This window comes from Trachinotus anak, unplaced genomic scaffold, assembly GCF_046630095.1.
Source record: "Trachinotus anak isolate AG129_WGS33_773 ecotype Australia unplaced genomic scaffold, CSIRO_AGI_Tana_v1 ptg000002l, whole genome shotgun sequence".
NCBI lineage: Eukaryota > Metazoa > Chordata > Actinopteri > Carangiformes > Carangidae > Trachinotus > Trachinotus anak.
In genome coordinates this window covers 11,957,491-12,029,295 of record NW_027273853.1, presented here as the reverse complement: position 1 = coordinate 12,029,295, position 71,805 = coordinate 11,957,491, and the positions used below count along the sequence as shown (strand labels likewise).

Sequence of the window (71,805 nt, the reverse complement as noted above, 5' to 3'; positions counted from 1 at the left end):
GGGCCGCCGTTCGGGTGAGAGCTGCCCGGGCTTCACGCCAGACTTGACGGGCCCGCCGGAGGTGCGCCTGCACCGAGGGAACTGCCACCTCAACCTCCTGTGCAGGGAAGAGCGGAGGCTGGAAACCATTAGCAGCCATAAAAGGAGACATACCCGTGGCCGAGCAGATCAGGGAGTTGTGGGCATACTCAACCCAGGGAAGGTAGGCAGACCAGGAGGCTGGGTGATGAGGCCACACAACGAAGCGCTGCCTCCAGATCCTGATTCGCCCGCTCAGTCTGGCCATTAGTTTGTGGATGGTATCCAGATGAGAGGCTCGCCGACGCCCCCAGACTCCGGCAAAAAGCCCGCCACACCCTGGAGGAGAACTGCGGCCCCCTGTCAGACACAACATCCTGGGGGATGCCATGCAGTCTAAAAACATGCTGAGTGAGCAAAGCAGAAGTCTCGAGGGCAGAGGGGAGTTTAGGCAGAGGAACGAAGTGCACTGACTTGGAAAAACGGTCAACCACAGTTAAAATGGTATTGTTACCTTCTGAAGGTGGCAGGCCAGTGACAAAGTCCACAGCAATGTGAGACCAGGGCCGGTGGGGGATAGGAAGGGGGCGAAGAAGACCAGCAGGAGCGCGATGCAAAGCCTTACTGCGGGCACAGACTGAGCAGGCAGAGACGAACTCCTTGGTGTCAGCAGACATGGAGGGCCACCAGAAACGCTGACGAAGCAGAGCCAGGGTCCGATGAAAACCAGGGTGGCATGCCACCTTGGAGGAGTGGCCCCACTGGAGCACAGGGGACCGAACAGGTGGAGGCACAAACAGTCGGTTGGGCGGGGCACCCTCAGGGGCTGGATGGTCCGTAAGGGCCTCCTGGACCAGCTGCTCTACCTCCCACCTGGCTGCTCCCACCACACAGGAGGTCGGCAGGATAGTGTCCTCAGCCGGATCCTCCACAGGGGAACAGAATTGACGAGAGAGGGCATCAGGCTTGACATTCCTGGAGCCGGGCCGGTAGGTGAGAGTGAAATTGAACCGACCCAGGAACAAGGCCCACCGAGCCTGGCGGGAGTTGAGTCTGCGGGCGGAACGGAGGTAAGACAGGTTCTTATGATCAGTCCATACCACAAAAGGATGAGTGGAGCCCTCCAACCAGTGCCTCCACTCCTGAAGGGCCAGCACCACTGCCAACAGCTCACGATTCCCCACATCGTAATTCCTCTCCGCAGGGGAAAGACGGCGAGAGAAGAATGCACAGGGGTGCAGCTTCTGGTCCGAGGCGGAGCGTTGGGACAGGACTGCCCCCACACCGGAGTCAGAGGCATCCACCTCCACCACGAACTGGCCTGCGGGATCAGGATGACACAAAACAGGGGCAGAGGAAAACAGACTCTTCAACTTAACAAAAGCAGCTGCTGCTGTGGGTGACCAAACAAAAGGTGACTTGACAGAGGTTAACCTGGTGAGTGGTGCAGCTACTCGACTGTAGTCACGGATAAACCGACGGTAAAAATTGGCAAACCCTAGAAATCTTTGCAGCTGCTTTCGTGTGGTAGGAACAGGCCATTCTACCACTGCCTTAACTTTAGCGGGGTCGGACTTGATCTGCCCTTTCTCAACCACAAAACCCAGAAAGCTCACAGAAGAAACATGAAATTCACACTTCTCCGCCTTAACAAACAGCCTGTTCTCAAGGAGTCTCTGGAGAACTAACCTAACATGTTGCACGTGTTCTGAGAATGTACGAGAGAAGATCAGAATGTCATCTAGGTACACAAAAACAAACCTGTTGAGCATATCACGCAGAATATCATTCATGAGACACTGAAAAACAGCAGGTGCATTGGTTAACCCAAAAGGCATGACCAGATACTCAAAATGTCCCAGAGGAGTATTGAAACCAGTCTTCCACTCTTCCCCCTCCTTTATTCTAACCAGGTGATAGGCGTTGCGCAGGTCCAACTTGGAGAAGATGGTGGCCTGATGGAGGGGAGCAAAGGCAGAGTCTAAGAGAGGAAGGGGGTACTTGTTCTTGATTGTAATGTCATTCAAGCCCCTGAAGTCCACACAGGGACGAAGAGTCTTGTCCTTCTTCTCGACGAAAAAAAATCCCGCCCCCATAGGAGAGGAGGACGGACGAATGAGACCAGCTGCTAGTGAATCAGAAATATAGCACTCCATAGCCTCTCTCTCTGGCCTGGAGAGGTTATAGAGTTTGCGGGTAGGATAGGGGGCACCCGGGAGCAGGTCAATACAACAGTCATAAGGTCTGTGAGGCGGCAGGGACAAGGCCCGGTCCTTGTCAAAAACCTCCTGGAGGTCATGATATTCGCGAGGGACCGAAGTGAGATCCACAGGTTTGGGGGGAACCAGAGGACTGGAAATAGTGTCGGGGACGGCTGAGTGCAAACAGTGGGAGTGACAAAACAAACTCCAGTTGGAGATGGACAACGTAGACCAGTCAATATGTGGGTTGTGGAGCTCGAGCCAGGGGAGACCTAAAACTATAGGTGAAGCCGGAGAGGAAATAAGGTAGAGGGAAATTGTCTCCTGGTGATTACCGGAAAGTAACAGGGACACTGGGACAGTGCGTCTAGTGACACGGGCCAAGAGTCGACCGTCCAGGGCTAGAACGACCTTGGGCTCAGGCAATGACTCGGTGGGGAGGCCAAACTGAGTGGCAACGCCAGAGTCGATGAAATTATCATCAGCGCCCGAGTCTACTAGCACCTGGAGAGGTATGCTAATCTGTGCCCATGCAACAGTACCCTTAAGCTTAACGCGTCGAGAGGGGGATGGGCGAACTGCAGAAGGGCTCACCAGCATCCCCCTTACGACTGATGAGCCAGGTCTTTTGGCCGAACGGGACAGCTGGTGAGGACATGACCCGTTTGTCCACAGTAGATGCAGAGCTTGTTCAGGAAGCGCCGCTGACGCTCTGCTGGGGAGAGCCTCATCCTCCCCAACTGCATGGGCTCCCCATCACCGGAGGAGGACGAGGTAGCCGGGTGAGATGCGCTGGCGGAGGGTGGCCCCAGAGGCAAACAGGAGTCAGGAACAGGAACAGGGGTGGGAGGAGACTTGAACAGAAAGGAAGGGGCCCTCTGGCTAACTACTCTGTCCCTGCGTCTTTCTCTGAGACGGTTATCAAGACGGATGGCCAAGGAAATAAGTTCCTCTAAAGAGGAGGTCTCATCCCGAGCAGCTAGCTCATCCTTAAGCTCCTCGCTCAACCCACGTCGAAAAACCCCCTGCAAGGCCCTCTCATCCCACCCACTCTCAGCTGCGAGAATGCGGAAGTCAACTGAGTAAACAGCAACAGAAAGAGATCCCTGGCGCAAAGAGAGAAGCCTATTACCGGCTTCCCTACTCTGGAGAGGATGGTCAAAAACTCGACGAAATTCGTCACTGAATAACTGGTAAGACTGCCAGGAAGGTGAGTTCGCGTTAGCCATGGCCACAGCCCATGCAGATGCCTTCCCAGAAAGTAAACTACAAACAAAAGCTATCTTAGACTTCTCAGAGGAATACGTTAATGGCTGCTGGTCAAAAACTAGAGAACACTGGTGGAGAAACTGACTACATGACCCTAACTCTCCTGAGTACCTGTCTGGAGTGGGGATGAAGGGCTCACGGGGATGACTGGGCTGGGTAGATGAAACAGCTGGAGCAGCAGAAACAACAGGAGGATCCTGGGTAGGAGCAGGAGCCGCCAGTGTGGAAAGCTGAGCGGAGACCTGGTTCAAACGGTTGTCCAGCCGAGTTATGCTTGAGGTCAAATGGAGTAGTCTGTCCATAATTTCACTCAGGGCACTCTCATGTTGCCCAACACAGACTCCTTGCGCAGTGAGGGCTTGTTTTACCCTCTCCATCTCTGCGGGGTCCATACTTGGCCAGATTATTCTGTTAAGTTCCCTATTAGGTTAGGACCCCGGAGCAGAGACGCACAGAGACAAGAGTTGGAAACTGAAAACCTCTTTAATGACACGAAGCCAAAAACAGTCCAACAGAGCAGGCGAAAAGAGGCAGGAGGCTGGCAGGCAGGTGAATGGCTGGAAAAACAGAGCGACGGAGAATCTGGAGACTGGGTAGCCAGGGAACCACATGCAGGGAGAGAGCATGGAATGATCTGGCAGAGAGTGGGTGATGAACCGGGGGTTTTAAACTGGCTTAATGACTAATGGGCTGCAGGTGGGTCAGGCCTCCACTGCTGCACCACGCCCCTGCCACACACAAGCTCTGCAGGGAAAAAACAGAAAAAGGGAGGGGGAACAGAAAGAGAGCAAAAAGTGCAACAAACAAAAACATACAACTCAAAACCGTAACAGTTATAGATTAAAGACCCTGCACACCCACATGTGTTTTCAGTGGTGGCTGCTCAGACCTACTCAGTTTGGAGTTGTGCAGACTATGATGTGATTTACATGAGGTGTCAGTGTAATAAAAAAGAACAATAAACTTGTAGTTTATCCCACACAAAACTTACAGGACAGTCCCTGCACTCTTGAAAAGTCTTTTTTTTTTTAATCTAGAGCACACAACATGAAATGTGTCAAGATGGCATCTTCTGGCATTGCTATCCCAGCACATAAAGCAATCACAGTCCAGACTGCTCTCATCTGTGGTTCCCCGATGGTGGAACACTCGACCGAATGCTATCAGAGCAGGGTCGTCCCTCTCTATCTTCAGGAATCTCTTGAAGAGAACACCTCCTCTCATCTCAACACCCTAACATGCCTAACCAGCACTTACTATGCACTTTCAGTTATTAACCTGATCTCCTTGAACTTACTGAACAGATGTAGTACAATCTAAATGTAAAAACGTGGATGCATGGCAGGCTTGTCACAGGCTCCTGTGCAGTTTAGCAGGCAGCGAGGAGGTCACACCCCTATCACCGTCAACCAGACTACAGAGGAGGTTTGGCATGAACCCCTGCATCCTCAGGACATACCAGTACATTTGAGAGCATTCTGACTGGATCCATCTGGTTTGGCTGTAGAGTTTTTAAAACTGAATTAGCCTCCTTCTTTTTACAATTTCAGCCTATTTTTCTCACTAAAATCTTTCTAAAATGTGTCCTCTCTGAGTTGATGAAAATGTTGATGCACTCATTTGAATTGTTCTCATTTATTACTTCTTGCTCACAGCTGTTGAGCATTTCGAAAGGCAGTAAGTTGCTTAGCTTTTTTAGCCCTGCATTTAAGAAATGGCCTTTAAATCTTTATAAATGCGGGAAATAGCATTTAGGCTCTGACTTCATCGCACCACTTCCCCACGTCTCAAATATAATCTCCACAACCTTGGTGCAACATAACCTGGAAACGACGACATGGCACTGCAGCAACAGTGGCTGATCACTTTAATGTTTATGTCTCACAGACCATAAATTACCCTCAGATATTGGCCATTTTAAACCAGATTAACACATGTTCCTAATAAGTAGATGCTTGCAAGTCCACAAAGGTACACAAGTGCCCACATCAGTGTGCACACAGCCTACAGCTGGTGAAGGCAAGTAGTTTAAGACCACTGTTTATGTAGTAAAAACCGGAACAGCTCTTTGGTTTGCCACAGCCTCATTTCCTGTGGATTTCTTTGGATTTTATAACTGAAGACAGAGGCTGCATGGCCTCATTTGCACAGAGATGCTCTTCTCAAATGTAGGCTTGCATCTAAAAAACGTTTTCAAGCATCTTGTCCTGTCATGGTGTGAGAATTAAATTAAAATAACTGGGAATTGTCTTTGTCATGATCTGCCCTCTGTGTGACTTCCCATGTCAACTCTTTTTTGATATTTCATGTTTTATTTTGAAATTACTTACCTTGTGTGTCTGTTGGTTGTTTTACTTCCTGCACTGTGTGTTTCCTGCCTTTGAGATTCCCTGCTCCCCGTTGCACTTGCCTTCTCTGTGTATTTAGTCCCTATGTTCACCTCATTCTTCACCTGTTTATCTGTGTTTGTGTCTCTGTGAATCAGCTGTCTGTGTTTGTTTCCTCGTGTTTTCTTTATACCGGTTACCAGCATTCAACCCCCTGAGGTGAACAATGCAGTACATGACATCAAATATCTCAGGAACTCTGCAAGAAGGAGACATACTTTTTCTTTCAGCCCAGAAGTGTAGTGTTATACCTTTCAAGTACCAGTCAGTTTATAATGTTAAATCCAACACAATGTTCACTGTGATTAATTTCCCTTTTATGGTTATTGTTGTTGATTGTTGTTGTATGATTGTTAGCCATCCACTGGCAATGCCACAATGCCTTGTGTTGAGTCTGTTGACCAATCAAAGGCTATGTTTCCAACTGGACATGTGTGTGGCAGCTCTGCTCCAAAACACACTGTGCCACGGATTCACCCCATTCTGCAGTCCATAGACACTATTAGGCCAGCAGCCGAAATAACAGCGTTAATGTCATAAATAACGTGTAGATTCTCTTTTGTACATTTGGGGAGCATTGTAAAACATTCTATATATCTTTTTGAGTGAAAAAATCCTTTTTTCACTCACTGTAAACTTTAAATCTGCATCACAAGTCTCTACTCTGCCATTCAAACGTTTTTGTAAAACTGTATTATGTGGTTCTAAACTTTGTTGGATTGTCAGTGATTTACAAACGTGGAGATGGACTGGACATGATGTCAGAAAAAAGGCGACCTCGCTCAGCCAATGGATAATTTGCCACCATAGAAGTCAAAGAATTGGAAGAAGAAACAATTGCTCATTGCTTAGTCACTTTGGAGAGCACACAGAGACTAGAGATAGAGAGAAATGGAGATAAGACTGTGTCCCTCTGTCTCATTGCGGACAGAACTACTTTTAGGCATGGCACAACTAATGTTTTGGATAAAAATGGATGGAAAAGCTCTGGAAAATAAATAGTTTTTGATGTGTGTTGGTTAGAATGTTTGTTAACTATCACTGCCAAGACTTGGAAGAACAAATTTTAAAAGCCAAATATCTTGTTTATTATTGTTCTCTCTGTGATTTGAATGAAGTTCTGTGAGATTTTATTTTTTTCCGTTGTTTTTATGGTTATATAACTATTTCTACATGCATGTGAGATCACAGCAGCATACATCCCTGCTGAAAAACATTATTACACAAGGAGACCACGCGAACCAAAAATAGGAAAAAATGGCGTACACCTCAATCACACAGTGACAATGCTAAGATGCTTCTGCAGGGCAGGTATAATATCTACCACACTCACCATGTAAGATTTGCCAATAGCTGGTGGGAATGTCATAAGTTTTGTAAAGTGTTTAGTCTTAAAGTTAAACTTTTGGCATGATGATGGCAGATTACACCACATGTGAATTCAGGGAATCACCAAAGTCATTACAGATCATCTTTAGGAGAACATGAGTGTCTGCACCAAATTTCTTTGCAATCCCTGTGGGTGGGAAAGTCAGAGGATACCCAAGGTCAGTAGTCTAGGGATCATGAATGTCTGGCATGGCTAAAAAATGTCATCTTTTGGCACTTGGGTCCTCCATACCTGAGTAATATGATTATATCAATATGAAGTGTTTCACTTTCGGTACCTTATGCACATTTTCCTGGTGATAGTTATGTAGTTTAGTAGAATTTGGTAGCAGGACTGTTAGTATTGTATCAGTATTTTTACATAATTTACACTTTTACTTTAGTAAAGGATTTGAATACTACTTCCACTGCTGATACCCCCAGTAAATTCTGGAACAAAATCTGCCTCGTACTGTTTCAGGTATAAAATCAAGGGGGAGAAAGACAAAGCCACTCCCATTATAAATGTTATGAATTATCTTGAAGAAATCTTCCAAAGATTTGCTCTTACGATGGGAAAAGTGAAATGCCTCAGCTCTTGTGACATTCCACATTATTTCTGTGCCTCTGTTTGTGAACATCCTCATAGGGGCTTTGATGTGCCGCTCTTCGAAGATCGCCACGCTGATTTGAGGACTGATATTTAATTTGTTCCCACAGTTGTACAGGTCAAGGATGAAGTCACAGTTGAGAGGGTGATCATTTGATCTTGAGGATTAGAAATTCATGTTGCATTTGTGCAACTAAATTACGCTCCACCTGATAATTGACCACTGCCATGTCACCACAGTAGCATGAGTTCGATCTCTGTGAAGTATTTGTTGATGTTAGCGACATGGTACCTGTGACTATCAAGATGTGATGGATAGTAGTGCTATTCTTTCATGAAACACACCTTCAAACAAACCAGGGTTTGCACGGAGGCAAGATGTTCTTCCCATGCAATGTGTAAACTTTATTTGACCTGTGTCCACAAAGAACGTCCCTATGAGTTGTGGTTCAGGCCGTAGGTATGAAAATGTATGTTTACAGTGAGCTGTAATGTACACCAGGCAGACGCAGAAGGGAGTGCTTGTGGCTGGTGGCCAGCTGAGGCCCCAGATGTGCAGGGTTGTTTGGGCCTTGTCCTGTGTTGTAAGTGTAGTGAGGAGCCAGCTACTGGACACACACTGAGGGATCTGGGCAGCAGATGACGGCTCGCTGTTCGCAGCATGCAAGATAAACTGTAGGCTATTAAGGATTCACAGAATGAAAACATTGGGAAAAAGAAATGCTTGGTTCATAAAAGAGAAAGATGTGCAGTGTAAAAAAAAAATACAGTTCAGTGATAAAGTGTAAAAATGAGCTGCTTTAATTTTGAAATGAACAACAGTCCATTAATAATGTCAAACTGAAACAAATTCATTAGGTGAATCCATATCTTGTGACATTTTCAGTGGCCTGTCTGTGTCTTCATGTTGAACATGGTTGTTTGCCTCAGTAAAATAAGATGATCAGATTAGATAGTCAACTGTGGTGTATAAAACTGTCGTCATACCATGATCATGATCATTTACCCACAATTTCTACAAGCTGTAAAAATGTTATCACCATATAGGTGTTAGTTGATGTCATGTTTCTGTCCTTGGATGAATGTAAGTCCAATATTCAATCTCCTTCTAGCTTTGGCATTGGTCTCTTCCAGCTCCTGAGAGAAATGTCTTTTGCTTTAGCTCCACTATGGTCACTGGTTAGTCACTAACGTTAATCGTCTCCTGTTTGGTGCTGAGCAGGTGGAGCTTTTTTTGATGAAAACAGCTGCCTGCTGCAGCTGGAAACAAAGTTTGTGAGAGTTTATGGGTGAACCAAAGTTAACTGCCAGAAAACCAAAAGGACAAACTTTGTCGAGATGGGGAGCTTTAAACTCTCAATAACCTCACCTTATACAATTGTGATGTTAAACATGTTGGCAAACGGTTGCCTATTCACACACCTAGCAGCAATGAACTGACATTAGCAATCATCTGAAGTCATGTTGTTGACTACCTGATCATTGTAAGTCCACAGTTCAATGCCCTCTTAGTGCTGAAAAATATCTGGCTCTCCAAAACAGAAGTTGCAAACCATCTAAACAAAAACAATGAGCTGAAAGAGGCTAAAACAGGAGCAGGACGGTAGCTGCAGTGATAATTATCTGTGATTTTGTGACACCTTTCGCATTGCACATTGTCATGTTTGTTGGTTTGTGATACAAGTTAGCGCAGCTTTAAATATACCTAATACTCTGTTAATCCGGGTAACCACTGCCTGTACTTGCTTTCACTTTGCACTAAACTGCTGTGGTTAATCAAAATCATCCACGCTCAATCTACTTTCCTTGTATTCCTTTGTCAGCAAAAAGCAATCGATCTTACCTGTTGTAATGTGCCCCTGGCTTTAACCCTGACTGTAGGTGTTTATCTGTAATATTGTGACTATCACCCTGGGCCAAACGCCTTCTTGTTCTATGTGTCTTCTCTTTCGCTATTTTCAGGTTTTCCTTTTCCGGCTTCCAGCACATGAATCTGTGCTCTGGGAGAGTTTGTCCTGCTCTTGCCTCAGTTATCCCTTTTTCCATTCAGTCATGGAGATGGCCGCCTGTTCCCACACTGACTTGTGAACAGGGACCTGAAGCAGCAGAGGTAACACTCATCTACCTTCCCACCAGCTTGTTTGCTTTCCACCTTACACTACGCACAGGGAATGAAACCTTACTATTTTGAGACACTTGAGGGGGGGGGGGGGGGGGGGGGGGGTACTCCACCCAGGAGTTATGCAATGTATAAACATAAAAAATGTTCCATATTTCTTTCATGAGCTTTTCAAGAATGGCAAACACTCCTTGAAGGCCACGTGTGGAGTCCACGAAGGGTTTGTTGGACAGACACAGCAAACACACAGCTCGGGGAGGGAGTGGAAGTGTTCTGTCATGGTTGAACATTGGCGTCTGGTGGTGATTAGAGACCATTTGTTTCTGTCAGAGCACAAAGCTCCAGCCTTCTCTCTGCGTGATAGATGAATTAGTGGAAGTGAACTGGATGGAAGGATAAAAGGGGACATACTCATCAATGAAATACTTTGACACTGAGACGTTTGGTGATTTGAAGAATGTTTCTCTACCATCGGCCAGATCGAATCTAAGAAAAATCCCTTTAGTTTTTCCTCCCTGTGTGTGTTCTTTGTTCTCATGGGCAACATTTTCCATTTGTATTTTAGGTCCTTGTATCCAAACTTGTCCCCCTTATCTCTACCCCCTTGTTGTTTTCTTCTCTCTCTCTCTCTCTCTCTCTCTTTCTCTCTCTCACACACACACACACACACACACACTCACGCACATACATAATAAACATATTAGTTGATGACCTGGCTAATGCTTGTTCCTTGTCGAAAGAGCAGAGATAAAAACAGACAGGAAAGTGGCGAGTGGTGCTGCAGGACCCCCCACCCCCCCCCCCCCCCCCACCCTCCTTCCCCCTCCCCCTCCCCTCCTGTCCTCCCCAAGGGGATCGGATGTTCTCAGCCGTTATAAGCAAGCAAAGCTGGCGGCCGGCAGACCGTCTGGCTCCAGAGCAGCCCGGGCACACAGACAATGCCAGACCTTCTGTCATGAGGTTTGCTTTCACTGAGGTCAGCTAAACAAGCTTCTAGGCCCTAAACACAGCAATGTGCACACGTACCCTTCCATCCTCTTACACATGTGCACATCTGAACACACTCAAGATAACTTACTTTATTTCCTACCTCAGGCAACAGTGTCAGCGCCTTGTTTGTGTTGTCTACGTCTGTGTTTGCAGTGTCACTCTGTCCTCCAGTCAATGACTTCACTCTCCTTCTCGAACTTGGGGGAGTTTGACCATTGATTGGCCATTTGACCTGCTCACTGTGCCAACAACCACAGACTTTGCACGCCATAGTATTTTAATTAGAGCATTACTATGCATTATGACGCATACATTGTTAACACTGAGTCACCAGCAACTGTCAGAGTGAGCTGCAATAACACTGTTGCAGATCATATTTTTAGTGAGTACATCCAGACATTAGAATGAAATGCAATCCAGTGGTGAAATGTAAAAAAGTACACTAAGTACTCAAGTACTGCACTCAAGTACAGGTTTTAGATACTTTTACTTGAGTATTTCAATTTGATGCTACTTTATACTTCCACATCACTAAAAGTGAGTTAAGCATTGTACTTACTTCACTATATTTACTTGACAGCTGTAGTTACCAGTTCCTTTGCAGTTTTAGATTTTTTCATGTAACACATGATCAGCTTATAAACTATGATACAGTTATAGACTTAACTAACCAGCTGAATGGTGCTCACACAGCGATGCACCAGTGATAATGATCCAGTGAAATGATCATCATGTAACACTGAGAGGAGTCAATTTTTTGCCAAATAAGTACATTTACTTTGAATATGAGTACATATCTTATACCTTTACTTAAGAAAGATTTTGAATGCAGGAATTTTACTTGTCAGAGATTTTCACATAGTAGTGTTGTTACTTATACTTAAGAGCTGAATACCTCCCTCACCACTGATGCAATCCTGCACAACACCACAAACACTTTTATCAATATCTTTCAAGCCCAGTGTTTACAGAATTGTCTCATTGGACTGCACTGAAAATTCTGGTCATTCAGTGTAAAGCAATATGATATATGCAAGAACAATATGTAAAAACATAGAATGAGGTCAGCCAAAAAGCAGAAACAATAGTTTTTGTGAAATATTGTTTTAGTGTGGATGTGCTCTCTCTCCACTTTCGGTCAGTAGTGTTTAGGAAAAGACATGGAGACTTCATCTACATTAGGACATCACATCCTCTCTCATGGTATGCATCCTGTTATTTTGCAATCAAAACCAATTTAGAAACTGTTTATGGATAAAGTAGTGTAAGATTTAGCAAACTCAGCACAAATCAAGGTTCTTTATCACATTGACGCTAAAACAAAAATCCAAGATAAACCACATAAAATAATGCCATAAAGCAGCCCTGTACTGCCCATTAAAGAGACAGTTACCACTATATAAATGACATGGTAAAATCTCTGACCTAACATGCAGTTTTCTTTCTTTGTTTACCTCTAAGTACCTTTAAGGTTGTTAAAAACTCTTTTCCCACATCATGTATATCTTTTATCAGTTGGTCCCAGCTTTTTATTTTGACATTAAAATATTTACACTGAATGAAATATTTAAACATGGGACTCCGTGTGCTTTTATAGTCTCAATGACTGACGCACCTACGCACATATTCTCTCCTCAGTGTCTGAAGGTAAAGACAGAGAGGAGAGGTCGGCTGCTGGATGGATCTGGATTTCTGTGTTTGGGGATGCGCCAATCAGCCTGCACTCAGGAAAGCAGAGTAACTTTTGTGAGTGAGATATTCCAGCTGAAGTTTCTTTGTAGCCTGCTGAGGCTGTTTTTAATTTGACAGTACAACCCCCCCCCCCCCCCCCCCACCACCATCCCAGCTAGCATCTCAGACACCCCCTCCCCTCCAATACCACCCCTATGGTACTCTCAGATACTCACTCACATTCACTCTCACCTGTTAAAATAGCAACACACACCACAACAGGTATTTACATGGGCTTGTCTGTCCACACAGGTTTCAGAGTGATTTATGGAAGACGAGGGGAAATTAAGCTTGACGGATTACATTGTGTTTAAGACCCGCAGAGTGTGTGTGGTGCTCCTTGTAAGAGGCTGCTGGCCTGCAAATGTGAGCTCTCTGATAGACAGCTTGAACAATTATGAACCATATACAGTTTACAAACTAAGATGCATGCTTATATAAACAGTGAGGTTAACCTGACTGATGTTAATTTTTATGAGAGGAAGTGGCAAAAGGCACTGAAGTGCACTTTAGCAGAAATATTTGTGAGGTCAGGGGTATAGTACTTACTTATAGTAAGGGGGATGTTTTATTTTATTGGGGAAAAAATAGCACATTTCTTATGAATTGAAAGAATGAATGTGTGGATTTTCTGTTGTTAATTATTTTTACCTTTTGCACTTTTTGGGCTTACAGTCCATTGTCCTTAATTTTCTCTCAGTTTGTTGGTGTAAACTTAATATAAAGATACAGGAGACTGATAATGTCTGTTCTAGATACATTGAATACTCTATATACTGTATGAACTTCACACAGAGGATTTGGACAACAGGAACAAACAAACTGACATTTTAAATTGAGAAGTCTACAGGGCAGTCTCTGGAGAAGCAAATAACAGCTACATGCTCTAAAATGTTTCCTTTTATCCTCCCTCCCCTTTGGTCTGCTCCCACTCTGCTCTCTGGTCCATCCTTCCCTCCTACATCTCCTTCCTTTCCTTCTCACCCACTCCTGTTTTTTATCACTCCCTCTCTCTCTCTGAATGAGCTGCCCTCGGATTACTGGGGCTTGTGGAGGTCTATCAGAAACATGTGTGGAGGGTTGGAGGCAGCTGATGGGAAGTCCTTCGTCAAGCGGCTCACCCTCATTTCTCCCAAAGAGCCCGAGCCAGTGGGGAAGAAAAACTCTCAGTGAGTTCAAAGACAGAAACTTATTGGCTTTTTACAGGATATTATTTTCCACTGAATGGATAAACAGGAAAAAACTTCTCACTCTAAACCACTCTCTGTAAAATACAGGAGCCAGTTGGAAAACTGGATCATTCACTCCCCTCCTGGCATAGCCTTCAGTCATTGCCGCCTCGGCTTTTAGCCTGTGTTTCTCCTACCCTCTGTCTCTGTCTCTGTCTCTGTCTCTGTCTGACTAATCCTGTATATGTTTAACTGCAAATCATACCATTGGAGACATGACACGTTGGGATTTTGGAACCTCCCCAACGATCATAGATGATCACACATCAGTAAATAATTTATAAAGATGCAATTTAATCTCAGACTGCCCTCACAGATTAAAGCTCTTTGCTGACTGAAACTGTCTCATCATAACAATGCTGATGTATGAAAATCATAAAGGCAGCCACTCAAGGAATTTACATACACTTTCAATTCACTTTTCTTTTGTACAGCACTCAAACACTGCCACCTTGTGGGCTGTGTTGTCCTGTGAGACATAGACTTGCAGTGATGATTTACTGTGCACTTCGAAAATGAAGCATTTTCAAAACTAAACACTGTAATCATAAGAACATGTGCTGAAGCAATGTGCACTATGACAGACAAACAGGCACTTCTTTTTTTGTAAGAAGTGAAAAGCCAAAAAGGTTGGGAATCACTGATTCAATATTTAGATAAAAGTGGTGGAATAAAAAGCAGAATAAACAAAACTTTTTAAAAAAGTAGAAAAGGTGGCTGAAAATGGAAAAAAGTACTAGTAAATTAAAATTGCACTTAAGTACAGTACTTGAGTAAATGGCCTGAAGCTGATTCTTTAGTTAAAAACTGGAAGCTGTTTGTCACTACATTGTTATTATAATCTTTCTGCAGATTGGCTGTCTGGGAAAAGCACATGAAACATTTATCAGAATAACTGCATTTGCATTTTTGGCATTGCATGTGACTGTGCAGCCAGCGAGGATCATATGCAACAAAGATCAAAGGTCTATGGCAACTGCCTTAAACAAATTAGCCTCCATCCCTTCCAGTCAATGTGGTGCAAATTCAACAGTTACTGTAACTACATTACAAAGCTTACAAACCAAATCTTTCTGCTTATTAAGAAGCAATCACTGCAGAAGAATGCTGCAAACAAGGAGATGTCCTCCCGGTCTCTCTTTTAGCTGCTGAGCAGAGACTGAGCTGCCTGAGAATGAGCCAGAAAGGGAATGGAAAAATCCAGGGCATTCAGGTAAAGCCATGTCATAAAGGCAACACTAATGAGCCGGAGGTTTTAAGAGAGGGAGGAGAGGAGGGAGGAAATGGTTTACATATGGATTTGAAAGAGCACAGGCATCACAGCTATGTTGTGTATTTAATGAAGCACAGTAATCCTGGTGCACATGTCTCTCTACTGCTGCTGCTCTTTCACGCTCACTTCTGTTTTAGCTTAAATCTTATCACATCATTCATACAAGTAACACTTTAATACCATTTTATTTGTTGTGAAAACGTAAGTTATTTCATTTTAATAGAAGGGTAATACACTGTATGAGGCTCGTATCAAGGATAAGTGTCCCCGTGTTTGTGCTCTGGCACTTCATTGTTCCCCTTTTTGACCCTCTCAAAGTATACTGGGTCCCTGCACCAACAACTAGGCTGTAGCTAACTTAGTATAACAATTTCTCACTTTTCTGAGGCTGCCAGCACTAAAACAAATAATTTGAGATCTATTTTGTATCTCTCTGTGGCTAATCTGCTGCTTAAGATCAGTGAACATTTGGGTTGACCAGAGGCTATGTGCCAATGTATAATAGATAAATGTAGACGATTGCTGAGGACTACAACAAGCCTGATTGCTTTCTTTTCCTGAAGCCACATTAAATCATCTCCTAAGCCACATTAAACTCCATTCCCATTACAAGGATAATAGGATTGTAGTTTTAATGAGTGATAGGTCGTACCTGGAAGAAAACCCAAAGACATTATAGATGTTTCAGGCTCATTCAGCTGCTTCATCTACACATAAAATATAGCAAACTAAAGGGAGAAAAACTATGAAACTCAAGATTACCCTATTATTGTTTAGGTGGTCTGAACTGGGGATACTTGCTGCTAGGAAACCAATGGGAACAGTAATATCCTAAAACCAAAAATACATTAATTTCATCAAGGGACTACAGCAGTCCATCCATTCTGCAAAACTTACTGCATTTTAGATTTTTGAATATACTTTTAATTACAGAGACCCAGTGTTTTCATTCATTTCTATGCAACATAGAATCAATCAGCAGACTCTAGTTGATGGTGCAGTATACAACCGTGAACATCTGTTTGTAGTCATTTTTATTAGTAAGTTAAATTATTGTTAAAAGGTAATGCAGTGCAGTATTGAATCTGCATTTAAATTGCTTTACAACTCAAAACTTTATTATTAGAAGTCAGTTTTTGACACTTTCTTGTAAAGATTTGCAAGATAACTTGACTTGTTGACACAACTTCCTGAACCTAACTGTGTACCTAAACAGAGGAAGAATGAAAATCATTTAATGAACCTGATTAAGGTCAACTGACTTAATTGTTGTTTGTCCTCTGATAAAAATTTTACTGGCAGCTTCTCAGTGTCGCAGACATTCTTTACTTGAACCACTGAATTAAAGCAGCAGAGGTGATTTGGTTGTGTGTGGGAGTTTTTTTAAAACCACTGTTTTATTTGATACATAATTAAGGCAGTTTGGTCCTAATTTGGTTAGCCCCACCCCACCCCCACCCCTCTCCCGCCAAATCCCCTTTTATCCCCCCCCCTTTGTGGCCCCAGTATGCATCTGCTTTTTAGTCCAAAAACACATTTGACACAAGAAGTGAAGACAAAGAAACAATTACATTGTCTAAGTTGCTACCTCTGTGACAAACCTTAATGTCACATCTCAAAATTAATCATTTTAGTTACTTAGTTATTAGGTCAGTTTTAAACAACTAAGATATGTAGATCTTGGTGAACAAATTTAAAATGTATGTTTAAAATTATTTCACAAAGGTTACAATTGTTAATATAGTCATAATCATGAAAGCCAATTTCCAGGATACAGTAAGAGAGATGAAATACTTTACAATTGCTTGCATACTAATACTAATGAGAACACATTATCGGGAAACACCAAAAACAGTGATGAGTCCAATAAGAGCACTCCACTGCCTGCAGCTCTCTGAAATAAGCAAGTTTTAATGTTCAAGAGTAATGCTTAATTATCCATACATGGACATTTACAAGCATATTGCCACAGGGCTCCAGTTTCACAACAGTCCCCAATCTAATAGAAGATAGCATTATTGCGTGCAGTTAGAATTATTCACTGCATTACCCACGATTCATAGCATGTATTAACACAAGCAATTTCATGCATATGGATACAGTGGGTCTTAGCAGGGGAGCTCCTGATTGCTCTGAAACTAATTTCACAATCATTAGCTTTGGTGGTGGTGTGAGTGACAGAGTGTATTTACCAGATTTCAGAAAATGACAAGTTCCACCAGCTTTGTGGAGGAAGTTGTACAGATGAAAGTCTGATCGATGTGAAGCTCTGTGTTTTCAAGAGAAAATGTGCAGTGACTGAACTGCTGTCAGTTAAAGGGAATTTGCTTTAGTTTCAAACCTTTCCTTTCCAAAAACAAAACACACTCTGCTATCCATTATGACTAATCATAATTACTTAGTATCCATCACTGATGATATCAATCTGCACCCATAAAACAGATTTTTAAAAGTCGCAGAGGGAGAGGTCCTTTGTAAATACAGGGCCAAGAGCTTGAGGTGCAGGCCCAACAGAAAGCCATTTTAGCCTGGAGGTGAAGTTAATGAATCATGGCCAAGTGCTGCATTCCATCCATATGTAAGATGAGGAGATATTTTGCAAAGCCTTTGAATCAACTTAATGCTGTTATGGGCCATTGTTCACAATAAACATGTAAATTGTGTTTATGGAATAGCATATAAATCAATTTGCACTGATTCACAAATAAATTATAATCACAGTGAGTCCCCAACCGTATTTGTGCATAGCCAAAAGATGCAAAACAAAAACAACAACAACAACAATGCACACACACACACACACACACACACACACACACACACACACACACACAGGAAACAGCCTACCGTAAATAAATAAATCACAACTAAGATGATAAATATATATTTAATGTATCATGGGTTTATTTCACAGCAGACATTTTGAAAAGCATACATGATAGCATTAACAATGGCTCTGTTCTATGCGAGTGTCCAGTAAATCCTGACAGTGTGAAAGTGAACCAGCATGAACAATAGCAGGACGCTGAAAATGAAGCAGCTAAATTTAAATCTGCGCTCTTCCTACTGTGATGTGTCAAAATGTCGCCAGAGAAAAAAAATATACTACAGAACAAATGTTCTCTTTCCTTCAGAAAATTCAGTATAGTGATACAATAGAAAATATTTGCTCTGTGTTCTGAAAATTAGCTGAGCTTTGTGTCATGGTGTATAATTGTATTACATTAACTCTTGCAGTAATTAAAGAAAGCCAGTAGGTGGCGATACATTATTTATATTGTTGGTAGCCTACTTGATTTTCAGTAAGGGTACTAGTGTATGAATGCTCTGGATTAATGTGTTAATCTAATCTGAAGTATGTGCCACATATTTGCTCACATCAGGTTAATATTCTAGATAATAATGTAAAATAAGTGAAGTACCATAATGCACAACTCATTGGGTTGTAGCTCACATGCCTCTTAGATTTAAATTTTTTATTGTAGAGCAAGAAAACACATCATTTTCTAATAAGGCACTCCTTACAGAGGCTTTATAAGTAACTAATGGCATTATTATTGGTTAATAAATAATTTATCAATGCTTTATAGATCCATTAGTGGCCAATAATGAGAAAAAGATTTGGGTTGCCATGTTGTGAAAAACGCTTTATGCTGGTGTTGACTTTTTTTTATCTGGTTGCAGTTATGAATGCTGGCAATGCTGATGGGTTTCTCACTTTCTAATAAGCTGTCATTAAAAAAAAATAAAATAAATAAATGGCTTTTGATCCAGATGCTCTGCAAACCTTTGCCAGAAGGTAAGTGGTCTGACAGTTTAGGTTTAGGTTTGCTGGTGACATGCTGGAATAGGATAAACACAAACCTGGCAACCCCAAAATTGTTCTTGTTAGTGGCTTATAATTCATATGTTTAAACATTGATGAATTATTCATTAACCACTAACAAAAAAAAAACTCTTACAATTTATAAACTCTTTATAAAGCGTGCCTTATTAGACAGATGTACAGCAAAACTTACATCTGCGTGTCAGACAAACACAAGAGAAAAGAAATACAGCCTACAGAATGGAGAGAAATGCAGAGAGGAGGATGTGATGATGTATCACCACCATGGGTCTGAAGCCAGAGGAAGAGGATTTGAGGGCGCTTTGGTTCAGGCCAGAGGGAAGGAGGGAGGAGCAGGGTCACTACTGCCCCAAATTTGGAGGTGCCACTGTCTGGGGAGAGATTGATGGCTGCAAGCAACAGATAACAGCTTGCAGTGTGAAGGGAGATTAAAAAAAGAGGCAGAGATTGTAGGGAGAAACGGACCTCTCCCTTCTGGGGCTGTGCTGAACAGCCACGTCTGATTCTAACACACTGCAATTAGCTGCTCCGGCAATTACAGGTTTGTGGAGGGTAAATGTGAGTTACTCTGATTTTTTTTAATCATACAATGGAAACACTGGAAAGCTATATTCATCACAGAGAATATGTGTTTACAGAGAATACTGTGATCACAGCCAGATGATCAACCCTAAAAAATGTTAAGATTTATAAGAATTCCACAGGAACACTACAAATGTCACTGCAATTGGTCCATATGGACACACAAAAGGCATATTTACTCTAATTGCTCCTCCATCCTTGCCTAACTATTCTTGTGACAGCAGCCCAGCTGATCTGGCCCTTTCAAACACATCCTGCTTGTTTCCCACGTAGCCCATGAGTGGTCCATCACAATGCCATTGTTATCCATCAGACTGTCTGCAGTCATTACTTATTCAGCCAGCCGTCGTGCCTTTTGTCCAAAATCATTCTTCAGTCTGTCCCAAAGACCTTCTCCTGCATGCTGCGGCCCATCTGCCCCCCTGTCTACTGCACGAGCCCCCCATTTCTCTCTCTCTCTCTCTCTGTCACACACACTCACACACACATTCACACACGCATGCACGCAAAAGCTCTCCACACCAGCTGTCCAGCTCGTGTCCCCTGGCACTAAAAGGTGGCAGCCCTGGAGCAAACCGTCAAAGTACACATAGAAGAAGTGGTCACCGCTCTTCATCCTGTTTCATTAATCAGTGGTGATGACATTTTAAAACACAGAATAAGATAGCTGCACTAATGTCCACACAAACTGCTGATCCAGACAGTGCAGCAGTAGTTGTTTAGGTACCATGTACTGCGTGCAACAGCTGTCAACAGACTGACAAACACAGAATTGTAATATTTTATGTGTAACAACATGTAGCCTATAAACACCATAAACAAAATCATTCATTTTTATGTCAATAAGGCATATGTAGCTGAATTAAATGGAGTAGAGCTTATAAGTAGATCTGAAGTAACCTGATTTGTCTGATTTCCATTTGATAATCAATATTTTTCAAAAAGAAAAAAAAGAGGAAAAATCCCCAGTTCTCACTTCAGAATTGTCAGGATTTCTTGCTTTACTTTGCGTAAACTGAATATTTTTGCCTTTCGGGCAGTTGTTCAGACAAAACAGGACATTTGAGGTTGTCCTCTTCGGCTTCAGTAAATTGTGACGGGCAAGTTTGACTATCTTCTGACATTTTAAACACCAAATGATTCATCCTTTAATCAACATGATAATTGCCAGATTAATCCATAATGTAACTAATAGTGAATTGCGGCTGTAATTGTAAACCTTTCAGTGTTTATCAATGATTATTCGTATGAATAGGACATATTTTAAGATACACATAGTGTCCTTTCATATTATTTTTCATGTGCCACTGCCAGGATCGCTATAATATTTACTTAAGAAGAAGGAAGTGAGAAGCCATGCCAAATACTTCCATAAAAATAGACAGCCGTCATTAATGGAGGTTATAAATAGAGAGAAGGAAAAGGGGCTGGTCCTGGACAGAGTTATTTATAGCTCAGGCACACTGCTGTTTACTGGAGGTACCAGCTAAGGGTGCAGTTTTGGATAACACCATAAAACCCCAAATACCACTGAATGTGAGAAGATGTGTCTGCGGTGAAATGAAATCACTTATATGAGGGGATCAAAGGGATTACTGCTAAGGGTCTTCTATTCATGGACACAGTAAATGCAAAAGTTGGATCACTTTTCAGTGTTGACATATCTCTGATTACAACATTTTATTTCCATTTCTTGCATCTCAACTTGGATCTATGTTGAATAGATGGGGGGGGGGAATGAATCGCATGAAATAAAATAAACATGCTTTGAAAATGCAAGATAGACAGTATCTAAATTGATGATAAAAGCTAATAACCAAACCGCAGTGGTGTTAAAGGAGTTTATCAGAGGGAATGATGTCATCAACGTATTTAAGTTTACTTGTTTCATTGTTTAACACGGAATTTAAAAGTCGAAACAGAGACACGGACTTGCAAATGAACTGATCCAGATTTTTTTTTTTTCTTCCTGTGTAACAATGTTTGATTTAGCGTTTGGATTTGTAACAACTAGAAAAATCAGAGCTGAGCTGCAGATGTTGAGAAAACGCTCGCTGCAGGTGGGGGACAGACCAGCTGACAGAGAGGCAGCGGGAGCAGGAGGAGGGGCGGGTAGACAGCCTGGCTGGTGGACGAGCCGCTCCGCTCCAACTTCAACGGAGTGAACCTGCGACGCAAGCCGCCGCTGCTGCTGCTGAGCCCCCGGCGACCGAACCATTTGTCTGTCTGGGAGTTTAGCGAGCTAAGCTAACGAGCTGACTGAGTCGTTATCATATAGGAACCAACAAACTGTGTCGTTTGCAATCCTGGACGGCAGAATTAAACCAGAGTACTGTGACTAGTTGTTTTAGTTTCAATTTAAAATGTCTATATTACCGTTCACTCCTCCAATCGTGAAGAGGCTCCTTGGCTGGAAGAAAGGGGAGCAGAACGGGCAAGAGGAGAAATGGTGCGAAAAGGCTGTGAAAAGTCTTGTGAAGAAGTTGAAAAAGACTGGACAGTTGGACGAGTTGGAAAAAGCCATCACAACACAGAATGTCAGCACGAAATGCATAACCATACCCAGGTAACCACACAGGCAGCGCAAACTAGCTTCCTCGTAGTTAGCTAACCTAGCAAGCTAGCGCTCATGACAGCTAGCATTAGCCGATTAGCTGGCTAGTTAGCTTGAGCAGTCTCCCTTGATAATGTATTAACGTTAACTTAAACAGGTCGGTGACCAAAGTAGTTTTAAAAAGTCTGATTGTTGCATTGGGTTTTGATTGCATTCATAGTTATTTTTAGCTCTCACATTAAAAACAATCCTGGATAGTAGCTAGTGCTATCATAAGCTGATCAATGCAAACTTAACCCGCTTTTACCGCTAAACATTTTATTTTGTTGTGTAAACAGGGAACAGCCAGTTGGCATTTTGTCAGTCTGAAATAACGACACATGGAAAACTGTTAACGTCTATTGTTGAGTCGGTGCTATGAATGTCAGCTAACGTTGCTGCACAAAGTGCAACCCCACACATTTAAGTCTGTTATGTCATACTCCAGCGTTAGTTTGCAGCACCGGCATGACCGATGGACCACCGCTAACCTCCCCAAGTACAACTAAAATGTCACAGTTGTGAAGGAACGAGAGGGACAGCTGTGTTTCTCACATGTTCAAGCAAGTTTCACCTGCGGACATGGTAGCCTGTGGTACATACACCTAGAGCTGCATAAACAAGTGCGTCCACAGTTCACACGTGAGATGAACAGGGGAAGGGGTGGTTTTGGCGAAGCAGGACTCTGACTCACAGAGGATGTTTAGACTGGAGTGTGTGCACTGTGGGAAAGCTGGAATAAGTGCTCGGTTTGGGATTTCCCATATGGGATACCCATCTGTCTAAAACCTAAAATCTAAAATCTGTCTGATAGTTTGACATATCAGGTAGGTTTTTGGGTGTGACGCTAGGCATGTGCATTCATACGTTTTTTGTTTGGTTTTTTTTTTGGTCAGTGGTCTGAATGAGTCAGTGAATCTTATTATATTGTGTGTAAATGTTATAGTATTGTGCAGTTTAATTTGTTAACTCATTGAACACTGTTTTCAAGCAGTAGTGACACTGTAAATAATACAATGTTAGCCTTGAGTCCTTACTTCCACCTGTTGTTCTAGCCTGATGTGAAAATGTTACCTTAAATAGAGTGAAAATTGTCGACCAAAAACGACTACATTAACTCAGCTAGGAAGACATAAAGACACAAATACATTACATCATTTCTACAATGTGAACTATTTTGGGTGTTGGCACTGTATGGATTTCTTTGTCTCTCTTCCCTTTGTTCCTACATAAAGTAAAAAAGGCAGGTCCACATCCTGGCCCTGCTGGTAATAGTCAGTGCAGGAGGAGCGTGAACACACCCTTCAGTAACTTGTTTAATTGTTAATCATCCTTCAAAGTTTTTTGGGAATATTTCATGTTGGATGAATTGCTAATGGAACTGGGCGTCCTCTATCATGGTGCATATAAAAGTCAGAGCATGGGTGGTAACCTACATTAAAAACCGATTCTCAGTATTTGGGAATGTGCTCAAGGCTCTAGGGAGGATGTGGGCCACTGTTTGGATTGTGGTTCCATCTCTGTGGGTTCAGAGACTGTAAGTTTACAGAAAAACAGCTGTCTTGCTATCTGCTGGGTATACAGTGATTCATTGGTACTGCTACACAGCAGGCCTACTTGTGCTGTACTTTCATCCCTTCCTCTAATGTGGCTTAGGGAGACGGGGCTTGTCAGTGTTTAAAAGTGGTCAAATGCAGACCTGAGGTGCTTGCACCTAGAGTGGACTGAGCCAGCAGGAAATTATTATGTATCAATACATTGTGTTAGTTTATAGCAGATCAAGTGTCAAGATTTATCACACCTCCATGAACTTAATGATTTTGATGGGTTTGGTAAAAAGGCAAAAACGCATATTTGTAGACTCTTAATTGTAAAATGTTAACTTTTAATTTGAACAAGTGTTGCAGTTTATTTCTTCAGAATGTGATGGAGCAATAGCAGTGGAGCAGTATAGACCTTTCATAACTTCCTATTGTTGTGTGTGGTGTAAAATTGTAGTGATGCATTTATGTGATAGGCTTTGATTAAAGAGAATAGATGTTTAAAAACAGGGTTTTTTGCCTTTATTTGAAACTTTGAGAAGTGGCAGATAATGAGACGAGGCAGAAATGAAGAATGACATGCAATGTAGGTCCCAGGTTGGAATCAAACTGGGAATGTCAAAATCATAGCCCTTTTTTTAGCATGCATCTTAACCACCAGGCCACAAGATTGCCCCTAAAAACATGTTGTTACCATTCTTCATGTGTTTATGAATATGGGTGCACTGGGCAGAACACATTTATTTGCTTGTGAAACATCATCAAAAGCACTGGCTGATTTTCTTTGGCAGAAAGTGGTTTCTCTCCTGCTGAGGATATTATTAGGATAAGAGGTGCTGAATTGGTGTTGGGATGCTTGTGAATCCCTGGCTGGCATCTGTACAGTTGTTGTTTTGCCTCTTGGATGAGAGGGTTGCCTCGGTCCAGCTGTGCGTCAGACTGACAAATCCCAGAGACCGGTCATAGCCCAGGCCAGTCTCAACAGTGCCATGGGAATGTTGACCTCAGCTGAGTCTGCAGCCATCTCCTTTGTAGTGGGCACTGATGTAGTGAAAGTTTGAACTAATTTATTTGTTGAGCAGGCAGATGTGGTGGTCTGTGGTTTGGAAGATGTGTCTGTCTTAGTCTGATTTAGCCTATTTTACCTGAGATATGCTTTTTTTTTTTTTACTGGTGAAGTCTGTGTCAAAACCTGTTGTTCATTTTTAACCAACTGGTTAAAAATTCAGAGGTTATCTGCTGCTTAATGTGGCTGTTGATTTCAATGCATGGAATTACAAAAACTGCTTCATTTGAATGTTTTTGCAGTCAAACAGAAAGGTAGTGAATAACTACCCAGAACATCTGATTGACTTGCAGTCAACAGAGTTGAGATGTTCACAGTTGCTTGTTAGAGTTTGTGCTTTTAATAAAATGCTTCTGTAAGTCATCGGCAATGTCAGCAAACATACACCTTAATAGTAATGAAAGATTATTTGATTCAGTCCAGCAATCTATTGCCCATTTTAGATGGATAACACAGCTTTGACAGGAACAATGTCTTTTTTTCATTTAAAAAAAAATGTTTGTTATTTAAAAACATAAATTTGTTATTTCTATGCAAAAGGATCACTATGTCTTTAATTACATCTTAGACTATTGTTATAAATAGGACAAATTTTAATGTTACCTGATGTTGTCTAGTTTTTTGTCAGCCGTTTGATGTTCCTATCAAACTACTGTTTATTGGAAATTAGAGTCTTTTGTTTTAAAATAATAACACCAATAAGATGTTTTGTTGATCACCGTTAAACTAGTGCAAAGCAAGCTTTAACTTGTTTTCCTTAGGCCTGAGTCCTCTCTGACATACTTCACAGAAGGCCAAGCCCTGGCACAGAATGAGAACCATATGTTTCTTGCCTGACAGCTCAACAATGAGCTGAACTGTTGCTGAGTTCAACTGGAAAAAAAGCGTAACCACACTGGACTCTGTTTGAGGAGAGATCAAGGATCAGTTACAGTCCTTCCTTTCCTTTTTTAGTCATTCGAGTTTCATGGCAATATATATGGTCCTCCACTTCATACTTGCGTAAATACTGTTGATACAAGGTTTCATCACTTTCTGCACATAGACCCAACAAATGTCTTCTTATATAGTCACTACAGTTCTGGCTACTTTGTAGTAGGACATCACTATCAGTTTTTTCATTTGGACATCACTAACATCAGTTTCAGTAGACTTTGTGCCCAGGGTCAGGCTTTTTCTGTCTTATTAAATGATTATTTGGCATTAAGCATTAAGTACAGCAAATGAAAAAGAAAAGATCATGGAAACAGTATTGTCAAAAAATATATCATGATCTGGTCTGATATTAGAAAAATGCTTTGGTCATCTGTCCTCTGTTTATGTCGATCTATTCAGGACTTGGTAACATTAAATGTTATATCTTATAATTCAAAAACATGAGTTCGGTAATAGTCAGAGCATAGAGAAATGCAACACAATGATAACATGTATCATGAAAGTCTCTTTTATGGTATGTTTCAGATCTTTAGATGGGCGTCTCCAGGTCTCCCACAGAAAAGGTCTTCCTCATGTGATCTATTGCCGCTTGTGGCGCTGGCCAGATTTGCAGTCCCACCATGAGTTGAGAGCAGTCGACCACTGTGAATTTGCCTTCCATACCAAGAAGGATGAAGTCTGCGTCAACCCCTACCACTACCAAAGGGTGGAGACGCCAAGTGAGTACAGTTAATTGCTACATGATCCAAATTACTGTATTTAAAATAATGCTCTTTCCATAAAGTATACAGAGCTCACCATGTCCTTAATGAATGTATCTGTGTGTCTCTAGTTTTGCCTCCTGTACTAGTACCACGACATACAGATATCCCTGCAGTGTTCCCACCGTTGGATGACTACAGTCCATCCATACCTGAGAACACCAACTTCCCTGCTGGCATTGAGCCCCAAAGTAACTATATTCCTGGTGAGAAAAACTGTGCCTCTCATTCTGAAGGAGAAGAAGAACTTACAAGTCTGTATACTTGTATTCTCACCATTGATTGTTTAGTGTGTGATTAACTTGGACAGGACAAACTTGTTATATTCCTGAATCTAGTGTTTACAGTTGATACTGGATATTGTGGGAACAGTAAATGCTGGTTGTGTTGTAATTTTTGCCTCTAATGATCCAAGATTGGCTAAAATACAACAACAAAAAAGTAATGCATTCATTAAGACACGAAAAACTTTTAATTTCAGTAACTGTAGAATATGTCTGACCTGAGAGGTAAAGATGAAAGGTGTGTGTAATATCTTCTGATGTGCTTGTGTTTGACAGAAACTCCCCCGCCAGGGTACCTGAGTGAGGATGGTGAGACAAATGATCACCAGCTTAACCACAGCATGGACACAGGTGGGACACGTGAATATACACACAATTCAAGCTCATAGTGTTCTAATTATGCCTTATCAAGATATCAAGATCATGACCCAGTCCTGCATTACTGCTCTATTTCAGGTTCACCCAGCCTGTCGCCTAATCCTGTGTCACCCGCAAACAGTAATCTTGGTAAGCAAAACCAAAGAGGTTATCTTTGCTTACAGAGCACAAGATTCATTATGTGCACTCATATGGTTGGTAGTCATGACTTAAAGTCCATCTGAGATCACTTGTACCCATCCTTTTAGTAAAATAATGTCACTGTGTTTTTGTGTTTTATGTTTTTGGGTTATATGTCCGTTGAGATTATCTGTCCATATGAATGTGATACCTCAGTAACACATTCACTTGGACTCAAGGAGGAACTGATTAGATTTTGGTGGTCAAAAGGTCAAGGTCATGGTGACCGCACAAAACACTGATTATGCCTCGTGAATGCAATATCTCAGTAACACCTTGAGTGAATTTCTACACATTTGGTTCACCTGGACTCAAGAACTAACTGATTAGAGTTTTGTGGTTAAAGGTCAAAGTGACAGTCATGGTGACAGTTTGTAGCCTTATCCTGATTAGTTGATTTGTAGCCATACTCTGATGGTTGCTTTGCAGCTCTATTCTTATTGGTTGATCGGTTGTTAGGTGTTTTCTGATTGGTTAGTTTGTAGCCATGTTATGATTGGGAAATCCTCAAGGTAATCTCTTCCAATGTGGCAGAAACATTCACTTGGACTTCAGGACAAATTGATTAGATTTTGGTGGTCAAAGGTCAAGGTCACAGTGGCCTTACAAAACATATTTTTAGCTACAATCAGGAATTCACACAGCAATTATGACAATGTCTTACACAGATGGTTCATATTTTATGTGACTCTTAATAATTAGGGATATAACCTGAAATTAGTCTGAGTGGAAGAGACATAAAACGGCAAGGCATAATTCCAGTTTAAGTGTACTGTATTATTAAAAGAGAAAAGAAAAGGAAAAAACTAAATATCAGAAATGTTCCCTTTTCCAGTGTCTGTCAGTGTTTGATTGACAGCAGTGGCAGGCTGCTGGAATGCCATTGTTCGCTTAAGGAAACAACACACAAAGTAAACAAAGTTAAACTGTAGCTACAAATAGGCAGAGGAGTATGTTCTTTTGTAGTGTAAGAACCACACCAGTGTCTAAGTGGGCCAAAGTGACATTTTAAGATATGTTAACATGTTGTTCAATGTGCACTGGCGTTAGCTGTCAAATTAATTCAAAACTAAGTTTTGCCATCATTAAATCATAAAATATGAATTTTGAGCAGATATGTATGTTTTTAGCAGGCAAAAAAAATAATACAATTAAATCTACCTTGGCCTTTAAGGTAAAGAATAATCCTGTTAAGATGACCATTTTCCAGCAAACTGACAAATGGTACCAAATTACAAATTCTTAATTCCAAACCCTCTCAACATTAGCTGATTTGGACATTCAAATTTTTGCAACCATCAGTCAGGTTTGAAATTAAATTTGCACTCTTCTCATTAGACTGTTTTCTTATGTTGTATTGGTTACACCAACTGAACAACACAAACTCTAACTTCTTCATCTTAATTGCTGAAGCCTAAACTGTCAATGTTGATACAGTTAAATACAAGTCTATTCATTTAAAATGTCAAAGTCCTGTCACTGGACATAAATTAACACCTGCCAGTCAGAATTGAGTATTATCAGTGCCTGTGGTATAAATTCAAAGTAATGTCGAGGGCTTCCTGGCAGCTCCGTTGGCTAAAGCACTTACTGTGTGCCATGTATGATGTTGATGTGACAATAAGAGCACACATGTAGGGCCAGTTCTAGAGAACTGAGTCATCCTTCAACAATGGACCCCCCGCCCCACCTCCACTCCACCTCACTGTACCTGATGACTGTACTAAAGCTTACATGCCCTGTCCTGTCATAGCTGATAATTCTATAAAATGTCTCTTGCAAAGGAATCATCTTTATTAGGTGGGATTTTATCTGCAGTATGTTTATATTCTGACTTTAGTCATGGACAATACAACTCATCATCATCTGTGTTTTTTTTAATTGTTTTTCATATGTCTTAATCAAGGTGCTGTTCATACTGTATAAGGTCCACAGACTGTCAGATTAGAATATCTTTGTAGGGGTGAGAATGTCTTTGAGAGACGGATGAGTAATATACAGGAACAGTGGACGTCTGGGAGGCTTAGCCTCAGGGCAGTAACAGAGTAAGTATGGTATGAATGGAGTCTTTGTCTATGGTCTGTCCTCATCTGTGGAAAGGCTAGCTACAGACAGCTCACGGTAATGCAATAATAATAACATCCGGTTGCCAGGTTATTCTATCTATGTGGAAAGCCACCAGGAGGTCATTGTTAACTAAATAAATGTGCATGTCATGTCTTGGCTATTCCTGGCTGGGGCCATGAAGGTCGTGGGAAAGAGGTACTTGAAGAGAAATCAAAGGGAACATTATCAGCACCGTGCATCTTCACACTCAAATGGTTGTTTGACCCCAAAGCAATTTACCTGTTCTCATGAACTTCTGCATCCTTTTTTCAAGGCTCTAACTGTAGCCCTCTGCTCCCACAGACTTACAGCCTGTGACGTACTGCGAATCTGCCTTCTGGTGCTCTATCTCCTACTATGAGCTGAACCAACGTGTAGGAGAGACTTTCCACGCCTCCCAGCCCTCGCTCACAGTAGATGGATTCACAGACCCGTCCAACTCTGAGCGCTTCTGTCTGGGCTTGCTGTCCAACGTCAACCGCAACTCAGCAGTAGAGCTCACACGCAGACACATAGGTACTCAATTTATTTCACAGGTACCACATAAGCTCTGCTCTAATTTGTGTTTTATATTTGTGCTTGACATAATCAGGAGGTTACTCTGCACTGAGCTACAATTGTCTCTCTTCCCTCTCCAGGACGGGGCGTGAGGTTGTATTACATTGGGGGAGAGGTGTTTGCAGAGTGTCTCAGTGACAGTGCCATCTTTGTCCAGAGTCCCAACTGTAACCAGCGTTACGGCTGGCATCCTGCCACTGTCTGCAAAATCCCCCCAGGTCAGCATGAGAGCATAAGAACAAAGTGACCAGTGCATAACTGAGATCTAATGACCCACTGACACTAACTTGTATGTGGTTGTCAGTGTTAATAAGCCTCATCATAAATCTTTTGTTTGTCAGGTTGCAACCTGAAGATCTTCAACAATCAGGAGTTTGCTGCCCTGCTTGCCCAGTCAGTCAATCAGGGCTTTGAGGCTGTCTACCAGCTCACAAGGATGTGTACAATTCGCATGAGTTTCGTGAAGGGTTGGGGAGCTGAGTACAGGTAAATTATTATTTTTAAACAAATGAAGCTGCTTAGTACTAAATATCTATAATAATTACACTCTTTTTTTAATATATAGTAATTGGCGGATGCTTTACATTGGTTTCTGATATTATTGACTAACAGTTGAAGGCTTAAAAATGACAAGGCTACTATATAAGGCACTGGAAAGGTCAACCAGTTAATTTTAGCATAAGTTGCTAAGACAATTGCAAATGCAATTGCTGTGGTTAGAGATGACATTTAAGAGTGATTAACATATATTTTAAGCATATTACAATCAGGTATTTTGCAGCATAATAAAGGGTAGCAACAGTTCTCATTTCAGTTAGAAGTATGCCTTATTTTTACAATTTAGTGCTTGGGATTTAACCAAAATTGACAACAGAGAATTTGACTGGGAGATACTAGACTTAAAAAGAGATCAAAGGACTTGAAAAGTAATGTTATCTGACCCAGCAAGAGACTACAGTCTCCTACTGTCACATTGCTTTTCTCCTCTTGCCTCTCATACATACTACTTTGATAAACACAGATTGAATGTTGAGGGAGGCTGTGAGGTCTGAGTAATGCCCAGTGTGTGGGAGGGGGCAGAGGGTTAAAGGGAGCATGGAATGGGCCCTCTATGAACCTGCCCCCTGGGCTCAGGATTCTGCTTATGGGAGAAGACATCATTCTGCGGGCACAACAGCACATAAATTCATTTACAGCCAGGACCAGACACACAGTGCACCTCTGTCTTCTCATGGCCACTCCTTACCTGCTCGCTTTCTGTATAAAAACATATTCCATAGTTAAGTCAGTTATCTGGTGTTATTTCAGCTTCAACAGGCCTGTCAAACCAGAGCTCTACCTATTTCTAGCTTATTGTATTGTATTGTTAATTGTTTTGTCTGCTTGGTCTGTTCTTTTGTTTTGCTGCTGTTGTCTCTTTTTAGACAATACATATTTACATTTTTAGCTAATTGTATATTGCCAATTGTTTAATTTGTCTGTTTGTTTTGTTTTTGCTGTAGTTGGTGTGTTTTTTAGACTATAACGCAATTAATGCATTTCAGTTTAGTATTTATTCTACTTCTATAAATGTAGTGTAGATATGTGTATTGTGGTTTTATGATAACAAAAACTTATTTTTATGCCTCCACAACATCCAGAGCCAGCGCCATATTGTTTTTGGGTTGTCTGTCCATCCATCCATCCCATTCTTGTGGACATGATATCTCAGGAATGCCTTGATGGAACTTCTTCAGAGTTCAAGGATGAATTGATTACAATTTAATGGTCAAGGGTCAAGGTCACAGTGACCTCACAAAATGTGCTTTTGGCCTTGGGAATGCAATATCTCTAACGCCTTGAGGGAATTCCTTAAAATTTGGTAAAAACGTTCACCTGGACCCAAGGACAAACTGATTAAGTATTGCTGGTCAAAGGTCAAGGTCAATGTGACCTCACAAAACACTTTTTAGCCATTACTCAAGACTTCACACAACAATTATAACATTTCAAACCAGTGGTTAATATTTTATGTGACTTTGGATAAACAGTGATGTAATCTAAAACTAGTGTATTGGTAATTCTAGTTATTACACTGTACATGTAAAGCCCAACTTGGGACAAGAGTTGAAAATTGGCAACAGCTATGAACTATAAAATATAGTTTTATGCTCTGTATTGGAACTATGTTAAATTGCACCGTTCCCATTCAATAACAGCATTTGTCCCAGACTGTTTATCAGTAAACATACAGTTTTAAGGACTCATCAACTCTTTTTCCTTGAGTCTGTTGCACTGTACATTTTCAGGACGCAAATGATTCATAAAGTTTAAGAAGAAAAAGGTATGAGGGCCTTGATTTTTATGGTCAAGACAATAAGATTAAATTATGGTGTGAAAAAGAAAGATGAAGGTGTAAGGTGTGTTGCACACAGACTTATAAAGGAGAAGGAGGGTGATGGGGGAGGGTGCAACTGTGAGTCGGCAAGAGAGGTTTGAGTAACAGAAGAAGAATGCAGCAGGCATGCATTGGTGTGGGGGATGTGGAGATGAACCCATTTCAGACACGCTTTGCAAAGGGGGATTCCCACCGGACTATGAAGGGTGCGTGTTATGTTTCTGGCACCAAACACCTAGGAGAAAAACATCTCTGGCAGAAACTTGAATGAGTTCAGAAATGGCTTGTAGAGTTAGCTTCACTGTTGGTGATAATGCAATGAAAAATACTAGAGTAGACTGTATCTTTGAATTGACTATAGTGAATGTTATTTTAACAGAGATGTCTCACAGGGATTTTAATCAAATGCTCTCAGTAAAGACAAAGGTATGTTTCCCCTCTTCTTCTCTGTACTCTGCAGACGCCAGACAGTGACCAGCACCCCCTGTTGGATCGAGCTGCATCTCAATGGCCCTTTGCAGTGGCTGGACAAGGTCCTCACACAGATGGGTTCCCCCAGCATCCACTGCTCCAGTGTGTCGTAGGAGCAGCCCTCCATCCCACCCACACACTTGAACACAAACCACATAGGAAAACTCAAGCGTCTGCCAGTTATAATAAGGAAAGGGACGCCAATCGTCAATTCACTCTCTTCCCTCGCTGTCTCTCTGACATTTCACCTCATATGCATAGCACTTTCCTTAGTACCATTTAGTGTCTCTATGTGATGGTTATTTTAGGACTTGTACATTGTTTTGTTTTTTTCTCGTGTTCGACAGGAAACCACAGGGTATTTGCAGTAGGTTTCAACAGAATAACCACATTTTCTTCATTATTCATTCAGGCATCATGTCTCTTTATTTTTAAGTTATTTTTCGGGCATTTTTGCCTTTATTGCGAAAGAGGTAGAGAGACAGAGGGGTGATGTCATGCAGCAAAGGGCCTAGGGGGGACTTGAACCGTGGGCCACTGGGGAAAGGACTGGGGCCGTTTCAGACATTATGTCTCTGCATTGTATTGCAAGTTCTTTTTTTTTTTTTTTTTTTTTTATGTTTGTTTTCCAAGTTGAAGTTATGGCACAGATTCACCTTGGTCATCATCTACATGTTTCAAAACATTTTTGATTCTATGAATTAGCTAAAATTACGAATATGCTACCATCACTGGTGTGTCAGTGTCCCAGACCCACTTGCTTATTTAACGATTGAACCATGAATTAACATGAAAAATGTCATTATGAGTAGGGATTAAATAGAATATATTTAATTAATATTTTAAGTACAAGGTACTTTGCCCATATTGATATATCTATATTAATGAAAGCATCAATTATCTGATTGATCATTTAATTGGTATTTTATCTATTTTAAACAAAATATAGACATTAGCACCATTGTTTCTTGAGAAGAACCCTTGTATGAAAACTATTTTGCTCAGTGAAAGAGACATTTTATAAGTTATTTTTGCATACTGTCCTGCATGGGAATATATTTTTATTATTGCCTCAATATGATTGTACATAAATATTTATAGCTTGTGATTTCTTGTAGTCATGCATTGCTTGAAATAGTGGACCTGACTGACCTCTGGCATGAGTAGATTCACAAAAAGACTTTGCTTTAATGACCCAAAACTTGGCCCGTGTAATGCAGGCTTTTCTAACTATGGTTAGTATGGTTACTACTAAGTGGTTAAGTATTAACACAGGTCATGTGACATACAATATAAGTGATCATAGTGGACTGATTGAATTTAGGCACCGTGTGAATTCAGTGTGAAGGGTACTCAGTAGCAGTGACTGTGGTTCATCCATCGATGACAATGTGGAGTGAAAACATAAATGCGGGTCTTTTCACATATTACCAACTGTTAACCAGTACTACACTATGCTCCTTGTGGGTAAATGATGCACTTCATGTTTAATGTGTTGATCAGTGTAACGCTTTAGTTCTAGTGGTAATTTGCTCGTCCAATAAATACTGTATATTACATGTACATGGTTACAATATAAGGCATGTGTAATATGCTCGCTGTCCTTGGTCATGGTCTATGAAGCCGCCATGTTAACCCTGCACTTATGTATAGTACATAAGACTGAGTCACCATGTTACCTATTTAAAAAGTTACATGGTGCTAAACTGAAATACTGTCTACTACAGTGCATTAGGTAGTTGGTAGATCTGTATCAGTACTTGTGTTCCTTGATATTCTTAGTTGGTGGATTTCTATTCAAAGTCTTATGTACATGTTTATTTCATGTAGCCTAATATTTGTTCTCAAATGACCATTGTTTTGTTATCTGTGAAAATTTAATAAATTGCAACTGGGAAAAACAATTAAAAAAAATGATTTCAGCTGTATTTGCAGATGTAGTGTGATATTCTTGTCTACACAGTAAATAAGCCAAACTCACACTAAAGAGCAGAGCAAATTAAAATCACAAGTCTTTATGTTGATTCAACAGAATGTGCATTACATCTCTTACAACTCTAAGGATAAGGCACATTATGTCACTTATATATGTGACAACTGTACCTAAAGGACAAACACACAATTTAATTTCATGTTTTTCCACCTTCAACACCATCATGTGCTGAGGTTCACCGAGGGCTTAAAAGCATAGTGAAGGGGCCCAGGGAAGAAGACTGAGGGTCAGGGCCGCACACTGGCTTTCTTCTCTCCCTATTTAGGATTTCCATCTGCTTCTCACTATACACCAGTATTGAAATCATTTCATTTTAATAATCAAAAGTTTCTAAACAAGACTATGCCTACCATCTGTAAGCATCTTCACATTCCAAGTGCAAGAAGCAGGTCAAAGGGCGCTGGATCTTGTGGGAGCCCCAGGAAAGGAGGAGGATCAGGAGAAAGGAGATGGAGTCACAGGTAGCTTTTTTTTTTTTTAGCTTTCCTCACCTGATGATAACCCATCTATCTCATCTACATCGCCACCGATGGCCATCCAAAATGCTTTTGCTACCTGGAAATGACATTTAGTGTAAGGTAAATAATCACATTTTGTGTGTTTACGTAAACAACTGTTTGAACTAATCAAGGATTTGGAAATGTAGCCAAGGTATTCATGTCATCACTTTAACAATGTGTTGTAAGGTAACGTTTCTATGTGATAACTGTGTAAGGTTATGCAAATACTAGTTTATTATTAATTTGTGATACACTGTTCCAAACAATTCCATGGTAGTCTCCTACTCCACTGATGGACATGCTATGAAAAAGAACAGGTCTGAACTTGGTGTCTTGTAGTGAATAGTTTCTTACCTTCTCTGCATGAACCTTTCTCTGCTCATGAGGTAATGAAGATGCTTTGTCTGCAGGTTGAAAATCACAGATCAAATCATTAATGAATCAGCTGTGCAAAGATTTTACCTTTATATGGGCCATAAGAGCAAAATGAAAACAAACGCGAAAGATCCTGTGGGTTTTAAAAAGGGAAAACACATGCTGTGGCTATTTTTGTTTTTTGCTGACAAAGTTGTGTGTTTGTTATTCCTCATTACCTTTCATCTCTTTTAATTTTGTAAAGAGGCGTTCAAAGTTATCCACATCTGCATCTCCAGCTGTCAGATTAGCAAGTTCCTGAATGTCCAAATCAGTCATTGCATCTGAGAGATTCAACACAAATGAATATTAATAACTTAACAAATGGGGGGGAGTAAATTACTTTGGATTTCAAAAACAGATTCCATCAGAAGCCAGTCACTTACCAACTACTGTGTCCTCTTGTGTGTCCGCGTTTGCACTACTTTCTGTATGGTTGGCCTCCTCGTTAACAAGTGTGCCCTCTACTGGCAAGTTGGAAGACTGCCACAGAAAAGGAGCTAGGGTTAGCAAGTCTCCTCAAAAACTGACAGATTTAAAATCTCAGTTAATAGAAAATGGACTGATATATGTAACAAAGAAAGTGAGAATATATAAAAAGACAATTACAAGTGCAAATGAAATCAGTCATAGAAAATGAAAATGGTTACAGGAAAATAAAGCTACTGACTGGTGGATCTTGGCAGGTCCGTGGATTGTTGTGTCTGGAGGCCACCAAACTGCTCATCAGACCAAATCCCTGATTAAACCCTGTCAGACAGAGATACAAACTCTCACATGCCATACTTACAGAGATGTATTAAATTGTGAGGACAAATGCAATAGGTAATTGTATAGGTGTTTTCATCTCACCATCCTTCATCTCTACACTGGACCACACGTTAGCGTTGAGAGCCTGGACAATTCTCTTTACTCCTGTGGATTCTGGAAAATCATCTGATAAGGGAAACATGAGCAGACAAGAATGAGCAAAACACAGACGATTCAAATATAAATGTATGCAGTGTTGTAATTTCCACTGCCTGTAAAATTCACCATCTTCATCTGGCAACTCCAGTGGATTGAGCTCCACTAGCTCAAAGGCATGAGCCAAACACCACTGCTGTGCTTCATGTCTGGTGACCCCTAGAACATGAATCACATTTCAGATGTCAAAATAATGATGATATCCTGTGAAATTTGTATTGTAGTGCTTTCTGCAAAACTTGGAGTCACCACAGTGCTGGAGAACTAACCCTTTTCACAGACTCTGTCACACACCAGTATGAGCACCTCTGGAGCAAGATCTTCCACCACTGATATCCAAGGATGTAGTTTTTCCAGACCGTCCTTCTGCACACATGATAAACGTCACACACGTATGAGTGGATATACTTCTGAAATTTAATAAAGCATCAATACTTAATTCTGAGGTGACGTACCACTGTACTGTCAAAATAGGCGACGAAAGCCTGCATGGACTGTGCAATCTCTGACGACATTTGAAAAGTGCTTGGTACAACACATAGCCTGACATCCGCTGTATAATATTTGTTGTTGATTGTCCAAGGATACCAGGCTACTGTTTCTTCTCGCTTGGTCGGCTCGGGCAAAGTCTTCGTACTGAGGATCACTGAAGCAAAAACATTTGTTACAAAACACAAACAAATGGAGACATTACGTCAGGCTACGTTGCTCAGTCAACCAGCTGTAGAGACAAGATGCACTTAACCCCCTTCAAGAGCCTTAGTATTGACGTCTTTATATCTGCCCCACAACAGTAAATGGCTTAACTAGCTTCACAGGCTAAGACAAATGTGTTATTAACCTGTATTAGCGACATTCAGGCTAAGAGTAAGTTAGCTACGTTGAACATTAGCCTGTTTGCCAAATCGTGCAAGTAACCCTTTGCTAAACTTACGTTTTATCAACTCTTCTTCTTTAAAACCACTGTCACAGCTAGTGATTAGCACACAGGGAATGATCATCTCTGTGGTTTCTTCTGTATCTGACATTTTTAATAATATTTACAGCAGGCTTCTCCAGCTGTTAGCTTAGCGCGACGTTAACCAACTCTCACAACCTTTCAACTCTGACTGAGCCGCAGGGACGGTCACTTCCGGTGCAAGAAACAGGACTCACAGCCTTTTAAACATATATTTATATAGGTTTATATTAGCGAATTACCTCTACAAATATAATATATATACTTAATGACATTTACGTTCATGGCGATATTTTATTTGACGCTAAATGTGCACGTTGTGCTTAAGCGTTTTTTAGCGTTTGGGATTAATAGCCCTGAGTTTTCTCTTGAAGGCAAAGCAGTGTCTCCACCAAAAGCTCCACTCAATAAGTAATGTATGTTAAGGTCAATGAATAAAATACAGTTAAAGTAGAGCCATCGTCAGAATTTTTATCACAAGTTCTAGCTAAAGTTTTTTTGTTTTGTTTTTTTTTGTTAGGGGGGGGCTGCCTGACAGTCAAAGTCGGGGGTAAAACGCAATATGCCTGGTTGTCATGATTACCAGTGCTGTTTTCATTGATGTCTAGCTAGCTAACTAGTTTGGTGAAAGTAAGTCGTTATGCTATAGTGACACATCTGTAAGTCATATTATAAAACTCAATATGCAAAAAAATGTCCGACACGCTTCAAAGCGAAGATAAGTTGGGAGCAGTTTTAGTTAAGGTAATGTTGTCTAACTTAGCCCAGCCAACTATTTTAACTTGATAGATTATACTTGACGTTTGCTAATTAATCTGACTTTAGCTAGTTTTTTTTTCTTAGCTCAGGATAATGGGTGCTAAATTGTGACCACGGTGCTTAATTATGGTTAAATATTATATAAATTGTTAACATTTCCCTTTATTTTTAAGTCTCTAGACAGGAATTTGGCAAAATTACCAATATACAAATCAAGTTAAAGTCACGGTTGTTGGCTGATATTAGGCCAGTTATCCACATTACATCATAAAACTGCATTTTACAGGTTCAAGATGATTTGAGACAACTCAAATGTAGTCTTGAGAAAATCGCTGTCAGTGAGAGGGGTAAACCACTGGACATTCAAGCCCTGGGCAACGCCATTCACAAGACAGAGAGCAACATCAGGGTGAGGATGTTTCATGCAGAATAAGCACTGACAACAATTAAATTAAACAGACATCAGACAGAGGTGGCTGACCATTTCTGTGTTCTTAAATTGTAAATAGAAACATGCAGAGGATTATCTGAAAACAGTGACTGAGCAGCTGCTGGTTCTTCCAAGCATTGAGGACTTACAAAAAAAGACTGTGCAGATTCCCAAATGGTAAGCAAGAAGAAGCTTACATTTGTTTTTACTAAATAACTGTCTACAGTGGGGATTTTTTTTAATATTTAAAATGTAATATTTCCCCAACTGTCTCATCATTAGAACTTATAGAAATATGGTAGAAATATGTTTTTTTGCATACAGTCTAGTGATGGATATTGTAAACCTGAAACAAAGACTTTACACAGGAAACCTGCTCTGGAGAGTTTCCCAGATGTGCGTCCACAAAGGGAAGACCTTCCAGGGGCTTCACCTGGGGAAAAGGTAGATTACCATTCATTGACCACAGCGCAATGGAGAGGTAGCCTAAGAAAGGCATTTTTCATGGAGAAAATTCCAGCAAGAATACAGTTGGGAACAAACAGGTTTTCTGTAAGATGGTCACCATTAATATGAGCTATGTCAGGGTTAAACTACAAAGTAGGTTTAGCTAATACCTAAGTTAATATAGTGTTAATTCATTGGTGTGTGGTATTTGATAATGTACTGGTCATTTTCATGAAGAACAATTATCTTATAGCAACGCTCAGAACAGATATGAAAAGAAGATACACTCATTTTTATTAGGTACACATATCAGTCTGCAATAAATCCTGCCTTCATGGTGGTTTTAATGTTCAGGTTTTTTAAAACTGTTTTACAGAGGTGTTGATTCTACTTTATGATCATTTTGGAGGCTGCAGTTGGTCGTGTTGTTAAATTATACTATGCTATATGAACTGGTCTTTCTATTATTTTGTCCATCCCATTCACAACAATGAGGGTAAACTAAATTACAGTAACACCTCTTTGTATAAGACAATATAGTTCAACAACACCATAGACTACATCATCCAAAATTATCATACAGTTGAATGAGCACCTCTCTGAAAGATTTTCAATAAAAACTGAACATTATAACCTTTGTGGCAGGAGGATTCACTGCAGGACTGTTGTATTAGACTGCATTAGTTTTAGCAAGGTAATGTATACCTAACAAACTGTCAACTGAGTGAATATATACATTTTTGTTTCTACAGTACATCTTGTTTAGATTAAAGTTTTGAAACTTTTCCTCTGTCTCATTCAGCACAAGTCACCAGTGGCCATGCGTTTGCTGTGTAATCCTGCTCACCCAAATAACAGAGCCATTTTGTATCAGAAATGTGGGGTATCACTGCCTGATGTCCACAAGAGGAACACAAATGCAGTAAGTAATCTGAGTATAGGTTAATTTAGTACTAGTAATACATTGGGGGTATTATTATTATTATTAATATCATTATTATTATTGTCATTCATGCTTTCTATAGAATTGCAGCAAGCTTAGATTAGGTATTGTAAATTGCAGCTCGTTTTCTGTGTCTGTCTGTAGTAAAGCTGTATATGTTTATTCTTCTACACAGGTCTGTCTTGAAAAATAGATCATGATCTCAGTGAGACTACCTAAAAACAGATAATACATACATAAGATGTATCTTATTAAAATGTATTTTATGTACACATGAAAGACATAAAATGTATAAAAGTACTCTCAAATACAGCATTGTTTTTGGGCTATCTGTATCATGATACTGTGGAGTACAGAGAGATTTACCTGGCGCTGATGGGCTTAATCAGCATTGTGTGAACTTATTTAGCAAGGCTTGAATGTAATGAATGTTCATTTATATTTAAAAGTCCACTCCAGCCTTAAAAATGCTATTACATTCATGCTCTCTGTGGAACTCTGTGAAAGTGGATTTTTTTTTCTCCCATTTTCATGTACAGCAATTTGTTGTTAGATTGATGACATGACAATCATGGAAATGATGACAGTTCAGTCAACTGTGGCTTTGTAAAACTAAAACTAAGAATTTGAACTTATTTGCTGAGGAAACAGGCTACATCTGGTGTATTAGCTTTCTTAGTTATGGAGCAGATTTTCTCATCACACTTAAGTCTTACTGCTGGAAAAGACACCAATCAGTGTATGAAGTCTTAAACTAGGATCAGAATAATATCATGTCATGGAGTTACTTGCTTTTTGCAGTGAGAAATTGATTCCTGTGTCCTGTGTTTTTGTTGATCTTAAGTGTAACATAAAGCACATGCCTCAGGAAAGCTATGATTAAATATTACAAGAGGTTCTGCTACTGCTAAGATGAAATGGATATCATTGTTCCTTTCCTCCGATACTATCTCCCTTAAGCTGCAGAATAGACAGTTTATGCTGGAGTGAAAAGTGATGGCACAGGTTTGCATTAAGAGATTCTTCATGTCTCATGCTCAGAGGAACAGTGACATGAAGGTCACATGGATTAGTGATGGCAGCCAACACTTGTCACAGAAAACAAATTAATCTTTGCAAAGGTCAGCATTAGTTTTAGATACATTTTATACACTTTTATTTCCAATATGTTTTTGGGAATCTATAACTGAGATGAGAAATTGAGGCCAAGACTGTCACTCTGATATAGAAGAAATGGAAGAACTGGCTGCAGCAAGCGGGAAGCAGATTGCAGCACATCAGCATTCTTCTAAAGAAACAGGCGCCTGATTGCTGTGCTATGGGCTACTGGTTTACAGCTGTCTCAGGACAGAAGTGGGTACCTGGTCCAGCATGCCAATAAGACAGCCGTAGCTTCCCCAACTGCTAACCACTGGCTCTCTGCCTGCTGCCTCCTCCTGCAACTCAGGCCAGCTCTTCTCCACTCTGTACCCGTGCCAGGGAATGAGCTTTTGCATTTTAGCAATTTTACAAAAGGTGCCACCTTTTCCCAACCTGATCTGAAACAGATGTGTGCCTTTGAGGGGAGATTCTCCCAACACCTGGCTACTACCTGTGGTCTGTCAGAGAGCTCAGTGGTCTGAGGAGAACAAAGGAGAGGACATTAGATGACAAGTTTGGAGGATCAACAGCACAAACTTTGTCTTTTATGAGTAATGAGACATTTGAATCTTGCCATGAATAAGAAAGTTGAGGTTACTCCAAATGCACCATCCTGTTTATCTTAAATGAACCTGTGAAATCAACCTTTAATTTTAAATTATGATACTAGTGTGCATTAAAATGTACAATATAAGTTACCAGAACAGAACTGCTATGAACTGTTATAGTATTTTAAGAGTCTTTAATCTTGGCAACTTTGTGATTAATTGCTACAGGAGGTGGGGTACAGGACAGTTTACAACTTTGCCAGTGCTATTTTTATACTTCTTTTGAAATTCTTAATGAATTCAACAAATATATGGTTTGCAATATATTGTTTGTAATCATGTATCAGGCTGCTCTTCATACTCATTCTGCTAGAAAGTTGATTGATAGTAACAAAAACCTCTGAAGAAAAGAAAAAACATTAAATTTAAACATTGTCTAGCTCTCATCTAGTACTTGTTGCAATTAATTTGATGAAGCTAGAGCCAGGCTTTATGGGCAACAACAGCTGGGACAGTAAATACAGGACCAGGATCTCGTAGCATCATTGCTTTGATTTTATATACACCAGATGGACAACCTCTGATCGTCTTAACATGTTCGGTTCAGGCAAAACATCACAGAATAATCACTGGCTCTACGGTGAGACTTCAAGCCTTTGGACCAAGGGGCCGTCATAGCCTGGCAATACCTGAAGAAGACATGGGGACAAACATGGAGACAGGTAAGACATTTCATCTTTCCATTACTGGTCCCTCATCTCTGGCACACTTCAGACAAATGCTCATTGATTGTGTGTGGTAGTTTTTTGTTTTGTGTCACTTTAATCAGACCACTACTTTATATTCAATGGCAAACTACTAAATGTAAACATTATTACATTAGAATATGTAGATTTTAAAAATTTACATGTTTTTAAATCATTAGTATGTATTTTTTAATCTTACCTAGCCTGACATTTTTTTAAACAGGGGCAGATACAATGTTTTGAAAGTATTTTTTTTTCTTATTTTTGTATTTTCTTCAGTGCCAGATCCAAGTTTGCTTCATATGTCGATCCAGCACAAAGCTGCTTCTCTTCATCCCAGAGAGGATTCATATTCTTCTAAGATAGGTCAGTGCCTCTCCAAAGACTCCACATAAAATAATACATATTACCTGATTCTGTATCTCACAACTTTTTTGTTTATGAATATAGGATAAATTTTTCAAAATGTGTTGAAAAATTATTACGGTATATGGTCTTTAAGGTTTTGTTAAGACGGAAGAAAAGCTCTGCCCTTGGAAATACCTGGAAGCTGGAAACATGATAAGAAAAGTTCTGCCACTGGCATGAGAGAGTTTATTGCTACAACAATAGCAATTATACACTCTCTTTAGTTTTGCTCTCTTGCCTTTTCTCTCATTGTATTAATTGTCTTTTTAAACCCCTCAACAACTCTGTGGCAGTAGGGAAAACTATCACTTCATTTGACAGTGATGACCAGTTACTAATAATTAATCTCTGATAGTTCAGCCTGTTTGTGACTTTAGCTCTGTTAGGCTCGAGGTCCAGGTATCATAAGCAGCTGAAATGGGAAACAGAACCTGGGTCCACCTGCAAACAAATAGGCAGCAAAGGCACGCCACCCTGGACTACCAAGACACCGCCTCCCTCCACAACCTCCAAGAGCATGGGTCATGAGAGTTTGATGCAAGGCGCCAAAGATTTTGTCCCTAAAAAGCCTCAGGTACAAACAATAATATTTGAATTCATTTAACTATTTATTCAAAGTCTAGGTTGCCTTACATGTATTTCACTGTGTTCTGTAGAATCTACCTGTGCCAGTTCCTGTAAACATCAGTAAATACCCCTTTACCATCACAAAGGGAAGGATCAACCCAGTGGTGGCTGATTTCTGTCACTTTAAGCAGAGCTTTAGCTTGTGCTGGAGCAGTGTGGTATATGCTCTGGAGGCTCTAGAAAAGCTGCTCAGGGATTTTGCCGTGCCTCTAGCCAAAGTGAGTGGGGAACGACTGGTGGAGTTTGCACATAGTTGGGATAATGGTTGGAGAAAGGCTCTTCCAGTGATTGGTCTCCTCTCAGTGCTTGAAAACTGGGAGGAGGTACAGGGTCTGGTCTTACGCCCAGGTCAGCGCTTCAAGGGAGAAGGAGGCATTGAGGCGGCTGCCATCCACATCCAGTCCTGCTGGAGGCGCTACGTAGCCCGGACAGCCTACCTGCGCCACTGCCGGCGCAAGTGGGCGGCAGGGACCATCGCCATCTCATGGTTGATGCACACTCAGATGCGTCGTGTCAGGAAGGCCCTGCAGGCCCGGCGTTTTAGACAGCTGGAGAATCACCGCAGCAGAGCCCAGGTGATGGTGCTTATATTCAATCTCTCTCTTCTACTTGAAATTGCTCTGTCTCATTTTCAGAGCTCGCCTTTGTTTCCCTTTTTTCTCAATTTCAGAGTCAGCAATTTATTCATAACCTCTAAATTAAATTAGATAAGAATTTAAAATATATATTTTTTTAAATGAAGTTATCTGCATAATCTTTAAATGTGATTATGTACTTGTGTGATTTAATATTTAGATACAAAAATTTTACTCTGTAGAAAAAGGTTTATTGTTAAAAAATAAAGTTAAGGGTAAAAACAAAATAATGTTTCTACATTTCTATGTTTCAGTCACAAACATCAATGTTTTACTGAGGACCAATCAAAATCTATGTCCTTTCAGAGACAAGAGCCTCTTCCTCAAGACAGTGACTTGAGTCATTAATCATTGTGTTTAGCTTTAGCTAAAATGTGTTTATTTAGTATATCCAGTTTCAGATTAACAGAAACACAACTAAAAGAAAAACACTGAGCCAAATGCGTTACATAAGCAGAAGGGGACAACAGAAAGAAACAGTGAGACAGATAAACAGAAAAACAGCAGAGACAAGTAAGACAGATGAGTGGTAGAGAAGAGCAGAAAGATGGAGAGAAACAGATACAAAACTGCCGCCACAATATACAATACGAAGACAAAGAAACAGTGATGAGGGCTAGAGATCAAAACAGGTACCCAATTCTTTCCCTTGGCCTATTAAAGTACATGTGACAACAGCTAAATACGGTAGCAGCTAAATACTATATATAATGATGTACTATAAATACTATAGCTAGTTTGAATATTTAATGTTTAAAGTGTGTTGTGGTAATATTAGGTTTTAAAATTAAAACTGACTATAAAAAAATTTTTTGCAGCTGGAATTATTGTGAATACAGTGGCATAATATAAAGTTTGTAGTACAGTGGGGGACATGGAGCTATTGGTTTGAGTGGGGTATTTATAAAACATAAAACATACCAAAACTGATTAATTTAATGCAGCTTAATATTGCTTTTAAATTTTCTTGGGTTTTATGCCATGTTAAACACTCAAGGCCACTTCACTGCTTAACATTACTGTTTTTTTCCAGGATATCACAACTTGTATGCCCAATATGTCCAAACTGTTTGAACTTATTTCTGCCATAGCAGAACCTTAAGAATCTTAAGCTTAAAAAATAAAATTTTGTTTCTACTTAGCTCCTCAAGAGAGCAGTATGATAGCACATTCTTCTAGGTGAATAATACTCTGTGAATTTTGTCCCATTCAGTGTAGATGTCGTGTCTGTGCTGTCATCTGGGCTGAACATCTTTTAGAGCACTGACACAATATTAATTAGTGTCTACAAGTTCATTTAGTTTTAACATCCCCGTGTGTGTATACATGCACTAAATGTATGTTCTCACTCTATAAACATTCATACCCTGTTAATTAAGCCTGCTAATCTTCCCCTGGCAGTAGCATCATGTACCTTGCCTATTGAATTAATTGTGAGAAGATGTTTCTAAAGTAAACGCTTAATTTAATTAAGGTGGTATTTTATGCTTGGTTTGCTTCTGTTAGCCCAGAGAGAGATTGGCTTGATGCGTTTTAGCTATGCAGTGATGTGATGATTTGTGTGTGTGTGTGTGTGTGTGTGTGTGTGTGTGTGTGTGTACAGAGGCAGTCCCCTCTCTGATCACTCCTTTTCTCCATCCCCAGCATCTGGCAGCCAACTGGAAACACATCCAGTCCTCCAAGAGGACCATTATCCACATCCCTTCATTAGGTAGCTTTCTCTGCCTGCTGCACACACACACACATCTGATCTAGCAGCAGTCATCCCATGTCTCGCCACTCTGCTGCCCCAGTCTGTGGCCCTGGTGGAGGCACTCTGTCTCGTTCAAATGACTCTCTGCAGGAAAGCACTCACAGGATGATGACAGTCCCCATGCCAGGGAACTGAACAATTTAGTCTCAATTGCCATTTAATTTGCAGATTAAGCAAATGAAAAACCATTATGTTGAATATTTGTAAGAGGCACAAAGGTCTTATTTTATTGCTTGGCAAAAACAAAAGCACACATTCACACAAAAGTGGAAGAAGCTGCTATGTTTTTGTACAAGACATTGAGTGCAAGCTATGATCCGTTCTTGTTCTAATTTCACCATGGCATTCACATTTAGACTGTAATCAGGCATGTGCATTGTAAATCATTGAGCGATTGTCTAAAATTATTAAGCCTAATTACTAGCAGATGGAATGCTTTATTTGCACTTGGGGTGGCTACAGAGAGTGCTGTGTGAGCAAGGATAATTAGAAAGTTGAACCCCATTGTTGTTAATTAGCATGAATCCAATCATTTAATTACCTTGATTCAGTTGAGGATTCTCTCTCAGGCAGAAATCCAGACAGACATAGAGTAAAATCCTGGAGGTATCACTGGATGTAGCTCAGCGGTGGCTGGACATGGTGCAACAGGACTCTCAGCACACAACAGACACTGCACCTGCTAGTTATTAAGCTAAATTAATCATCGGATTGCACTACGGTGTGATTAGACTTAACTACCCTACCCCCAAATCTAGTAGCAAGCCCTTCTGAGGGTACTTGTAGAGCTACAGATTTTGAATCAAGCAAATTAGTTAATGTAACTCTGACTTGAATGTCTTGTGCAAGTTTTTGTGACCTTGTTCTGACAGGATACTCTCAGAGCCAGCGACTGAACTTGAGAGGATTTGACATCCTACAGAACAGCCAAATAAACAGACTGTGTGAAGTTAGAGGTAGGAGCTTCTCACAGCCTCACCAATTTCTCTGTATGCTTCACTGTATATATGTAATTTGTAAAGTCCACTTCACTATACACTGTATATTTTCAGATGAAAATGTGGAGGTGATCTACATATGCCCCCAGCATCTGGGGAAGGACATCTTACGCTATTACACCAGCCTCCTGAAGTGTGATGGAGCCACAGACGGGGCTGATACTGGAACTACTGAGGCCTCATCCTGTGTCAGATGCTTTGTCATCCTCATACCTGAGGCTATAGATTATTTCCCGGTAAGGTCAATAAAATTTACATTTTGTGTGCAATTTACAATGCATATTTTCAGCAGGAAATATCTGCAGAGAAATCTGTTATATTGTACTGTAGAGATGCTCCAAGGATCTGTAGTTTGTGAATTGTCCTCTAGAGGGTACTAGAGGAAATTGTTACTGTACACTTGTCCTGTGAGAGCTACACTCTGTGTACTATTTTTCATTCCCTTTTACTGCTTTTGAAATTAAACATCTGTGCTATTTCAAAGTAAACACACTAGAGCTATATTATGTTATACTTAATTAAAATACATTTATTTCATTGTCTGTAGCTGGTCCTCGGTTAATAATCCATATTAGTTAGTTTAATTATCCACTTATTCCACGTAAGTGTTGCATTTTTATAAATTCTGAACTGTTTTGATTACCTCAATACAATAAAAAAAGGTGTTGTTATATCTTCTTTTCACATTCAGCCATTCTATTCATCTTTTTACATCTATTTGCACTAGATTGAATGTGCAACATGACATGGTCTTCTTCGTCTCTTTCTATTGATTTTCCTGCTGTTTTGTTGTTAAACTGTGCCAGACGTGTTGCTGAGATGAATCACTGCTACCCACGGCTGGCAGCGCATTCTGCCAGTGACAGAAGGGATAATTCCATGTGGATCAAATAAATACAGATGTGAAGTAATTAGTTGTATTCCCAAGGAGCTCATTGCTAGCACACATTAAAGATGTGAAGGATAGGGGAGGCCTCCCACAGGCAGCTTTTATCAATTCAACCTGCTGGAATACAGGAGAGGTCAAAACCCTGCTGGCTATTACAATAATAGATCTGTTGTGTGTACACAGTGATAAATCAGGTCAAGAAACAACCCTTGGAAGAGACACTGAGAACTATAAGCTCCAGTAGTAATCTTTCTCCCCTCTTCTCTTCCAGACCCGTAACATGTGCCTGTCTACCCTCCTAAAGTACAGTCCACACACCCTGAAGCGCATCAGGAACCTAATCCAGGGGAAGCAAGCCTATATTGTGGGTGGAGTGGCCCACGTGGATGACCTGGCAGTGGCTGATGAGCTGGGAGTGCCAATCCTGGGGCCTGAACCAGCTATTGCACAGCTCTACAGCACCAAGTCTGGAGGGCGGAGGATCTTCACCGGGGCAGAAGTTGATGTACCCCCTGGTCAAGGAGACATCTACTCACTAAACCAGGTCAGAGATCAAAAACACAAATGCATACACAGACTCAATTACAGCCTGAGGTCCTTCATCAGTAACTAATAATACAAAAGAAAACATTTTCATTTTCACTTTAATTTTTACTTGTAGTTAATGATATAATTTAGTTTGTAATTCAAATGTCTCTCTTTTGGTTTAGCTTCATGAAATACTGGCTGAGCTTATGACTCAAAACTTTGATGTTCAGCGCTGGCTCTTCAAGATAGATTCTGAGCACAGTGGCTGTGGTACAGCATACTGTGATATATGCCATCTTAGCTGCTATAACTGGGCCCTGCAGGAATATCATCGTTATGGTCCTGAGCTGTGGAACACAAAATGGATTCAGGTAAAGATTTGACTTTGTGGATGATGTCATTCCCTCCCTGTCATAAACTATAGTACCACTTCTTAAAGCACATTTATTACACTTATTTTTATATTTTTTATATTTTATTGAATTAGCTTAAATTTTAGATTTGTGTTTTCTTTTCTCCCTGAATTGATGCTTTTTACTGTCGCGTCTTTATGGCTCCCTGCTTTTAGAAAAGTGCCATACAAATGGAGTTTATTGCTATTATTGTTACAGTCATACCAGTGAGGATCGGCCATTTAAATTTAACACGTTAACAACAAGATACTTAACAGATAATATTACAGTAACAGCTAGATATTAAGACAGCTCAAAAAAGAGTTAGATTCACTTCTGTCACTGAAAGAACAAAAGCATAGGTCACAGTTAGGTCAGACAGATACTGTCATTTAGCTTCGAATGGGATGTCTTAACGTAACTGTCACAATGCTGGTCTCTGTAGAACAGTACTTTGAGCATTGTCCCCAGAGCCACAGAACACTAAATCAATACATTAAATATCTGTTTATCTGGGGCACACACATCAACTAGTGTTGGTGTGTGGGGGAGAACAAAAGCCTGTTCAATGGTAGTTATGCGCTAACTCACCTGATGACAAACAACTCACAATACAGACATTCTGATCAACAGAGCATTTCTTGTGTATATATTTTTCTAAAACTATTTTGCAGATTTACAGCTGCCTTCAGTTGTATTACAAATGTATTATTGAAGTACAAATGATACTAAATACTTAATTATAGCTGATGTTGATACTTTGGTACGCTGTTCTAGCTTTACAGCATTGACCTGTCTGTCTTTTTCCGTCATAACACCCACTGGTTGGCTCTAAGCCATTTGTAAATAAAACATTATTGTCCAAATACTGTGTTTATGGTTAAAAATTGGACATTGTGATTATTTTATAAAATATCAGCATTTGCTTTTTCCTCAAAAATTTAATTCAGATTGAATCTTAGACCTGTTCAAAACAAATAAAATTTGCTTAATCGTTGGTAAACCATTCATTTACTACAGATGCGATCTGTACACAGCTTCTGAGCCCCTGGCTCTTATTTCTCATATGCTTACATAGTAGCCTTTGATTTTCTGTCATGTGTTAATTACCTTATTTTGCCATTTAACTCGGAGCTTTGTGTAGACTAATTACAGGCTAATGATTGTGGGCTCGGAGCACAACGATTTTACTTTTTATTCCATTTGAAAGAACAGCAGTCATCTCAAGCTTCTTATGGTTCACTCTGTATTGTTCCTATTAGCCTGTTCTTTGATTCATAGTGTATGTGTGTTGCGGGGCTGTAATTGTTGTGGCATTGGTGCTGTTAATTATGGCAGAGAGTGGCTGAGCCACAGCCAAGGTCCATAATGGTGGCTGAGGCAGCACAGGAAAGTAAATGGGGTTTGTTTCACCAGCTGGGGTCCCATGGAGAGGGAAGAGTGCCGAGGCCCCCAGTGTAGGCCGACAGCCTCAGGGCTTCTGGGCCATATGGACACAACACTTTAACTGGCCTTTATTCTACACCTTGCTCTTTTAATCAAAGCAAAGCCCACATCCTGTGCTCCTCATTGCATGTTTTTTTTGTTATGACATTGTTTTCTCCTAAAATGTATTAACCCCTTAAATGTATTACATTGTCCTTCTGCTGTTGTACTAGTTTATATTGAGGATAGTAATTTGGCTCTATATGCTGAAAGATTACAGGGCAATGTTGGTGATTAGATTCAAACATATGAATATTTTATATCAGAGTATATCCTCGCTGTCATCTCCTCACAGCAGAAACTGTAGATGGGTGTTTCAACATGGCAGTATATTTTGAGATATAACCCTAATTAATGTAGCATTTTGCTGAAAAGAAGTGGACCTAATTGCAATAGCCGTGACAGCTAGTGAATAGGATAGATACTCACAATGCTCAATATTTGCATGCATTTAAGCATTCAGTTAATAGATGTGTAAAGCTATGTTTATGGAAATAATAGCAATTTAATTAATTATTAATGAAGTACAAATTATCAAATGAAGTATTTTAAATATTAATTCATAATTTAACAGTTCTTCACCAAGATTATTATTTACCAAAAAAAAACAAATAAGTGATGATTTAAGTGTATATTATACAAATATGTCCCACAGTTCATTGTGATATCCCACACTCTTTATCATTACTCTAAAAGTAGAGAGTAGGTTAGAGAGTACACTTGGCCTTAGCCTACACTGTGTGCATATTTTTTATTATTAATATTTTATTATTGCTTGTTTTGAAGGACTTAGCATGAAGAAAGCTGACTCACAAGAATACCATGTGGTCTTTCAGAATAATACAAACAATCAGATCCCTTCTGGCTATGCAAAAGAAAGACTAAAAGGGTGCAAGAAGGAGGAGGAGGGATCACATCCACACTATAGGATCTTCCACAAAGGTCTTAGAGAGACTGTGCTTCTCTAAATATTGTGAGGCCCACAGCCTCCAGCACAATGTTTCAGCCTGCAGAAAGCCCCCAGGCCTCTTTTAGCATTTACACAGAGAGAGGTTAAAGACATGTAGATCTGCACCCATGCAATGCCTGAAGGGGGCCATACACACACTTAAGCGCTCACACAGCTTGCATATGGATCATTAGGCACAAGAGGGTAAAAATTACACCTAATAGCGTCAACAGATGGAGTGTTTCTTTTTGTCATGCTGTGTACAGACAAATCTTGAGCAACACCTTATTTAGGTTAAGTTTGTCAACGAAATGGGTCATTTGATAATCACTACCACTGAAGAGGTAGAGGGACATTTTATACAGATGTTTTCTGTATAAATATTGTGCAGCCTGTGCATGCATGGAGGTGTTTAGATATATAATGTTCCACCCTTAGAAAGTTAAACTGAATTTACCTTAATAAGAGTTTTAACATTTTTTGTGGTACACTTTTTAGTGTGTTTTATGTGGTTCCTTTCACTTCATTGAAGGTCATAAATGTTTTTTTTGTCCAGTTTTTGAGGAGAACAAATGCTACTGTCTCTATTATAAGATGTTAAATTCAACTGGAGATGAGCTTAATGTGGCAAATTAATATTTTATTTAATAATACACATGTAATTAGTCATGAACTGTAGTAGATTGAGGGACAGTGGGACAGTGTCGCAGAAAATGAATCTTCATACAAAACATATAACTAGTCCAATTATATCATTCTGTTCCCAAGATTTACTGTAGTTTCTCAGTTGTTTCACTATGTAATAGAGAGATGAAATGGCAATCACAGAGGCAGGGCAACATCTGTTTTATTTATGACCAGATTGCTTGGCTTTATGTGGACACAAAGTAAAGCTTGAATCCTATCACAGGGTACTGTACGCAGTTTAAGTCCAAATAATTTATTGCAAAATACCTCTCTTTCCTTTCTTCCTGTCCTGCTGTTTCTGTGAACTGCATAGGCAAAGTCCTGGGGTGAGCTTGCTCTGCCGTTGAAAATGACAACCGTTCCCTTACACTTTTTACCGCACCATTGTGTGCTTTATGGTTTGTATAGGGGGAATCACTGTGTAGCATTTGACCTCGCCTCTTTCAGTACTTGAATATGATGATGGCTGTTACATGACTGGAATATCAACAGCATAATCTCCAGTCCTGTCTCCAGTGAAGCCAGGCAGTATATACTCAAACAAAGTAATGCTCTGAATAGAACAATGAAAGAACAAAGATATTATTTCCAATCAGAATTTTGTCAACTCTTAGACCATTTTCACATATTTTATTGTGTATGTCCAAATGAAATTCCCATCTAATAGTCATATAAAGACATTATTACATGCAGAACCCTTTATTTAAAAGCGAACTCAGCACTTTGACTATACAGTCAACATAAGCATTCAGTTATATGGGATAAAATGACAACTAAAGGTTTAGTGAAGCCATTAATGTTTCTTTAACTATGTCAAAGCTTGAAAACACCAGGGACAATGATGAAAGTAAGTCAAAGACTGTATCATTCTTTTCCTGACAAAATATAAAAATTAAATATATTGGATAGTTGTCAATAAAGCTAAACTTAAAAGCATTAGCAGAGGAAAGAGCATACTTGAGTTGCTAAACTGTTTAAGAGACACCTAAAACAAAAGTTTGGAATTAACAGCATAATTAAGTAGTGAAACTATTATGGCATTTCCTAGTTACAGAAACGAGAGCGATATTGATCCCAGTCAAGCCCTGATTGATCCCCAGATAGATGGGGTTAGCTTAGGTATTCATCAGCTGCCCAGTGGAGAGAGTTGTTATTGAGGGCAGGTGCTGTCTCTGTGGCTGTAAGTTAAAGCCATTAGACTCCTGAGGCCTTCTGATAATAGGCTGTCACTCACAGACAGACCCTCCCGCAGTATCCATCAGACACTCACACAGAAATTGAAGCAGCCACCAAAGGTCTCAAGGATAACAAGCTGTCACTGGAGTCATCCATATAACACAAGGGCATTTCCAATAATGTAGTCTACACCTAGAGAGCTTTGATAATGGGACCAAATAAAGTAGCCAGGATTTGTTATTAATTTGTGTTTGAATTACCAAACATACATGATGTCCTCAAACCTGTCACCAACTCCCTTCCAGTAGATATCCAAAGTATGCAACTTAGCTTTCTTTCTACAGGAGTCCATACTGCTCAGATATTTAGATGAAATCCCAGAGTGGCTGACCCGTTACGCCCGACCTGCTAAAACCTCCCACTACCCCAACTGGGCCTGCTTCCTGAAGACCTTCCTCAGGCAAGGTCAGATACCTATTGTCAGGCACTGAATGCTATTCACCTGCTAATATAGCCGTTTGAATATGCTAACAGTCATTTCCTATTTCCTTCCTAGTTCCCAGACGTTGCCTATGTGAACTGACAAATTAAATACTTGTTATGTTATACTTGCTATGTTACATTTCTCAGTTGCTAAGAGTGTTTCAGGTGCTGAATGATGGGTATTGTTTGTACTATTCCTCTGCTCTCACTGTGTGTCCAGGCGGTGTGGTGGAGGCCTACCCCCCGTCAGACAGTGTCACCTGTCTGACAGTAGATCTGCTGCTGGAGCCTGGGGGTGAGGTGACCATGCTGTCCTGTGGAGACCAGCTTCACGGCTCCTGTCAACTGGAAGCTATAGGCTCCACTGTTCCTCAGACCTCTGTACACCCTGAGATCTTGCACACCATCTGCATGCGAGTGGGCCAGGCCTGTCTGCAGCGCCTCATCGTAGGTTATGTCTCTGTGGACCTGGCTACCTTTTTGAACCAAAACACCATGGAGCAGAAGGTGAGACACAGCTAGGGCAAGACAAGGGCTTAGCTAAAGCTACCACAATAAATATGGCTTGGGCTGTTGCAGCACATGGTGTCAAAGCTCTCTATTTCACCATATTGGTGAAAGAGATCAATTTTTAGGTTGGATCAGGGATCCATATGAGCAGATAGGTGCCTCCCATACTGCTCCCCAGGGATCTGGAAAACAGGCAAGGCAAACAGTGGGCACAGGGACCAAATGTGTGACAAGGCCATCTAATAAACTGTCAGGTCTTATTGTGTCGATACACTGATTCCACCATTTAAGACTTGCCCTTTAACCTTACAACGCAGAGAAATTCAGAGGCACCTATCTTTCAGACAATAGGTCATTCTAAAGTGATTTGGCAGCTTCACAGGGACGCCCTGTTAGTGTTTAACCCCTGCCTTGTTACCTGCAGTGGTCTGTTGAAATGTGTGTTGCTGTTTTAGGAAAATGCCGTAGAAGCCATATCTCATTTGTCAGGATTTTTTTTTTGTTGAAACCTTCTTGATTTATGATATTGGAAATGGACTGGTTTATGATGGTTTAAGGTCTACCCCAAACGTGTGGCTACATTGACTGCTATTGATCCAGAGCTGTAAAATTAAATGCTTTGTTTACAATATAGTGTATAAAATACTAATCCTGTAAAACAGTAGAGCTACTTTACAGTTTTAGAAAGGGTATGTAAAAGGACACAGAAAGTGTTCAGATTTTTTTCTTTCATAAAAAGTCCATATAGAAAACACCATTTGTTTCATTCAGGACATTTCAATAAATCTCTATTATTTATTTTTTCCCTCTTCCCTGTTGAAGCTTTGTTAATGTTTGCATTCATAATGGATTCCCAATAAAAAAAAAAAAAAACTGGAGGTATACAGTAGCTAAAGGCACACTTGCCACTAGAGGGTAGTATCTTATGGATTAGATGTTAACACATGAGAGCAAAGCAGTGTTCAGACAATGCAATTTATGTCTTAAAACTTATATTTTGTAATTAACTGAATTTTTATCTAATACATTGGTATTTTTGTTTCCTTTAACATTTTAAATCCAGCCAAATATATTTTTGCCAGCAGTCCTCATTTGGACTATGCAGTTCACCACGCTACATTTATTTCACAGTAAAGAAACATAATTCTTATATATTAGGATTTTTTTTCATATAGTCAAACCAAATTGTCCTTCCAGGGACAAACCTGTGACACTCAAATCAGAAAATGTTCTATTTCACATATATAATAGGGACAGAAGCTACCCTTTTCCTTGACTGTTTAGAATGATATAATGACAGCCTTAAAATTAATTTTCAGTTTCAATGTTGACCTGAAATTGAATGTGATTCACTGACAGCATAATTAAGAATCGACTATAAACAGCATGTGCTTCAATAGAGGCAGGAACATTAAAGACAGATTCTTAACCATCTCCCCACACACACAGCTCAGACAGAAGAGAGCCACATGGGCAAACCTGTCTGGATTTAAACATCAATTTAGATTCAAACCTGTTGCTAAAAGCTGCCTACTTTATTTGATGGGAAGAAGTGGGTCACATATGTTTGCCCTTGCAGTCTTTCCTCACATTGTGGAATGGTGGGGCCCCAGCTGCAGCATCAGGGTTTTTAATGAAAATTCAAGGCAATAGAAAACAGGTGCAATCCAGGCTTACATTTCCCACTGCTTTGTTAAGAGCGACAATAGGACATCGGAGTATGATTTTTAGTGAGTCTAGTGAATGGCTCGGAGGAGTGTGTCCATCACTCAGGCCCAGGTATCTGATGCATAGAGACTTGCATCTATCCAGTGGTAGCTCCTGTACCCCCCTACATTAAAGGTGACTGGGTGTAGTAGACCGAGTGCTTAACTGTTGCTCAGTATGAATGTACACTGATGGCAATTGTTTTGATTGTCTTGATGTGTATAGTTTATTACACTTTGTGATTATATTCTCTTCTATGGCATTCTTATATACAGTCGCTTGCATGCAATTTTAAAGCTTATTAAAAATGTTGAAACTACAATAGTTACTTCTGCAATTTACAAATCTGGTCCAGATTACCAATTTACACTCACACTTCACATACATAACATATGGTTATCATTCATAAATTATGTTTCGTACTGAGCTTATGAGCTATTAATAGATTATGAACTGATTATCTTTGGGTTTTGAACTGCTGATTGGACAAAACAAAATATTTAAAGACCACTCCTTGGAAAATGTGATTGTGGGCATTTTTCAGTGTTCTGACACAAAAAAATAATTGTCATATTAATTCATAATGAACAGAATTGTTTTTTGCAACCTTAGACTATGACCTATGTTTCACCATATATTTTAATTTGATTCAAAATAAAATATAAAAGACAATTACTATTTACAGTCAGATGTCATTGTGTTAGTGGAGATAAAGTGCTCAGGTTACAGAGACTGCCGGGTTCAGACAAGCAGCGATTTGCATTCAGTGGCAGGAGCGTTTACTTTGACAAATAGGAACAGCAGAAGGAGGCAGCCGACTGCCACTTAGTTATTAACAACTCCTTCACTAGTGATTTATTTGCCACTTTTGAAGAGAGGGCATAGCTATTAGGTTATTATTGGGAAAATTAGCCCTGTTTAAGCAGAAGGCTACGACCATACCTGACCCCTTAATATACTTATAATGACGCCATTTACCATACGTATCTGAACTTTGCTACTCATCAGACCTAAGCCAAACAAACCAGCCTGGGGCAGACTGAATCCAAATACTCAGGGAAGAATCTACTTTGTGCACATGTCACTCCACAACTGAATTACCTAAATCTGTCGAGCACACACCATTAACCCGGTTTTCCTTTCCTCTGCCTCTCAACATGGATAACATTGTAAGGATTAAAAGGTACTGACCCTTCTCTTTCTAAGGATTGGTGGGTGGAATACTTTGATGTTCCATTTTTGTGATTAAATTGGAATTATTAAGTTTATAGTGTCTATTTTTCTTTGCTGTGACATGGAGTTCACAATGTCTTGTTTACAGGTGTGGGCTATTGATCTGGACCTCACATACAGTGACCAGCTGGCCATGACCCAGATGCTTCTGATGATGACTGGAGGAACGCTGAATTGCCGCACAGGCTGTTTCGAAGTCCCAATGCCAAGCAGAGAGAAATGCTGTGAACACCAGACTGCAGCCAAAGTACTGTTTAATATTGCTTATAATGACAGTTTTAATGTTAAATATTTTCTTAAAGATCAGAAGATCGATTTTAAATGGTATATTTTAAGTTGTTTGCAGTGTTTTTCTCTCCCCAAATTATGTTGTTAATTTTTGTCATCACAATGAAACAAAACCACTAAAGTAAGCTGATACAGTTGAGAATATTATTATAGCACCACAGTAATCTTGGAGCTAGATCAAGTTTTGCTCCTCATTTTTGTTAAATACAACTAAATACTGTAATTATGCACTGAGCTCAATTGGTGTTTAGGTGCTGAATTCATTATCATTTTGATAGATGAGCCTAAATAATCAACACATTAATAATTCATACCGTTTTCATTATGCATGTGTATGCATGCTTGAACACCTCATCAACCTGGTGCCAGGCCTTAAACAATAGACGTCTTTTATTAGCAGTATGCCTGAGTTTACGCTTGTTAATCTGCGACTTGTATTATTTTATCAAACATTCATTTAGTTGGTGGCCCGGTGCTTCAGTACAGCAGTTGAGCCACTGCAGTAGTTAATGGCTTTAGCAGTGGCCATCATTAGGGCCCTGCATATTACAAACACAATTAAGTCCCTGTTGGACACTTTTATTGTTGTGTGAGGGTCCTGTGTTTGACAACTGCAAACACACAGCCGTCACAGCGAGTTATGGGCTATCTCCTGAGCTCACAGGGGCTTAGGTCTGTGCTTTTTGTCTCCCAAAGCTGCCAGAGAACCAGGAACATTTTTATCCTCTTGAGCCCTGCCACTTTTAAGTAATCAACCTCTCTAGTGTTATTTATGACACTCACATACTCAGAACCCCTCTATTATGGTGATATGTACAGTTTTATGGGTTGAGTAAACCATTGTGCATTCTGTATTGCTTTATCTCAAATTGAAATTGAATGCAAACGTTTGCCAGCCAGAAACTGTAATTTCTTTGATTGGTGTTGTACAATTGAACTCATCTTGTGTTTTGGCGTGTTTTCTAAACATTAATTGTTCCTCCCTGCAGTTAATTAAGAAGGGCCCAACAGTTTACTACATGTGCCCTGCACTCATGTTTACTAATCACACACGCTCCCCAAACTCAACAGTGACCCCAAGGACATGTGTATGGGGTTCAGTCATCTCTACTATACCCATTTTACACACACCACCATCCCTTATTGTTAATCCCCAAACATAATAGAACATAAAAAGATTTTGTCCTGTTATAGATGAACAGACAGATTCATGCCAACAGTTATGCATGTAAATTCTGTGTCTCTTTCTTATTTTCTTACATTTTACAGCCTCCTGTGGTTAATCGTTTTGCAGTTATTGGGAGCCACTTGTTTCACTCTAACCTTTCCATGTTGTACCATAATGTGTTCTTCATGATGTGCAAGGCTCATGGCATAAGATTTAACATGAAGGTAAAGACTGTCATGATTAACCTGTTCACATTTATGACATTCTTACGTCTTGTTCTTTGTTGCAACAGTATACTGAATGATTAATTTACTTTACACTATGATGACAGCTCTTCTTTTGACTGCGTGTTTGTGGCTCTTAATTTGCAGAAGAAGCAAGGCACTGCCTTTGCTCCTTACGACAGCAGTGAGCGATGCAGCATTGGAATGATGTAAGTATTTCTTATTGCATCAAATTTATATATATATATACTTCTTAATGAAATTTAGGGTTCAACTACAGGAGCAAAAATTCTGAACACATTAAAGTTTGTTTTCTCTGTTCAAATAGACAAGCACATGAGAAAACAGTCAAGGATTAAATGGATGACAGACCTCTCTGGACTGAGAGTAAAGACAGTTCTTTGAGAGGATTAAGATGCCACCTCTGGCTTTGTAAATGTTGTTACAAACTCTGCAAGTTGTTAAGCAGAGGGTTATTTAACATATTTATCACACAAATCCTTTAGCTTACACAGTGCTGTAACAGTTAAATCAAGCTGTGCTCATCCCCCTAAAGACTGAAGATGCTGTCTGCTGAAAGTTTCATTTAACCACCACCATCAGATGAACAAGGTGATTGTTTCTTAGCTGGCAACATGGGGATCATTAGTAAACTCGTTTGTTTGGGGTGTCGTTAATAGAACGGTCTCTGAGGATCTCCAGGGAGCTCTAGTGACCTTTGCTCGGAATCTGTCAGTCATTCATCAGGAAATATCATCCTCTAAAATGCAAGGAGAAACCAATTTCAAGGTACCATGTTAATGACTTAATGATCTCTCCTAATCTATATCATGAAACTTGCATGTTCAATGAAGCTGTTTTCAGTTGTCATGCTTTTGCTAAAGAAAGTGTAACCAGTTAATTTTAAGAAATATAATAATTTATATATTTTCAAATGAAAGATTGTTCTCACATGGAATAATAATGAGTAGTAGTTGTAGACATAATAGTAGTAATCTAAATTCACCAGTTTTTTCTTTTGTTTTTTGGAGGAGCTGATCAAGGACATAGAAGATGTACTGCAGATGACTGTTCAGAACAAGCTGCGAGCGGTGAAGCATAAACCTGCTTAGACAGATGCTTCACCCATAAGCTTGCCTTACTCTCGCCAAGTTAAGTCATCATGTCTCTACCAGCCTTACTGTCACATTACACTGTGAATATATGAACCCTGGAGATGAGCTGATGTTGAGCAAACATAAATTGCCAAATAAATACCTGAAAAACATTTTCTGAATCTGTCATGAAGCTTTATAAAAACTGTTTTTGTGCATCTATCTATCTACACTTGGGAGTTCCTTTAGGGAACGAGTAGGCTCCGTTCAAGTTGGCCTATCCATGCATTGACCGCATAAAAAGCAGTTTCATTTTCCACTGTACAATATCTTGAGTTTGTGCCCAGATAAATACTATATAGATCTAGACATGCTGACAAGCTCCATAATACATCACAGTTGCAAACCCATGGCCAAACCTTACTTTAGTTGGTAAAGTGATGGATCCTGGCTATAATCTGATTTCCAAAGGACTTCTTTTGTAAGTTTACTATATTTATTTCTTTACTTCTCTAACATAGCCTGTAGTGGGAAATACAATATGAAATGCTTTCTGGAATACAGTATTGTGTTGAAAGTATAATGCTAACTAACTAGAGTTTGATCCCTTTGAAAAGTCATTGTGATTCGTAATTGTCTGGTTCCTTACTTTACATATAGTAGCACATATTAGTCACTACTGCAAAGATAGAATATTTTATAATAAATCTACCCATATAGTTCATTTGCAACACAGATGTACATGTTCTTTACTTCATCCAGGGCCTGATGAGGTGGCAGGGTTCAGTTTGCTTGGAAAGCTAAAAGCTGGGATTTCACTGATTCCTGCAACTCTTCATCCAGAGAGAGGGACATGAACCTGAAATGAAATATTTCTCTGGGTAATTACTGGATGTTATTTGTTAATTTTCACAGCCATCTATGTATATATTTTCTGATTTAAAGTAGTGAGTTTTGATTTTATACGTTTCTGCATACATGCAAAATTGGACCTAAATGTTTTTGACTGATTTACAGATCTTGAATACTTATTACTTTATGGAGGATCTGCTGGTGGTGTTGACACTGATTACAGCTGGGCTGTGTGCATGATACAAGTTTTGAAAGAGGGATTATTTGTAGTAATGTGAGTTAATGTCTAATAAACAAGTTCATCCAATGTGTCTTCGTGGTTAATAATGGTAAAAACAGAAGGAAATTTCACACAGCAACGCGAAAAGTAGGAATATTTGCTCATCAGCAACATGCTTTTTATTAGAAAGTTCACTTGTGAGTAACTTTAAATATGTAAACGATGGATCCGAATTCATATTTTCAATTTTGTAATTTTAAAGAATGGGCAGGTCTGAACAGTCTTCACAAGACACAAGAGGAACATCCGGTCGGTGAACAGGTGGGTTCATAAACGTGGTTAGTCGTGGTTAGTTCTGACGAAGGAGGAACAACTGCGCAGCGCTGCGTTTCCAACCGGAGGACTTAAGCTGGAGTACCAGGTCAGAGCAAACTGAACTACAGCACTGCAGCGGAGGGAAGCTGCGCTTTTCACAGGTCCCGTACCTGGTTAAGATGAATTGTCCGTGTGTGTTCAACATGTGTATCCCGACGTGTCGCTCTGTGTAAAGAAATGTTGTGTGACGCTCACAGAGAGGGGTGGTCCCGTCTGCTCACTTGTCATTTGTCCAGTGTGTAGCGTCGTGCTCCTCTTCCCACTGCTTTCAGTGACGTGTTGTGCATAAACTGACCTAAGGTTTCGTTATGTATATTTCATCTATGGCTAGTCGGGGAGGCATTTACATGCAGGGCAGGTGATAAAATACAAAGAGTTTCATATCGTTCGGCTTTTTGGCACAAGTCATGAAGGAGTTTTTGAGGAAGATACACAGCATCTTTCTTAAGATCGCCCTGTTTCCAAGCTCATTTGGCAGGACTGCCCCACGGCCAGCTGCCTCAGAGGTGCTGACCTGTCACCTGCTGCAGCGTAATCTCCCGCCCTGGACCTCATACTGTGTCCGCTACAGCTCGGTCCACAATGACCAGTTTGGACTGTCTAACTTTAACTGGACTGTTCAGGGATCCAACTACCAAATACTGAGAACAGGCTGTTTTCCCTTTATAAAATACCACTGTACCAAAGCACCTCCACAGAATCTGGACTTTGAAAACAAGTTTTTCACCATGCTGAAAGTGATCAATCTGGGTGAGTAAACACATGTAATGCTCACTTCTGCTAATTTTATTTTTCAATACCGCAGACTACATAATTACTGTGTACTTTGTATTGCAGGCATCCCTTGTTTGGCCTATGGCATTGGTTGCTGGATGGTTGTGGGAGCTGCAGAAACAGTGCAGACAAGTGTTGGACCTGTCACAGTCTATTTCGCCTACAAAGAAGAAGAAGGCGCACAGTATTAAACCACGAAATAAGACTACTTTGAATGCATTTTTAAAGGAGTGTTATCTATGTATGTGTATTTACATCAAGACCATAGGTGATGTTGTGTTGACAAAAGTGCCACCCAGTGTCATTAGTGCTCCCATTGTGTGACAGCACAGGTTCATTTGTGTTAAATTATTAAAGATTTAAAGTTGCAATGGAGGAGTCAATTATGCTTGTTATTGCACTGACACACAATACTGACAGTGTCTATTCAGAAAGCTACATTTCCATTAAAATTTCATGGAAAGTTTAGGATTTCTCCAAGACTAGACTGTTTGACACTGTGTCTTTTCCTCTGTTGTATGTTTCATTTAAAGCCGTCTCGTAAATGTATGCTCTATATACTCAGTTTATGGTAAGTTTATTTTTGCAACAAATAGTAAAATATGAAGAAGGACAATACAAGATCAACATGATGATAAATAAGACAACATTTTCTTCAATGCCAAAGTCTTAAATACAAATCATATCAAGTAGAATCATTTTATTTTATGCTACCATGTCTTTCACTTCATTTTGTGTGACAAATACAGGAATCTAAATAACCACAGCTCATTTACTTAAGGTAAATTAGTGATCACTCTCCATGCAACAGATAGTCAATAGTGTTAGAGGAAAAAACAGAGACAAGACAGGTCTGATAAAATAGGTTTTAATTACCAAAGTGTGGCCTTTGTATAGAGACATCCACATCCATTCCTTCAGGCCTCCGCTGGCCTTTGATTTCTGGTAATGTGCTTTGCTGACAGGGCACACTTACCTCTCCTGCAGAGTCCTGCTCCCTCCGAGAGACGGGTTGACAAACTGCCATATTGATTTCTTCACCCCTCAGCATCTCCTACTAATAGCATTTATCAGCGACCTCAATTTTCTGGCCTTGGCCTCTTCGTTTTTAGCAACAATGAAACTGAACGAATAATTTCTTGTTGTACATGTAAATCAATGCACCTTTTGACCTTTGCACTTGAAGGCTATGAGATCCACCTACATGCTCTTCGTGATGTACGGCTGCTCATGAATGTCGTACTTTGTAAAACTTGCATGTCCTATGCAAGAACATCTAAATTTGGATGGATAATTTGATATAAAGAATATCAAGAATTATTAAATATTCTTGCATTCTTAAGATGGGAGTCTGCATACATTTGTAGGCCTTACAACACTTACACTAGTACCATCACCTCGTTTCCCCCCATATAGGTCTCTAATTACCAGTTCAGCTATTTAACACATAAAGGTCCCTGAATGTACAGTAATTTGCACATCCCTTCAACTACACGCAAAAAAAACTCTCTGCTTTTATTGTAAGCGATCTAATCTTTGGTGTATCCACACAATTTCTAAACCTCATGCAGAATTTATGTGCAAAATCCCCTTAAACAGTGCGATGACACCACACTATCTCTTAATCATACTAATTGCTTTGAACAAGGAACATTTAGACACACTTATGGAAATCTGATCCATAGTATCAGGCTGCACTTAAATCCTCCTCCTTTCATTTCCAACCTTTCATCAGGACTGAAAGTGTGCATGGGGAATGCTCAGGCAACCATGTCTTAATTACTCATTGACCCTTTGACCCATGAGATGCATTGATACCACCGTACAGCCAGACACAATTGCATGGGGTTGCAGCTGACTGCAGCTTTGTGTGTGGCTATTACAGGATGATGCGAATCAGTGAAATCTAAACTGTGGAGCTGGCGAGTACATTGTATTTGTTTTCAGGGCTTCACCTTTGAGTCACTCTAAACTGCAGGGGAGGGCACCCCTTCAGCTCGGGCAGAGGCTTAGCGTTACACACCGAAACTCTTTCACCAACAGTGCAGGTCTAGGGTATCTGCACAGCAAATGAACTTCTGTACATCAACAAAATAAATCATGCGTTTGACGTTAGATTGATGTCTTTTAATAGGCGGGATAGTCTAGTCTTGTATTGAAGGGTGTAAATTACCCAACACACATCTAACGTGGTAATGAACAAAGAATTAATGCCTGTTTGGCACGTTTAATTGCATGCTCGAGCTGGTAATAAGTTTTGTCAAGGTGAAATCTTTAAATACTTGTACTATTTAGAATTTAGGTAAGTAAAGCAAAACAAGTGCTGAAATTGAGTGTAGTGTTGCTGTAAATTGTTAATGTTCAACAGTGAAATTGCTAATCAACTTGCAGAGACTTGTAATTATCCTCTAATTAGCTAATAAGTTCTCAGTTTCTTCAGTGTTTTAAATAATAAAAAAAAAAACAGTACAAACCATGTTGATATCCTTGAAACAGTTGATGCAGACGATTGTTAAATCAATTATTAAGCAGGAAAGTCACACCAGTTTTTTCACTGTCATATAGATATATGGCTTGGCAGAAACAATTATTGTGTGAACAACCCCTGCAGCTAATGCTGGTGAGGTTATCGTTATTAAGCCTCTGGATCGGCCACCAGCACTGTCTCTGTGCTTGCTGCAGAGGCAGCGGGGGTGCGAGAGCCATCACTCAGATCACTTTAAGGATCACGCTGGAATTACAGCTTAATGCAGAAGTGTCAGCCAATATTGTCACAACCTTCTTTGTGAAATGGCATTTTTTAACATTAGAATCTGACAACTGAAACATGTAGCTCATTACTTTTCAACTGGAGACATCTCCAGAAGCCGACATATGCACACCTTGATCAGGTTTGAAAGAAATGCTACTCAAGAAATACTTAAATATGTTAATAAGCAGTGTGAGACATTTTGTAATTGATACTAGATGTTTTCATTGGTTGATAATTGCTGACCTCTTGTCATTGACACTTGAAATATTTTTCTTTTGGAGGGGGATAGAGTTCTGCCGTCATTAAAAATCTATTAGGGTGTATTTCTTCACCCAAGGGATGACAAGGGGCATTGTAAGTCTTTTCTTTACATCTCTTATTTCTTCTTGTGTATATATATATGTGTGTGTGTGTGTGTGTGTGTGTGGAAGGGGGGGGGGGGTTGCTGGTATTGAAAGAGTATTCCTGCTGTGCCAATCAGTGTTGCCAAAGCTACTGTCAGTGGGTGGCTGAAATGTCTGTCAGTCATATTTCCTGGCTTTTCTGTTTCAAGGCCACTCCCAACTGACATAAAGACCAAGTTGCAATGAATTGAAATGCAGGACAATTTCATCAAGGTCCCTTTTACTTTATTTCACATTAAAAGCATGATAAAATTCTAATTTTGTATTCTCAGGGTATATCTAAATTTAGATAGTTTAATATATCATTGTCAATGCTTATTCTGTGTTTAGTTGATGCCCTTAAGCTTGTGCACTTAACTTCATGCCCAGATCCCTTTTTTCTTCCAGTTCAAGTTGATTATTGCTTTGTTTTTCTTTCTTGTTGATGATGTGGTATCATGTTCACTTCATTCATACTTAATGCTTACTCTGTTGACATTAAGAGAGTAATGGATTTTAATAGTTTTTCCACGACTTATCGGGAGAGTTAAATGAACTATCCATTTTTATTATATATTATGCAGTATTTAAAGTTTCAGCTCATTAAAAAACAGACGCCCTCCACACCCCCCAGGCTGTCTTTTACCCCCCACCAGCATGCAGTCAGGCTCCTCTAGCCACAGGCACTGCTTGATCTGTTTTTCCTAAGTCAAAATTGAAATACTCAGAAATATTTATTTATTTGTTTATGATTTTTCTTTCACCAAAGAACAGCCTAATGTCTTTGTAGCTTAAACAAGCAGCATCAGTGGATCTGAAAGGGGGCAAAATGCATGGTTTTGCTTGATTGATGTAATTTGTTGCATTGCTTATTGCATTGTTGCATTGTTTTATTTTCCACTTCAAGACCAAATATCTTATATATAAAGAAATACTGCATGTACCCAGATTTTGCACCAGAGTGGGCCCTTTGTGTTATTTGATTTCCTTGCTTCTTACTTGCACAATAAGCAGCAACCTCCCCAGCAACTCAATTCTAGACTGGAGATTTACATTAAATACACTAATACTGATGCTGCATACAAACACAGAAATGGAATAAATCAATTTTGTCCTCAGAAATGCTTCACATACTTTTTGATGCAGTGTGATCTCCAATCTTTCTGCAAATGAGCTGCAGTCCCTTGTAATGGTTTCTGCTCCTCGTGGGAGGCCGGAGTCTCAGAAAAGCTGCTGATTGAGGGGGAAATGTAATACAGGTGTAAAGCAGACTTGATAGGGGTCTTACACGAGGGTTATGCATTTTAACAGTGATATACATACTGTTACATATTTATCAAAGAATATGGAATTTGCTGGGTTGACTCTTTCTGGCCTGCAGAGATTTGTAGGTTTCTGCCAGAGTGTTGTTAATTCAGGCAGAGAGGGTGGCTATTATGTTGAATTAATCGGAATTAAGGATTTAAATTGGTTAAGTAAGCACTTCATTAATTGTGACTGGATTGCTGTGTGTGAGAGGTTTATAGTTGGTGTAGACTGCTAGGTGAAAAAAAAGGAAGGAGTTCTGAATTCAAAAGCTGGTTGGTGCTCAGCAGATGTAGACGAGAAATCTCACATATTCTACACAATGTTAATTGATTAGGTCATGAGCAGAATATTGACACCCATGTAAAAATGTATTTATCGTTTCAGTCCTTTATTAAGCAAAAATATTTAAAAAGCGCTACAACCCCTCTGGTTCCAGCTCCTCACATGGGAGCATTTGATACCTTTTGGTTTTGGACTGTTGGTCAGATAAAACAAGACATTTGAAGATGTCATCTTGGACTTTCTTTTGACTTTTTATAGACCAAGCATTTAAAAAATAAAAAAATAATTGTCGGATTACTTGTCCGCTGTGGCACGTTCTTTCCCACCCTCGCTAACTGTATATCTGCATATGTCCAAGTCTACGGTTCTGTACCAGAGAGACTTTTGTATACATGTAGTATTTTCCAACTTTTACAACAAGCCACCCACTGAAAATTTAGGGGTTTCATTTAATTAAAGGCTCTCTTCAAATGCTGAATCCATTAACCAGTGGGTGAGTGTTCAATAATATAATCTTTGGCCTTCAGTTTGGACGTAGCATTAACTGCTGTAAGTGAAGTTATGGCATAGGTCATTTGGAAGCGAGTGCCTTACTTGACGTGCCTCCCCCAGTAGAGGTGGACTAATTGAGGTGTGTTTTTATCTGGGCTTGCTAATGATGATGAGGGTACAGGAGAAGTAGTGTGTCCCCTTAGGCTGAGGAATAGCATGACTTAGCCAACCTTCTGTACTTATTGTCCAACAAAGGGGGAATTCACTTAATGCAGTGTTTCAGAAAAGTGGATAATTGTGGCCACAATCAATAAAGTAACAGAGCGGAAAATGAACGGTGTGTGCAGTGTAGCTGTGTAGCTGTGTTGTAGATATTTGACAGAAATCGAAAGAAGCGGGGTTCTTGTTTTTGTGTTTGTTTCAGCCAAGTCATCAGAAGAGAAGTCGATTGCAGTTTCTGCACATAATATACATATGCAAGCTGGTAAAGCTGTACATATTTACTGTGAGCACATGTATCTGTGACCGTGTGTGTGTGTGTTTGCATGTGTTTGTGTATATATGATAGAGGGGGTAGGTTTGGTTGGATGAGCCACATTGTTCCTGTGCGGCCTAGTGACATCGCTGGAGGGCAGAGAGGGATGGAACCTGAGAGGGGTGACAGTGATAAATAGCCCTTTTAATAACAGCTGCCCCACTTGGCCAGCTAGTCTCAGTCAGTGTCCTCTGTGTATTTATGCCTATGTTTATTTATGCATCCATAGCATGCAGGAAATCACCACCGCAGGGGTACAATCAGTCTTTTTTGTGGTGGGGGGATTGCATTGGTTTAACTTTGGAAGGAGGTGGGCTAGCTCGTCTTAAACCGAGCAGATATTCATTTAACCCTGAGGTTGATCTGTTGGTATGTTTGTGCAGAAATATACAAATACATCTCAGCGAGGTCTTTTTGCTACTTAAAGCACAAACAAAAGTCCTGAAAGTAGAAACAAAGAGAGGTAATGAAGTAATGACTTTTGGGGTCTCACTACAATGGTGGCAATGGCGCTAGATCCCATAGAGATGAAAGCAGATATTTAACTTTATTTACATAAAGAAATCCTGCAAGTGTTTGTTCTACTATGTCTGAGCACACATTCAGCTCTCTAAATACCTTGTAATTTTTCATAGGAATCTGGATATGCTATTACTTAATACTATAATGCCTCATCTGATGCGCCCTCAATCTGCATGGCTTTAAAATTTTTGCTTCATTGTCGCTGTTTGACTGAAATCAAAAACCTTTTGTCTGCTGAAATATGACCTCAGGCCCAGGTCTGTGAATAGGGAGAGGGGAGGCTGTAGATCAGAGGTGTCAAAGCTTCTTCCCGGAGGGCAATGTCGGCGCTGTTCTCACTCAAACCACTTCCCTCCCTTTAATTGGTTCAATTAGTTAAGTATCCATATACATTATTGTGTATGCATTTTTCATGACTCTTCTTAACGCTCTGTTTAAACCGAACAACTTCCGGCTATGATTTGCCATTTGGATGAATGTCAAGGAGACTAAATGATTGCGCTAATTGAGTAATTAAAAGCAGATGTTGGAGCAAGAGCCAACAGCGTACACTTTAAACACTTTGCCCTCCAGAAAACCTACAGTGTTTTTGACACCCCTGTTATGTATGGTTATCCCAGAGGTGCCTCTGTAATAGTTACAGTTTCACCCTTGTGATTATTCAGTTGAAGTCTTTGCTATTGAACCAAAATGGTGTTTTTATGCTATTTTGACCAAGGGAAATGGTCTGGAAAAGAAAAGCCCATCATGCTGCCTAATGGCCAGACTCAGTGGTGCACAGATTCAACACAAGCTCTAGACAGGCAAAGCACGATATCTCCACACTTGCCCTATCACTCTTGCCCCCCGCTGTCCTCTGGTGGGACACTAGTGGCCTGTGCGAGACTCTTTTGAAGGAGATGATGTTATTTTGACGGTAATTAACATTGGAAATGTGCCAGTAATGGGAATCACTGTGCCATCAAATCGCAAAGGAACAGAGTGTATTTCCATGGTTTTGACAGCTGTGGTGATTGGAGCATTGCTGGAAGGCTTTACAAAGTGCAGATCAATAAGTAACAATTTTCCTATTAAAGAAAAATTACTTGGACATTGCACTAAGATAGCTTGTGGCTCTTTCACTTCAGACCAGTTGTGGAGGAACGGTCTCTTGCTGAAAGATGGTTGGAGTAATTTTGTCTTTAGTGAGATGTCACTTGCTTCAGCCATAGTATTCAGCAATAATTCTGTTTTTGTAGTTTTTGAGAACGAAACCTGAACATGGATTCAAATTAGGGTTAAAAAAATAAGTTTTTAAATATTCAACGTGAAAACACATATTCTGACATCATTTGATATTGTTCTTTTCAGATTCATTTTGTGTTTTTCTCAAATGTCCTAAAATAACAGAAACCAAAAATATAGCAGTGCATGACTGACTGTTGTCTACATGTTATGGTCTTCATGAAGGTTTTTACTGTCATACTGACTGTACCTAAATTCCTAACAACATTTTCTCATCTGATCTGATTGTACTTGACTTTCTATACATTTTAAGACTTTTTTTGTATTTTTCATAGACTATATGATTGCATACCCCTGCCAAGACCAAGCAATCCTACATATGTATAATAGACAAACACATTTAACATAAAAAAATATAAGAAAAAGGTCGTCTGAGATGTCAGCAAATAGTTTTTGTGTAATTTCTTTTGTTGCATGTTGAATCGTATACTGATGTAAGCGTTCCTAAATGGTGCTGGTGCCATATGTTTACTTACTATTAATTATAAGTACAATTCTGTGTGTAATGCAGATTCAGCATTTTCTTCTACCTAATCCAGATTATTATCTGGATCTGCACCTAATTGTACAAAGTCATAGAACTCAACACCAACAAAGGGTTTGTTTGTTTGTTTGTTTTTTTTTACATCAATATCCATATATTATTTCCTGAGAAATTAATGAAAAATTCAAAAATGCCTTATCTCAAAATATGATTAAATAAAAACATGTGATAAAATTTCATGGATCTGCCACTTTAACTGGATCCATTCCAGAATTTAATGTGTTCTTCCCTGGCCCATGCTCAATACCTTTTACATAATCCTGTTGATCAGCAAACAAACACACAGACATGGGTGAAAACATTACCTCCTTGGCAGGGGTAACAAAACAGTTCAAAAAATTAAACAATTACAAAAGTAATATGTTGTTGCTGCCCTTCTAATTATTAATACATCCACATTACGACTGGTGGTAAATTACCTGAGACACTATGATGACCTGTCTTTTTTGATGAAGTTTGTTAAAATCCGATCCTGAGCTGACCAGAACACATGAATGCCAGCTCATGTGTCACAGGGACTAGTTGTTCTGCTAAAGGTTTCAAAGAGTTTACAGGACACTTTATTTGGTGACCTGATATTTTTGCTCAATTATTTGACTAAGTAATGACAAGTAAATATTGCTATCACACATTTCCCCCCTCCAATATTGGGGATCATCCAGGCCCTCTGACACTGAATTAATGTTTTCAATTTAACCTTAACTGTTGGGTCATTTTCTCAAATTTGTTATTTTTGGCTGTATCACCTGTGAAGTCCTTAACAGAGAGGGTAATAATTGCCCATTTGAATGCCAAATGTAGTCAGTTAAGATATTCAAAAGCAGTGGAGAGAGTTGATGGCAGATCTTGTTTTAATAAATCTCTAGGCCACTAGCGTGGCTAATGAACTTAGTAATTACTCATCACTGGTTGGAAGAGTTTAGCCCGGGTGAGATGAAAGCAGTGGCTGCTGGGAGCCACAGGAATGGCACAACAGGCAACAATCAACACAGTGTCTGCACAACAATCAATCAAAACTGTCAGGCCCTTAACAGTCAGAGTAATTTGTTGGTGTTTTTCAGAAATGAGTACACCTTGTAAAATGTAGCTAAGATCACTTTCCACCAACACCTTGCAGCACAATATGTTTAAACCAATGAGATTTGTGTCGTATGATTTATCACACTGCTCTTAGAAAAATTATTATTTTTAGCTAAGGAACTGTTTCATGGGCTCAAATTACTCCACTCAAGCCTGGAGTCAGTTCCTCTTACAATACAGTGTACTGTGTGGTTGAAAGTTACATTTCTTCACAGTTTTTTACAGCTCAGTGGTTTTTGTTATTTGTTTTGCTTTGTTTTTCACTTTAATGTCTAGTCAGTCATGCATTTGATGTCATGAGTCTAAGACTACATTACACGGTGGTAGCAGCCGGACAAACAAGAAAATATATATAACATACGCACAACGAGTTTATATACATACATTTAATCTATCTATCTATCTATCTATCTATCTATCTATCTATCCATCTATCTATCTATCTATCT

The 71,805-nt window shown here is 39.9% G+C and overlaps 4 protein-coding genes across 5 annotated transcripts; 3 read left to right on the top strand and 1 right to left on the bottom strand.

Annotated features, from left to right (window-relative positions):
* The first annotated feature begins 21,647 nt into the window (after positions 1-21,647).
* Positions 21,648-34,795, top strand: smad3b (SMAD family member 3b). Its single transcript, XM_071497975.1, has 9 exons — positions 21,648-22,190; positions 26,286-26,479; positions 26,593-26,727; positions 27,082-27,156; positions 27,262-27,312; positions 29,773-29,985; positions 30,108-30,245; positions 30,369-30,513; positions 32,865-34,795. The coding sequence occupies exons 1-9, from the start codon at positions 21,988-21,990 to the stop codon at positions 32,986-32,988; spliced, it is 1,278 nt and encodes a 425-aa protein (XP_071354076.1). The 5' UTR covers positions 21,648-21,987; the 3' UTR covers positions 32,989-34,795.
* A 79-nt stretch (positions 34,796-34,874) lies between these two features.
* aagab (alpha and gamma adaptin binding protein) lies at positions 34,875-37,895 on the bottom strand. Its single transcript, XM_071497988.1, has 10 exons — positions 37,683-37,895; positions 37,204-37,394; positions 37,018-37,114; positions 36,818-36,907; positions 36,635-36,718; positions 36,453-36,532; positions 36,169-36,265; positions 35,962-36,066; positions 35,723-35,772; positions 34,875-35,423 (listed from the first exon to the last, which is right to left on the bottom strand). Exons 1-10 carry the CDS (start codon positions 37,774-37,776, stop codon positions 35,346-35,348), a joined length of 966 nt encoding a protein of 321 aa, XP_071354089.1. The 5' UTR covers positions 37,777-37,895; the 3' UTR covers positions 34,875-35,345.
* A 366-nt stretch (positions 37,896-38,261) lies between these two features.
* On the top strand, positions 38,262-60,126 carry iqch (IQ motif containing H). Of its 2 annotated transcripts, none has more exons than XM_071497963.1 (21): positions 38,262-38,450; positions 38,752-38,874; positions 38,975-39,072; positions 39,264-39,339; positions 40,145-40,264; positions 42,581-42,695; positions 42,999-43,085; positions 43,505-43,701; positions 43,784-44,329; positions 46,034-46,100; positions 47,015-47,098; positions 47,195-47,376; positions 48,334-48,573; positions 48,740-48,928; positions 53,591-53,711; positions 53,950-54,236; positions 57,268-57,426; positions 58,737-58,859; positions 59,007-59,068; positions 59,540-59,648; positions 59,891-60,126. In XM_071497963.1, the coding sequence occupies exons 1-21, from the start codon at positions 38,400-38,402 to the stop codon at positions 59,969-59,971; spliced, it is 3,117 nt and encodes a 1,038-aa protein (XP_071354064.1). In that variant the 5' UTR covers positions 38,262-38,399; the 3' UTR covers positions 59,972-60,126. The 2 variants fall into 2 exon arrangements, with proteins under 2 accessions (XP_071354064.1, XP_071354056.1); XM_071497955.1 differs by having other exon boundaries at positions 38,263-38,450; positions 48,301-48,573.
* A 1,313-nt stretch (positions 60,127-61,439) lies between these two features.
* cunh15orf61 (chromosome unknown C15orf61 homolog) lies at positions 61,440-62,545 on the top strand. The gene is made up of 2 exons (XM_071498001.1): positions 61,440-62,150; positions 62,238-62,545. The coding sequence occupies exons 1-2, from the start codon at positions 61,808-61,810 to the stop codon at positions 62,363-62,365; spliced, it is 471 nt and encodes a 156-aa protein (XP_071354102.1). The 5' UTR covers positions 61,440-61,807; the 3' UTR covers positions 62,366-62,545.
* Positions 62,546-71,805: the final 9,260 nt, after the last annotated feature.

Coding starts and splice junctions, on each gene's coding strand:
- iqch (XM_071497955.1), top strand. CDS start 38,400: ATGTCCGACACGCTTCAAAGCGAAGATAAGTTGGGAGCAGTTTTAGTT. Junction 39,340..40,144: donor GGGCTTCACCTGGGGAAAAG/GTAGATTACCAT, acceptor TGTCTCATTCAG/CACAAGTCACCAGTGGCCAT. Junction 57,427..58,736: donor AACACCAGACTGCAGCCAAA/GTACTGTTTAAT, acceptor TACATTTTACAG/CCTCCTGTGGTTAATCGTTT.
- cunh15orf61 (XM_071498001.1), top strand. CDS start 61,808: ATGAAGGAGTTTTTGAGGAAGATACACAGCATCTTTCTTAAGATCGCC. Junction 62,151..62,237: donor GCTGAAAGTGATCAATCTGG/GTGAGTAAACAC, acceptor TTTGTATTGCAG/GCATCCCTTGTTTGGCCTAT.
- aagab (XM_071497988.1), bottom strand. CDS start 37,776: ATGTCAGATACAGAAGAAACCACAGAGATGATCATTCCCTGTGTGCTA. Junction 36,719..36,817: donor GGAGTTGCCAGATGAAGATG/GTGAATTTTACA, acceptor TTCCCTTATCAG/ATGATTTTCCAGAATCCACA. Junction 36,067..36,168: donor ACAAGAGGACACAGTAGTTG/GTAAGTGACTGG, acceptor TGAATCTCTCAG/ATGCAATGACTGATTTGGAC.
- smad3b (XM_071497975.1), top strand. CDS start 21,988: ATGTCTATATTACCGTTCACTCCTCCAATCGTGAAGAGGCTCCTTGGC. Junction 26,728..27,081: donor CCAAAGTAACTATATTCCTG/GTGAGAAAAACT, acceptor TGTGTTTGACAG/AAACTCCCCCGCCAGGGTAC. Junction 27,313..29,772: donor ACCCGCAAACAGTAATCTTG/GTAAGCAAAACC, acceptor CTGCTCCCACAG/ACTTACAGCCTGTGACGTAC.